The sequence below is a fragment of the Haemaphysalis longicornis genome, unplaced genomic scaffold (assembly GCF_048455015.1).
Source record: "Haemaphysalis longicornis isolate Haplotype H1 unplaced genomic scaffold, Haemaphysalis longicornis Haplotype H1 scaffold_4, whole genome shotgun sequence".
NCBI classification, from domain to species: domain Eukaryota; kingdom Metazoa; phylum Arthropoda; class Arachnida; order Ixodida; family Ixodidae; genus Haemaphysalis; species Haemaphysalis longicornis.
This window is the reverse complement of record NW_027526361.1, coordinates 185,738,868-185,799,815: the sequence shown is the minus strand read 5'-3', so window position 1 is coordinate 185,799,815 and position 60,948 is coordinate 185,738,868. Positions and strand designations below refer to the sequence as shown.

The following is a 60,948-nucleotide window of genomic DNA, read 5'->3' as shown; positions in this document are numbered from 1 at the left end:
GTCCACGTATTCGACGACGTCGTCGCGCGAGATGTTTGGCGCGAGGTAGAGGGTGACGACCACGATTCCGTCGCCCGAGTACGCGTCGGTGTAGACGGCACTGTACGGCGACTCGTCCCTGACCGGCGAGGTGGACACGGCGTGCGACACGAGGTTCGCGTAGACGTGACCGACGAGGTAGACGCCGCAGTACTCGCCCCGACTTCCGCTCCTGGCGAAGCAGCAGTCGTCGATGGGGAAGTGGGAATGCACGGGTGATGCGAAAGAATTCTTCTTGGCCAATCGCCCTAAGTGGGTATGTGCTAAAGAAATTAGGAACTATTCTTGGCCAATCGCCCTAAGTGGGTATGTGGTGCGGATGGACGGACGGCGGTGGACGCGTGATTCAGGGTCGCTTAAGAAGTGCATTCGCACTTAAAAAGACCCGAAAATAACAATTCGCCACGGAAGCCATACACGGGAAGGAACGACGACTGGGCTCCCATTCATATGGGCAAAGACAGCGACAGTCGACGTTGCCGAGGCGTATAGTTCTCGCTAAGGTGCAGTTACAACGTACAAGGAAGTCTCCCCGGCTGGTTTTCGATGACCGTGCACCGCGTGCAAGCTGCGCATAGCAGCGGAATTGGAGATTTATATGATGCGACAACACGCCTCCCACCGATATCACCGGGCGTTCGGCACTACTATATCTTGTCTCGAGCAACCGCGTATGGTAGACGCGAAGTTCTACTGTGTTTTTCGAAAAATGCACTCGGGAATATTTGCTTTCAAGGTGGCTCTGATGTCGAACCCCAGTGCGGCACCTCCGGACTGCCCAAATCCAAAGATGACAGAATTGTTGGCGGCACGGCGGCAAAAGAGGCCGAGTTCCCATGGCAGGTAAGAATTTCCACTTTGAAAAATTTGTGCCACTATGAAAAATGCTGTCTTAATGTAAAATAATTCTGTAGAAATTTAGAGAGTAATTTACTAATGTGTAGCATTCTTATGCCGCTTGTCTTGAGTGTGAGTTTTTACAGACAAAGTTCTGGTTTTTCTAAATCCTGCCCGACCAAATATCTCCGTTTAGGCTATTATAACAATTCGAAGTGGGACATTCGCGAAATATGCAATTATCGTGGAAATGCCATGCGTTATACGTTTTGCCATTTCCCGTAATTTTGCAATCTTTTTCTTAATTTTTAGTTTTTCGAAATTTCGTTCCACCAATTATCTTCATTTATATTATTATAAGGAGCACATTTGGAACTTTACCGAAATCTGCATTATTGTGGAAATGCAGGGCGTTAAACGGTTCGCGAGATTTTGTAATCATTTTATGGTTTTTTTATTTTTTTTAGTTTTTCAGAATTCCGTTCAACAAATTATCTCCATTTACGCTCTTGTAACGGAGATAGCCGAGCCATCGTACAATGTTTAGACGATTTATTTACAGGGTAGAGGTGAGACGAGCGTGATTTGAGCGTCGTGGTGGTGGTGGTGGTAAACTTTATTCACAACAAAGGTAGAAGAGGAGGGGGTGGAGTCAAGGGTGGAATCCTATTTCCAGGACTCCAGTGGCGAAAGCCCCTATCTTGGCTCTTCCCTGCAGTTCTCGCTGACTGGAGAGGTCCGAGCTGGACAGTGCCGCTTCCCAGGACTCTATTGATGTATTGTAGTTGTTCTGTTGCCATATGGTCGGGCAGTTCCATATTGGCGGTGAGCGCGACCACGGGCGGCGCTGCGGAGCGCGCCTTCGTGACGTCGGCTTAGGGATTCTTGCATTTGCCGTCTGCTTCACTCGGGTTTGCTCTCTCTGCTGTTTCTTTGCGCGCGGTTGAGATTTTGTGCTTGTCCGCAGCAGATATCGCGTATCCGCAACTTTTTTTTCGTAACAAAAGACTTAAAATAGCGTAAACCAGCTCAAGGCGTGATTTTAGGTATAGTTTTTGATACCGCTCCGGAAATAAACATTGCCGGCGTCGCCCATGCATTGCTGCGAAGGTGGTCCTGTGCGGAGCGCGAAGAGTCGGAGCTGGGCGTCAGCCTCTGTGTTCAGCAGTCTTTCGAACAAAGGTAACAGCCGGAGGCTGACAACCGACAACAGCTAAAATGGAAGACCAAAACAAATTCCAGGCCTTTGGGGCTGTCGGCTTTGGCAGAAGGCTTTACGATTCCAGCTAATCGTATGTAAGGTAAAACAGATTTGGCAACCTTGCCTAACGCTCGAAACTATTGTATCAAGTCACTTCACGTTGTCACGGCATGAAAGCGTGCCGACATGCACTATGGGCACAAATATTGTAGATTGATTTCCAAATAACCTGCTGTTTGTATAGGCGCGTGCTGGTTTTATACCAGGCTTCTAACCAGTATGCAGGCTTGTTGAGCGAAACGAGTAACCTGTATGGCAAACATACAGTAAGACTATGTTTGTTATGATTTGGAGGGATATTTCGGTACATTTGCCACAGTCATACCATCCCAATATTCAGATAGGCGTTATAGTAAAACTGCACTCAAGAGGAGGAGGACCAGGAGGAGGAGAAAACTTTAACAGTAAAATCTAGCTGGTTAGTGGGCAGGCTCCTCAATCCAAGACGGGAGAGTAAGATTTATTCTTCAATTCACCGAATGTCATCCCGAGTAGTCCAGGATTTGTTCTTTGCGACTGAAGGGGTTGGAAAACAATAAAGAGCTGTCGGGACATATTCATTGGTTTCGAATTGTGTTATACTGAAAATTGGCATGTATACTATTTATTGCGTTCTTTAGCAAGTAGTTTTCAACACCGTAATCATGTCATAACTTTTCGGATTGAGATTGAGTTCATTACGATAACGATGGTTCGATAGAAATTAGGTCACAAAAGCCGCCTTCGAGTACTGTGGACAACGTTATCTGCGCCGTAGCACAAATCTCATTGCATTGCATATTCACACGAACTTTGTGAGCCTCGCAAACATCCCCAAACCTCCTAGGACGTTTGGGACGGTGGAGAAAAATGAATGCGTTGGGCACAGAAAAAAAACAACATTCATCTAACAACAACGAAATAAATAGAAAACACCCGTTTTATTTCCTGCTGTGCGTCCCGCTGCTTGATGCGTAGCATTAGACTGTTGAGTTCTCATAAGTGCATTTCAGAAATAGTTAAAGGAAGCCTACGCATTTTGAATACTTATCGAGGAGCTCTCAGCACTAAAACTCGCAAATACGCTAGATAGGACGAGTTACACACGATCGTCTGAGCGATGCTCTCTGAAAGTCGTTCTCTCTCTCCTCGTGTGTTGTGTAAACTTGCGCGGGATAAAGCTTCAAATTATTCAGAGCTGCCAGAATCTGATTGAAAACACGCTTTTTAAAGCCCCAAAGCATCAAAGCGGGCGATTTCTAGCAAAGGCACTGCTGCCAGTCACAACCGGACGACCGCGGCGCGGGTGTAGCAGCGGCACGAATGTAGCAGACGACAGCGGAGCGGGTCCCTAAGCTGACGTCAAATCCAGGGGGCGCCACTCAAACATCTCACCGCCAATAGTGTGGAAGAGGTCTGCCTTCTGATGGCATTTATGGCATTCTTCGTTATACTTATCCGGAAACATGAGTTCTAATCTAGACTTATGTGGGTAGGTATTTGTCTGAATCTCCCTAAGATTTCTGGCCTCCTCTGCGTCTAGTAGAAGATGAGGTGTCGGCATTGTTTTTATGGTTAGTCGGCATAACCGGAGTCGGTCGGTAGCCGCACTGTATGGAGGAAGGGCGTATGAATGCTCAGACTCCCCGTGGTCCATGATTTGCCTCGCGAGGGAGTCCGCTTTTTCATTTCCTTCCAGTCCCTGATGGGCCGGCGTCCATATTATTTTGTGTTTGCCTTTCGGTGTCAGAGGCATTATATTCTTTGCTGTTTTAGGAATTATTGCGCAAATTAGGTTTCAAATTGCTCTCGTGGAGTCAGTAATTATGGTGAGATTTTTCTTTTTGTGCTCGCCCCACCTTATGGCCATTAGGATGGCGGTGGTTTCGGCTTTTTGTATGTTCTGTTTGTTGCTCTTTAGGAAGTCTAGAGCTTTCCCGTGGCAGTTGACTACCACCGCTGAGGCGTTGCCACGGCTGTTAGTTGCCGCGTCGGTGTAGCATCGTCCGGGTCTTTGCCGTATGTCGTCCTTATGTATCTTGTTCGTGTTAGTCTTCTTCCTTTGTTGTGTGTGGGATTCATTTTTAGGGGAATCGGTGCAATTTTGAGGCTTGCTCTTTGTTGAGGAGAAAGTTCTGTCGTTCTCTGTATGTACTCTGAGTGAACTGAGTACCCGGCTCTTCTCAGTATTTCTCTTCCAGTCTTGGTATTCAGTAGTCGTTCTTTCTGGGCTTCTAGGAGAGTCTCTGTGACCTCCCGCAAGGTGTTGCACACTCCCAACTTGTAGAATTTCTCATTTGAGGTGTATATGGGAAGACCGAGAGCCGCCTTGTAGGCAGTTCTGATGAGTGCGTCGACCCTCTCATGTTGATTTGCGTCGTTGTGGTGGTACGGTAAGCTGTAAGTAATTCTACTCATGATTAATGCTTGCACCAGCTTGAGAGTGTCTTCTTCTCTCATGCCTTTTCTTGTTCTTGTGATTCTTCGGATGGTTCTAGCCAGTTGTTGTGTAGTTTTCTTTAGCTTGTCCAAGGCGGTGGTGGCCTTGTTGTCGTTTTGTATGTGCATGCCTAATATTCTTATCGTTGGTTTGAAGAGAATGTTTTGGTTGTCAATTACTATGCTTCCAGAGGGAATTTTCTCTTTAGAGGGTATTATTCTAATGAGTTCAGTTTTTTCCGGGGCACATTTTAGGCCATTTTTTCGTATTGGCTCTTGTAGCTCGTTGATTGTTTCTTGTAGGATCAGTAGTTTTTCTGAGAGGGTTCCACTTTTGGTCCAGATGGTGATGTCATCTGCGTAGATTGATTTGCCGATGTTTTCTTTCTCTTCTAATTTCTTGGCTATTTCAATCATTGTCAGGTTGAACAGCACTGGGGAGATGATGGCCCCTTGTGGAGTTCCCCTGTTAGGCATTTCGAAAGGTTCGGATCTAGTGTTTCCAATGCCAATCGTGGCTGTTATGTTTGACAGGAAGTTTCTGATGTAATCATAAACTTTCTTGCCGCATCCTGCCTTTTCAGCTGCCTTCAATATTGCCTCATGCGATATGTAGTCAAATGCCCCTTTCATATCCAGGGCTTATACAATTTCATCGTAGTCATCATTGATTGAGGATGTCGTGTCTCAGCTGTAGAAAGGCATCTTGAGTGGATAGACCACTTTTGAAGCCTTGTCGTGATAATTCTTTCCTACACCTTTCCTACGCTCGAGGTTGGTGATATGGGTCGTAGATTTTCAATAGCCGGTGGCTTCCCTGGTTTGGGTATTGTCGTAATTCTCGAGTGTTTCCATTGCAATAGGTAATCGGTTCGGCTTCCATAGCTTTTCATTTCTGTATGCAGCTAATGCTTCCAGTTGTGAGTCATTTAGGTTCCTGAGTATGTTATTGTCAATTCCATCTTCTCCTGGCGCACTCTTTCATTTGCGGGCAAGGATGGCTTGATATACTTCTTCTTTTGTGATGTCGCTGTCGAGCTTTGCATTTTGGGAACCTCGGTATTCTCTTGTAGAGGGGGGAATTTTCGCGTTCAGTTCAAATCTGTCTTTTAGGGTTCTAATTAGTTCCTCGTTGGTGCCTTCGAAACCTTTGGCTACTCTGTTGATATTGTGTCCGGTCTCCCTTCTTGTTGTTTCCGGATTGAGCATACCATTAATTATTGCGCATGTCTTCGAGGTATTTAGGGTATTCTTGAGTGTGTCACAGAAGTCTTGCCAATTCTGATTCGCGAGTTGTATCGCGTACTTCCCAGCTAGATTCGTGATCTTTTTAATTCTTGCTTTTAGCTTCTTGTTGTGCTTTTTCTTTTTCCATCGCTTAGTTAGCTTTTGTTTCTTGTTCCATAGACTGATCAGATGGTTGTCGACACACAGGTATACGCTCTCTTGTCCAAATTCCTTGGTGGACTCTGAGAAAAAAGGTATGATGTAAAATCGTACGTGGCTTACTCCGAACAAGAAGTTAAAGGCGTCGTTCACGGCTTTGCTTCTGGCACTACCTCAGAAGAAATTCTGGATGGCTTGCGCGTGCGGACCATCGACACCAAGATCGTGTTCGCTCGCATGCTGGGCAAATCGACCACCGCTCTTGTCACCTTCGAGGGCAACACGGTTCCCTGCGCCGTCTACTTTTACGGAGGGGAAATGACGTGCTACCTATACAAGGCTACAAGGCTGGTCTGCCAAATATACAGAAAAACAGGGCACAGAGCTGACGTATGCCCAGAACCCAACGCCAACATCTGCTCGTCATGCGGAGAAGAAAACCCTGCGAAAGACCACAAGTGCACGCCCAAATGTGCGCTGTGCAAAAAGGAACACCACACGGGCTCCAAGGAGTGCGAGCGGAAATTCCGTAGCCCTAGAATCCCACCAGGCAACAGAAGCAAACTTTCAACGAAGCAAAGCAGACCAAGATGGTTCGACGACCAGTGGCCAGAGCTGGAACCCGGAGCCAGAAGACCGAGAGGACCAACCAGCCGAAGGGAAACCCAAGGGTTCTGGGACCAAGGCCCTCAAGAAGAAGAGAAGCAAAGAAGACGACAGAACTAAGGTGAGCTGGGCAGATGCAGCTTCCCAGGACTATATTTGTCATAAACGCAAAATGTCCAAGCAAAACAAATATAAGGATGAAATTGCAGCTCTCAAGGAACTTATATTAGACATTAAGGCCGAAAATGTAATGTTAAGCAAGAAATTGGAGAACTACGAGAGATCAGAAGGAAGAAACCCAACCCAAACAGAAACTGAACCCTCCACATCGGGCGCTCGAACCACAGCAGTACTGGACGACAATCTAATTAGTCGAATTAACAGGAAAATTCAAGAATTTAAAATAGAAATAGAAGTACAGTTTAAAAAATCCTCATGGATTGGAGCAAAACCTTAGGGGAAGAGAATGCACAAATCCCAATGGACCAGGCGAAGAAGCAATTAGAACAGGCTAATAAGCGGAAGCTCGATGACACACGAGCGAGCAAAAATCCAAAACAAATAATCATTGAAAACGACCCAAGCCAAACGGACGCGGAATCCGATGACACAGACTCAGAAGATGACCTATAGAGGCAGCAAATCCAAGAACAATTAATAATATGGCAATGAAATTGTAGAAGCCTACATAATAAGAAATACTCGTTAGAAACGTACATAAGCACCATAGAACTGAAACCGGACGTCATATGCCTGCAAGAAGTAAAGGTGCAAACTAGTCTCAGAGTATACAATAGGATAGACCTTTCAAAAGACTTGAGAGCAGCTGTATACGTAAAAAAAAGACATAACTTGCCGGAAGCACTACTTATCCACTAAAAACCGTCAGCGAATTTGGTTGAAATATACCCCACCCAGAGAGGACAGAAGTTTCTTCATATTGAACATATACAGCTCTCCTTCCAACCCAAAAGAGAATTTTACCCCTCTTTTCCAAGAAACGATGCGCCTGACCCGGAACAATGACGTCATAATCTTGGGAGACATGAACGCTCCACATAATGAATGGCACTACAACTACAACTCCGTAAAAGGAAGAGATTTAATTGATACTATGGAATATCCAAATCTCCAAACGATCAATGATACGGCATACCCCACCAGAACGGGTAACCACAGATGCAAAGATACATGCCCTGACTTGACCATTGTGCCCACCAAGGACAGACTCACGGCCTGGACAAATACGGGTGAGAATCTCGGCAGCGATCACGATATCGTAGAGATCAGGACGAAATCAGACAATTTTAGAAGCAGGGCAAGAAAACAAACGATCACTAATTGGGACGTTTTTCGAGAAAAGCTAAGAGAAAAAGAAGAAATAGAAGACATAGACATCTGGTGTCATAACGTGATTTGAGCGTCAAGACGATGGCCGATCTCACGCGCAAAAGCGCCTTCCGTGGTGCTTCTTCCGCTGACACTGACGTGATACCCTCACGGGCTGATGCCTGCGCACCGCCCATACCCTCACGGCATCATGTGCCCATTATTCTCACTATGATGCATTATTGTGGAAACGCCATGCGTTATACGTTTTGACATTTTCCGCAAGTTTTATATAGTTTTCTTATTTATTAGTTTTTCAAAATTTTATGCGACCAATTATCTCATTTTTCGTTATTATAACGATTACATTTGGAACTTTCCCAGAAATCTGCATTATTGTGAAAATGCAGGGCGTTACACGGTTCGCCAGTTTTCAAAATCTTTTTATATTTTTCTTATTTTCTTGTTTTTCAAAATTTCGTTCGAACAATATTCTCCATTTACGCTATTATAACGATTAAAGATGGAACTTTCGCGATATCTGCAATATTAAGGTAATGGTATGCCTTATACGTTGTGAAATTCTCCGTAATTATTTAATATTTTTCTTATTTTTTAGTTTTTCAAAATTTTGTGCAACCAGACATCTTTCTCTCTTTACGCTATCATAGAGATTAGAAATGGAACTTTCGCCATATCTACATTATTGTGGAAATGCAGGATATTACACGTTTCGCCGTTTTTCGTACTTTTTGTATTTTTCCTATTTTCTAGTTTTTCAAAATTTCTGCAACCAGTCATCTATATTTACGCTATTATCGCGATTACAGGAGGAACTTTCGCGATATCTGCATTTTTGTGGAAATGCAGGTTGTTACACGGTCCTGGCTGTGGGGAGATACGGCAAAGAATGCTACGCATTAAAAAAAATCCTTCAGTCTATTCTCTTCGCGCGTTGTTGAAAGATAAATATGGATATATATTTTAACAACAAATCATAGATAATAATTCTGAGTGGGTTGGTAGACGGTTCTCTGATAGTAAACACTCTTGGGAAAGCTCATTCCCGATGGTAGCCCGCCCCACAGCGGTGGCAAAAACAAAACTTCTGCAGAGGCATTTAAACACGCGAATTCGAAAGTCTTCTAGTGCCGCTCTTGAAATGTTTGTAAGTAATTTTTCGCATGCGGTATCTGCACTCCGAGCTACCTCGGGCTGCGACTGGGGGCGTTGCCGGAATTCCCTCTGTTATAGACGAGGTGGTGTAGGAGGAGGAGAATTTCAATGAGCACAAATAAATTGTTATTTGTTATTGTTCTTGTTGTGTATCCGACTTATAAGTAAAGAGTCGGATACACAGCAAGAACAATAACAAAGAACGTTTACTTACGTAGCGGCATCGGGACTTGCCTTCATCAGAGTACAGTTACATAACTTTGCTGTCACAAAGATTTGGAACACATTCCTTATATAGATTTGCAGAAAACTGCGAGAAGGATCGGAAGATGTTTTGGAAACGGAGAGTATGCATGCAGTCGGGCTAAGCCTATGTTACAACAACAACAACAACAACAACAACAACAACAACAACAACAACAAAAAGAGAGAAAAGAGAGAGGGAGGAAGGGGTCGTATTTACAAAGAAGCGGTCAAGGTTTCGCGGTTTCAAAAGGAAGAAAAAAGTATACAATAAGGTATTCAGTGGGTGGGGAGACTGGTGGGGAAGGATCCATAGAGGCATGAACGAAGAATGTGTTTTCGGTGTGCCCCCCCGCGGATGGCCAGAATAGACACAGTACACAAAAGAGCATTGCACAAGAGCTAGCAACTGAACAGGAAACAGGTAGGGTCCATAGATAACAAAAGGTTAAACGTTTCTAAGTGGTGGGGGGAACGCGGCCTCCTTCCCAAGGACAAATCGCATTGTTGAGTCGCATTAGGCTAATAAAGCTGCTGTATTTTGGGGAGTTTCTGCGAATTCTGATGGGAAAGTCAAGGGCAGGGTTAATGAAGAATGTGATAAAAATTATGAAGTCGCCAATTTTAATCGAGGGATAAGCCCGTTAGTTTTCCGTAACTTTCATTAATACCAAACGTCGCTGTCCCGAATCTCGCGGTCGTGGTAGGTTTTGAAAGCGGATTCTAATATGGTTGCTTTAAGATGTTCATATGCATGACCGGGACGGTTCACATGTCTTGACAGGGGCAAATAAGAGCAACTTTTTGCACGAGAGCGGTGATTATTGAATTGTATACGGAAGGGAGTTTCAGTTTGGCCGATATATTGCTACCTACAAACAGTGCACTCTAGAAGGTATACGACATTAGCAGAGTCACAGTTGAAGTTGCCCTTTATATTTACGTAGTAGTCTGAAGCCGTGCTGGTGGCACGCTGCGTAGTGGTCTTGTGTGGGCATACTTTACATCGGGGTTTATTACAGGGCATGCAACCAGTAGTTTCCGGTCGGCTGATACGAGAGTTAGTAAGAAAGTCGCCTAAATTCTTATTACGCCGGTAGACAACGCGTGGTAGTTCGGGGAATATGCTTTTTAGGCGTTCACTTTTAATTATGATATTGTGATGTTTTCTTAGTACGGTTGACACTCTTGGAGCGGAGGCTGAGCGGGTTAGAACTAAGTTTGTTTGCGGGTTAACGTTCGTGGCTTTTTTCTCACAGATTTCGTTACAGTCTAATTGGTTGGTCCCACAATAGCGTTGTCGATAACTTGTTCCGGGTATTTCTTATTCAGGAGGGCGGTCTTGAGTTGTCGACAGTTTGAGTTAAAGTCGGCTTGGTTTGAGCAAATTCTCCTAAATCGGTGGGCTTGGCTGTAAGGTATGGCTGTCTTGCAGTGCCTGATATGGCTACTTCGAAAGTGCAAATACTGCCGCGTGTCTGTCGGTTTTCCATACAGTTTAGTTTGAAGCCAAGGAAGTAGTGACGGTGACGTCCAGAAAGTTTACACTGCGTTCCGAATAGGAATGAGCAAGCGAAATAGTAGGATGGGCTAGGTTAAATGCCTCAATGAAGGCGAGGAGTTCCGCCTCACCGTGTTGCCAGATCATGAATATGTCATCAATATACCTTTTATAGTACATTGGCTTTAAATATTGGGTGTCAAGAAAGTTTGATTCCAAGTGAGCCTTAAAGATATTGGCATAGTTGGATCCGATTCGAGTTCCCATTGACGTTCCGCTGACTTGCACGTAATGAACCCCGTCAAACTAAAAATTGTTAGGTTCAAGATAATGTTTAAGGAAATGTTCGAGAGTAGAAGAATCGAGTTGCACGACGACTGCTCATACGGAATTGATACAGCGGTTATGTTATCTTCATGTGGGATGTTAGTGTACAGTGACGCAACATCGAAGGTGACTAGGAGGTAGTATCAGGAATTTCAATTTCTGTGATGTCTGAGAGAAAGTCATTGGTATGCTTAATGAAGGTGGAAAAGCTGTGCGGAATGTCGCAAATGAGATGATCCGCATAGCGCGAGAGGTCTTCGGTAACAGTGCCAATGCCAGAAACAATGGAGCGCCCTGGGTTGTTCACCTTGTGAATCTTTGGGAGAAGGTAGAATTTACCGGCTGGGGTTAAAGGGATCAGGGAGCGAGCCGTGGTTTCATTGATTGTTTTATTTTTAACAAGCTCACCAAGTTTATCTTCGACGATTTGCTTTTAGTATTGAGTAGAAGCATTAGGGAGTGCTTTGTAGAACGTCGATACCGGTAGTTGCTTATTGGCCTCGTTAACACAGTCGGTTTTGTCAAGGATTACGATAGCGCCTCCCTTATCGGCAGGCTTAATAATTATGTCGGGACAGCTTGCGAGTTCCTCTAGGGCTTTCTTTTCGTTGCTAGTCATGTTATGGCGGAAAGAAATTTGTGTTTGGTATGATCTTCGTACATCGCGTTGGACAGCGCTTCATGTACGTGTACATGTTGAGGAAGTCTCCCGGCCTCCAAACGCCCGTTTAAATTGTCTCCCGCCAGGCGTGCAGCGGCTTGTGGACTGAACAACGCCACTGCAACCCAGACGCTCCTTTCTCTGGGAGTTCACGCGCTCTTCAGGCGTCGAACGCCGAATGTAACCTTTAAAACTGCCCCCCCCCCCCCCAAAACCTTCCTTTATACCCCAAGCCGACCGACGTGCCCAGCCTCTCTAATGAAATTTTGATTATATATATATCTATATCTATCTATCTATCTATCTATCTATATATATATATATATATATATATATATATATATATGTATATATATATATATATATATATATATATATATATATATATATATATATATATATATATATATATATATATATATATATATATATATATATATAGTCTGGAATCAAAAACTCACACAGAGCGCGAAAAAATATGGTTAGTAGAGACAGCGACACACGAGAAGGACATTAAAAATAAAAATAAAAGTTTACTGACGTTTCAGGGAGAGGACTCCCTTTCTTCAGAAAGGGAGTCCTGAAGAAAGGGAGTCCTCTCCCTGAAACGTCAGTAAACTTTTATTTTTAATTTTAATGTCCTTCTCGTCTGTCTCTGTCTCTACTAACCTTATATATATATATATACAGGGTGTCCCAGCTATCATGCACCAAGCTTTAAAAAAAGAGCAATGGCGTTACTCGAAAAAAACCTAGTGCGTAATGTTTGCAGTACTGTGGAGAAGCGGACAGTAATTTTTTAGTTAATGATACTTCACTAATTAATAGTAATTAATTAATTAATTATCTAACTCGAGAAGTACTGTCCTAATCACTGAAGTGTCAATGAGGCACTTGTAGGTACCCACGAAGGGCATCTAACTGAGGTATTTTCAGCGACGAACTAATTGCGTACTTATTTATTGTGACTGATAAAGAAAACCCGCGAAATATGAAAAATACCACGTGACGGCGCCTCCGCGCGCATTAGCGCGCATCGTAAAGCAATGCCCTCAAACAGGCGGCCTCCGAGTTAACCAGAATGAAATAAACAAAAGAAAGAAAGAAGAAATCGCGACCGAATTTGTGCCTTATCTGCACACGCGCCCCGCGAATCTTGCTGTTGCTGCTCCTTCGATGCATTCCATTATCAAGGTGATGCGCTGTCTCTTCAGGCGGGTGACAGGCGAAGCAGTTGCTTTCAATCTGCTTATTTGGGGACGCTGCTTTACAATGCGCGCGGAAGCGCCGTCACGTGGTATTTTTCATATTTCGCGGGTTTTCTTTATGAGTCAGAATAAATGAGTACGCAGTTAGTTCGTCGCTGAAAACACCGAAGTTGGATGCCCCTCGTGGGTACCTACAGGTGCCTCATTGACACTTCAGTGATTGGGACAGTACTTCTCGAGTTAGATAATTAATTACAATTAATTAGTGAAGTATCATTAACGAAAAAATTACTCTCCGCTTCTCCACAGTACTGCAAACATTACGCACTAGGTTTTCTTCGAGTAGCGCCATTGCTCTTTTTTTAAATCTTGGTGCATGATAGCTCGGACACCCTGTATATATATATATATATATATATATATATATATATATATAATTAGGTTTTTTAATAATTATATTCATTTCTTTGTATTTTATTTTTCCGTGAGACCCTTTTTCTTCAGTGTTGTCGGCACTATTTGACTTACATGGCGTCGCACGATAACGCCAAACCGAAATCGGCCAGTGGCAAATGTCAGGGCAGGAGTACTCGCGATTATTCTTATTCCTTTCTTTGCTTGCAGGTGTCTATACAGACGAAGAGCGACAGCGATCACTTCTGCGGAGGAAGCGTGATTGCCCCCGACATCATCCTCACAGCTGCGCACTGCGTCGATGAGTGAGAGACAACTGCACTCTTGTTCTCTTTTAGATTACTATAACCTAGGTGCCAACATGCAATTAAACATGAGCTATAAGGATTCGCGAAGGGCAAAGGCAGGACATAGAAGCATTTTTTTCGAATTGGGAACTGCATATACAGGCCCCACAGCCCGGCTTCGTTGTGCCGTCTTTGACAAGGGCACAAGGCAAGACTAGTCCAAGGCTGCTTGTGAGTACATCTCAATGCTGTTCCGAGGCCAGTCATGCCACTTCATACGAACTGACCCGTTCTAAAACGGTTACGGGTGAGAAGGATGATCGTTCTCCGCACACGTGACGCCATGAGAGGGTTTTAGCAGCGGTGCTGTTTAGGCCGAGCATTACTTGTTCGTCGCACCGAAATACCTCGAAATGTCAGGAAAAGTGGCGAGGAGGCAAGGAGCGCACGAGCATGTGTTGCGAGTGAGTGCCTCAACAAAAACAAAATGTGGGGGGGGGGGGGGGGTACGTCTCGGGATTCCCACCCGCCTGCCTGTCATCCTCTCGCCTTCCTTATCTCTTACTTTCGCTCCATCTTTCTTTGTCCCCATTTGTTCTCACCTGTCCTCTTTCAGTCTCCCTCTCCCTTTCCCCCGGACTGGGGGGTATGCTGGTCAACTCCCAAATGAGTCCGAAATATCCCCAGTGCACTTCTTTCCCACTTTCTATTTCAATAAATCACTCACTCACTCACATTCACGGAACTTTCCTCCGTGAAACCGGCAACGTAACTATTGGACCACCCCAAAGGCTTTAGGGCTCCGGGGATAGCATCGGCGGGGAACAATAACATGTGCAGCGAATGGGAAAGAAAAACTACGCATCGCGTGGTCGGAATCAAACCTTGGTCCCTCGCTTAATGAAACGGGCGTCTATCAGATTGAGCTGTCATCGCATGGCGGGCGCACATCAGTTATTTGGGTTCGTAGCGCGGGCGTTGTATCGTATCTTGGGCGCTAAGCGCTGATGTACCGCGCACGCGCAGTTAACTGGCAGCAAGCGGCACGTGTTGAAGATTGTTACTCCAACAGCATATCTGTTAAAAACAGAAAAACACGCCCGCTTCCAAATGCTATATATGCAGTACGTGTGCAATAAACGAGATTATTTTGCTCCACTGCACCGGTGTGGCATGTATGGCGGTATGCACGAAACGAAACATAGTGTCAGAAGTGGGATGCGGATCCAAGCGCGGTTTTGATATTGCGGATCCAAGCGCAGCGCAGCAAGGACGACGCATTCAAGCAGAAATATGAGATTTTCCTGGCGGCATTGGAACCGAATGAGAAGCAGCGTTCTGTGTCATCGAAGTCACCGCTCATTCGGAGTGTCGCTGGTGAGGATGCCATAAAGATATTCGATACGCTGAGTTTCGCAGAAGGCGAGGACAAGGCCGACTACGCGACGGTCATCAAGAAGTTGGGCGACTACTTCGCACTGCGGACCAGTGCATGAACACTGCAAGTTTCGGAAGAGAGTTCCGAGCCAAGGCGAGCAATTGGAACACTTCTTGGGAGACCAGAAGAAACAGGCGCGGGCGTGGAACTTTCACGCGCTTCTCGATGCCATGGTCCGATACCAAATTGTGTACGGAACCGACGATGACATGGTGCGGGAAAAGCTGCCCAGAGACTGCGAACTGACATTGCAGAAAGCTGAGGACGTCCATAAGGCAGCCGAAACTTGGGCTCTACACGAAGAATCCTGGGCACGAGACCAACAGCAAGTACATGGCGTTCGCAAGGCGAGCCCGAAGCCCGAGACGGGGAAAACCAAGCTCTACGAGTTCTCGAAGTGCACACGCACGCAGAGTGTCATGCCTTTGGACGACGTGCACCAAACAAGAAACCACTTTGAGATTCGTTGAAGAGCCAGTGCAATGGGGGGCGAAATTCAAGATCATAAAGACAACTTCAGTGTTCTAGAATTGTCAGCAAGAGGCGTAATAAGCCAACGCGACTGGATGGTTCGAGCGCATGTCAACAGCATTGTCTGTCGAGATAAAAGTCGACACAGGATCTCAGGCTAACTTGCTGCCCCTGAGAATATACAGCAGAATTCGCCCTAGTCCTGAAATGAAGCCAAGCAGCGCAGTGATTCACTCGTACGGTGGAGGCACAATCAAGCACCTTGGAATCGTCAGGAAGGATGTGACACTAGGTGACCTAACTGTTCCTCTCGAGTTTTTTGTGGTACGTAAAGGTGGTAAGGTAATCCTGGGCCTAGAAGCAACCGTACACCTTGGATTTATCTCGCGCGTTCACAGCGTATCACAGGACGGCTGCGAGGAACTTGTGAAAGACTTTCGTCACCTGTTCACTGGGACCAGTTTCGTCCAAAGAGCATGTCATGTCGTCATATGGTTCTTCGAGACGACGCCATGCCAGTCATTCAACCTGTCTGACGTATGATTTGGTCCTGACAGAACCATTACAAAGAGAACTCGTCAGGATGGCGAGTGCTGACAGCGTTACAAGAGCCGCGAGCCTTCTGTCTGGGCGAGTTCTGTGGTGATTGTTCGAAGAAAGAACGGGACAAGTTGTCGTGTGCGTTTACCCTAGTAGAATAAATGGCCGCATAAAAAGGGAGTACTACATGATGCCACTACATAGCAACCGATTTAGCTGGTGCAACTGTTCTCCCGGTTAGACTTAACTCAGGATTTCACGCAATTCCCTTGGATGACGCCACATCGCGGATTTATACGTTCTCCACTTCGTTCGGTCGCTACCACTTTGACCTTCGCCTTTCGGGATATCGTCCGCCTCGGGGGTCTTCCAAAACTTCCGAATGAAATCTTCGAAGGCCTTCACCGCGTGAAGGTATACGTAGAGGACATTCTTGAATGGGGTTCGTCAGTTGAAGAGCACAATGCGCGTCGTAAATCTGTGTTCTTGCTGCAGACGTGCCGGATTAACCTTCAACCCGGATAAGTGCAGTATAGACGCGCAGCAAATCGAGTTCCTTGGAGATGTGGTCGATAAAGCAGGCATCAGGCCAAGATCGGCACTGATAAACTGCATTGTGCACATGCTCTCCCCAGGACACAAGCTCGCGGTGCAAAGGATGTTAGACGTTGTCAAATATTTCAGCAAGTTTCTTCCCTCATTAGCTTAGACAACAGCTCTTCTGGCGAGCTTCATTAGGCAAGATGCCGTTTTCAAATGGGCGGATAACCATGCGAAAGAATTGAAAGAACAGTGTGACTGCCTAATCAAACAGCCCTTGCTGTTTATATTCGATCGTGCCAAAGCATCAAAAGTGTCTTGTGATGGGTCATGAGACAGGATCGGTGCCGCGTTGTTGCAGTGCCACAATGGCACATGGAAGCACGTGGCGTATGCGTCGCGAGCGCTTACCGAAAGACCACAGTGAAACTCTCAAATTGAAAAGGATGTGATGGCCGTGATCTTCGGCTGCGAGAGATGTAATCCCTTCGTCTACGGCCGACAGTTTACGTCTGAAACAGACCAGCGCCTTTTAATCGCTATCTCCCAGAAGGCAATCGGCGACATGCCTCCGAGGCTGCAAAGATTTTTCTGAGATAGCTGTGTTGTGACGTTGGACTAAAATTTTCTCCAGGTAAGCAGCTCCTCCTGGCCGACATACTGTCACGTGCCACAACCAAGACCACGGCGTGCGGCCTCGACAGGAACGATGTAGAGGTCCATGCTGTGAGTATAGTTTCTTCCCTCGTAAGTGGGGACACATGGAGGCGGCTGGCGACAGTAACGGTGCGAGACGAACAGCTGAAAGATGTGCTGAGTGATCTAGAAGCTGGAAAACGGTTGGAGGGGCGATGGAAACCATTCGAGGGACAGCTATCGCAGGTGAAAGGAGTCCTGCTGAAAGACTGCACCGTGGTTATCCCGGCTAGCATGAAACGTGAGACACAGGAAAGGATTCACCAGGGACACCTGGGAAATGACAAGAGCAGAGCGAGGGCCCGACGCCTTGTGTTTTGGCCGGGAATAAAGTCGGACATTAAATCGTTCCTCCAGACGTGTTCTATCTGCAAAAAAAAGTATGCATACAGCCAGCCTTCAGAGCCTCTACTGATGCGCCCTGTGCCAGACGAACCGTGGTACCGTACCGGTATGAACATTTCCGGATATGTCGGGAGGTCGTATCTATGTTTTTACGACGTCCTGTCAAACTCTCCCGAAGTCGAACTGCTCAACGACACCTCGGCCAAAACTGTAGTAGACGTACAAAGTTCAGTCCTTGCCAGGTACGAGATACCCTTAGAAGTTTGTTCTGACAATGGTCCTCAATTTTCCAGTTGTGAATTCGCATTGTTATCACGACTGTTCGACTTTAGACATGGCACGTCTAGTCCGGGATACCCACGTTCTAATCTAACGGATTGGCCGAAAAGGGCGTTCAGATAACTAACGTATCCTGAAGAAAACGACTGAGGCGAAACAAGATTCCTGGTTGGGACTGCTTGCCGTCAGGACCACTCCACTTGAGTGAGGCACATCGCCTGCTCAGGTGATGGTGGGGCGACGGCTCTGCGCTACGATTCCCGACGCCCAAGGCAACCCCAGTCACAAAGCACTCAGGCGCCTTAAGAAGGACCATTCTAGAATATCAATGGTCCCCCTGAACCACAGAGATTCGGTACGTATCAAGAAGGGTGCATGGGCGACGGAGGCGCAAGTCCTCGAACATTCCGGTCACCCCAGGTCGTATATCTTCGTCACGGAAAACAGCATGGTGTTGAAGCGCAACCGCCAGCACCTACTACTGACCCGGTAGCCCTTCCGACTCGACGACCAGGACGACAATGAAGATGACGTCGGGGGAAGGCTTCCAGCTGCGACAGTGCCCGCTGAGCCTGCTGCCCCAACAGGTGTCTCGTCCACACCAGCAATAAGAAGGTCTCTCAGACAACGTCGACCGCCTGAATGTTTGGCCTACGACCGGAGCATCGTGTAAGTGCCTGGAACAAGAGTGTGAAATCTCCAGTGATATTATAATCAGTTTGCTTATTATTCCTTGTTTTTCGAACGGAGGAAGATGTGTCGCATCTTGAGCCCTAAGAGCTGATGCGCACGCGCAGCAGCAAGCGGCACGTGGTCAAGATTTTTGCTCCAACAGCACATCTGTAAGCAACAGAAAGACACGCCCTCTTCCAAATGCTATATAGGCAGTAGTGTGCAAAACGACGTTCTTTTCCTGCAGTGTACCGGCGTGGAATGTCTGGCGTTACGCACGAAACGATACAGGCACTGTCTTTGGACTTGGCCGCCAGTTCTAGCTCGTGCTAACGTGGTCCACTTTGGAAGGCATATGAAAACCTGCGAAGGAAACGACCCGGGCCCGCCAGTCATGAAGAACTTTCAGCGGCAAGTTAGGAAATAGATGTGAGGTGTAACAGCAGGGTCCCCAACGAAAGGAGAGGGGCCACCAGCTCCGCTGTTTCTTCGACCCTGCACCCCTGTAGTGCAAGCTGCGCCAATTTTTTCATGATGTACGGGAAGTGAGGCCAGTAGTGAGATTTCTACTTGCGTGTTAAAGCCCACCCGGGAAAGGGATTTCAGATGGCATCACCACTGTGTACTACAATCAGAATTACTGAGTGCGAAGGTAATCACTTCTGGAGTCATAGAGCAGTTAAACACTAAAAGGATTGAATGAGTACGAATAAAAAATTAGCAGTGGATTAGCTCGGGTATGCGAGGATATATGTAGCATGAGCTAAGGTTCGGCAATCCAATCCAATCCAATCCAATGCAATCCAATTCAATTCAATCCAGTCCAGTCCAGTCCAGTCCAGTCCAGTCCAGTCCAGTCCAGTTTAGTCCAGTCCAGTCTAGTCCAGTCACTGCTCCTCGCGAATGCGTAGCACGGCTCTCCAGGAGCCACGCCAAACGGCTAACAAGCGGCTCCGGCGCAGCGTCAGACTTGGCTACTACGCAACGGAGGCGCGCAGCTGGGCACGCGCCGGCGCCAGTGTGTCTGCCACGGCTATGACGTCACTCCTCTGGAATGCGCAGACCGGCGAATGTGCAGACCCAATTCTCTACATACCCGTACTCAAATTGGATTGAATTTCCAATCCAATCCAATCCAATCCAATCCAATTCAATTCAATCCAATCCAATGATCCGCGCGCTTGCGTAGCACGGCTGTACTGGAGCCACGCGAAACTGCTCAACCTCGGCCAGTGTAGCTTACGCTACAAAACAAAACGGCTGCGTTTCTGCTCACTTCGCTGCAAATGTCTTCGAATGACGCTAGCCTCCTCCCTCCTGCCACGTAGATGTCTCCTCTCTCCTCTCCCCTGACAATCACTCCCACTCTTCCGCGCCCGTCCCGCTTCTCCCACGATAACATAGCGGGCAAAAGCCGAATCAAATTTCCCGCGTTCCACTGCTCAATAAAACTTTTATTGCGGTTTACTTCGAATTCCGCCACGAGGTCCTGGTTCAAGCTCTAGCCCTTTTTGTATACAGTGGAAGTTCGTTGATTAGACCTTCAATAATTCGAATCTACGGATAATTCGAACTCCACGAGCTGGTCCGGCCAAGTCTCCTTAGAAGCCTGTGTATAGAAAAGCCCGAGTAGGCTCTGCACGGGATAATTCCAACTACGCACCACCGCACTAGCGCTTTGGCGCCTAAAACAATGGCTGTGGCTACACACGAGGCTCTATTGAAGGGAGAAGGCAGGATAGCGTAAATTCAATCTAAATGCCACATGGCGGGCCTAACGGTGGACGTAGTCTTTGTAAACGCGGCCGATAAGGACACGAGTGCAGTGGTGCGTGTGGCGCGCGATCAGACGAAGGTCACAGCTGCGAAGCGCAGAACGTGTCGCTGCCAATGCCGACAGGGACGAAGCGTAGTGCGGCGGTCGACTCAGAAGTAGCGGGCGGATCGAATGCCTTCCGTCTTTTCTTCAGTATTCAGGAAGGCGAAGATGAAGCTTTCATTCACATTCATTTGTTGAAGTAAAAAGTTACGACTGTCGCCTTTAGAGACAAAAGGCAGACCTAAATCAGGGGCCTTCTCAGGAATCAAAGTGTTGGCCTTCCCTGTGCATTCCTAGCTGCAGTGTACTGCTGTCATTCTTCACTTTGTCTAGTTCGAACTTTCTTTTATTCGAACGTAGAGGGCGGGCCCGTTGCTGTTCGAATTTACGAGCTTTTACTGTGTTTGTTTGAAATGTTCGTTTTTAGCGTGTCTTTTTACTTTTTATGTTATCTCAATAGTTAACCAGCCATCTATTTTCAATTAAAAGTACGTTTTAAGTATCACTTAGGTTTTGATGTTTTGCCACAAAGTGCGATGAACAATGTTAACAAGTATAAAATATTGCACTATATTTAGTGCGTTTAAGTTATTTTGCCTAAATAAACACCCCACTCAAGTATTATTTTATCTTTTCGCCGCATGGCTGAATCAAGGGACGGACAGACGGACAATTTTCTGTTTCGTTTCGAGGAGCCCAAGAAAGAATATCGTCTTTAAAACAGCTACAGCTCCCATTGTAATTTAACTGACGACATTGACGCAAAGAAAAAAGCACAAAGGGGACTTTTTTCCTAACAAATGGAGGACGTTTTTCTTTGCCGACAACAGCACAACCGCTGACACTCTCTCCGTTCAAGCGGGGCTACTGGACTTGAAGAACCCTCCCAGTTACAGCCAAAGGCGTTCGGTAAGAGGACATTTCTATTTTGTAACACTTCACGTGCCTGGAGATCAGGTAAACGCACACGACAGCACTACTCAACATAACAAACTGTGATAAGACGTCGTTCAAATGTCTTTGAATTTGTAAGCCTGCAGCACAACGTAGAGTATTTTTCGGTGCTTATTAAAGGAAAACGATAAAAAGGACTACCACTTACAAAAGAATCGTGTCATTGTAATTTTGCATTCAAGCATTCCGTCTGTTTCACCCCATAAATACCTTGAATACTTTCGCGAAAGTGCCGTTATAACCGGGAAGGGCAGTGTGCCCAATGGGCGTGCTTTTGCCTTTACTACTTGGAATTTTCACCAACACAGTCTGTCATTCACGTAAACGTATGTGAGCGAGGAGAACTATAGGAAGACGACAGTACAGAGCAAATATATTGCATCTGAAGCACGATATTCTGCAGCAACCAACCTAAACAGAAAACGTAGCCCAGGTCTCAAATTGAGTGGAACTCGCGGCAAAACAAAACCGGCAGTTATAAAATAACAAGTGAAACATTTCAATTGAAAAAGCACAAACGAGGCTAACGGGGTCTTTTCCTTCCCAGAGGTAATCAGGCAGCTTTTCCGGTTTCCTTAACAATTGCATACATCCGTTTCCAAGCTATCATTATTTAGCGACTTTGCTGAGTACATGCACTGCCCACAGGATCCTAGCTATGCTTTTGTGCTTCATGGTGTTAAGGACAGGAAAAAAAAACGCAGGCGTTCGGCATTACATTCAAGTTGCTTTTCGGCGCCTTTGAGACAAAATAGTTGTGAAAGGTGACTATCCCCATCATCATCACCATCATCATCATCAGCAGTAGCAGCAGACTCATGAGCAGCATAAGCCTGTTAGAACGAATTCAAAACCAGACCTATCCGTTGTATTTCCCTCGGCTGCCGCTCTGCGTTAACCCAATGCATTCTTACCGCAACCATATGCTCACCTTTTTGGGATTGCCCTACTTTTCACCCTTTTTCTTGGATGCTCCAATCCTATTTCCATCGTCCCGCTGGTGATTTGTCCTCAGCGTCGCGATTACCGTTCTCCCAGAGTTTTTGTTTTACCTTCTAGCGAAGAGATGTTCTATTAAAGCTTGGTCCGCAATCCTTCATGCTGGCTTTTTATCTCAAAGCTCTACACCTAGCAAACTGCTTTTGATTAATTGTGGGGTTGAACGCGCCGACGTAACGCAGGCGATGAGGCGCGCCGTAGTGGAGGGCTCCGGATTATTTTTGACCAGCTGGCAGTGGCGTCGCTAGGGGGGGGCTGGGACCCGGGTACCAGCCGCCTCGGTAGTTGGGGGGGTGCCCCTCGTGCCTCTCCATTGTCTTTAGTGGACGTCGAAAACCGGAAAACGACTAAACTGCCGCTGCCTATTCAAACTCTCCTCCATTTTCAGTATAATGGGGGAAGGCAAGAAGAATTATGGCATTCAAATATGCGTGGGGATTATCCGATAATGCGCGTGGCGTGAACAGTTGCCGCGATGCCACCGGAGGGTGTGGGGAGCAAGCTTGTTCCTTCCAGGAAGGGGGGGGGGGAGGGGGGAGGGGTAAAGATGCATGTAAAGATGCGACAGCAAAGATGCGTGTCCCCGGCGGCGCTTTGCTGCGCCGAAATCTCGACTCATTGGCGTTTAGCTTTCGGCATTCATCTGAAAAGCAGCTACCCCAGCTGGGCTTTCACTGTCACAACAATTCACTTAAATCCCAGAGCTTCACGGTAACGCAGTGCGTCTGAAGCTGGGCGTGTCTGCATTTTATTGCGCATGAAGGCACGACGAAGGTGAGTCTCCTCTCGAATATAAGAAAGGGAGACACACCCGTTTTCAATAATTTCTGGGTTGCTGTCCTCTGCCCTCCGTGAGACCTGACAAAGATGTATACCGGGAAACTTGTGGACTGTAGCGCCGGTGCTTTACCTGGACGCGGAGACACCCCTCTCCCATTCTCTCAGGAAAGAGTTCTCGAGGAGAGAGAGAGAGAGAGAGTAAACCCTATTTCGACCTCCGGTTCAGGGGAAGTGGAAAATTTCGTTTCTCAATTGCAATGGACCTTTTTCCAGCATCCATCCTTTTAGCAGCCGCCACAGCGAACCTAAACTGGCAGTAACGCACGCCCCAAGAAATGTTTGGATTTCGAGGAACACGCGTGCACAAAATATGCTGGTCCTGCAATCCCTCCCGCACCCAACGTCACCCGTGCCTTTCACATGAATGTCACAGTAGCAAGCGCAGGCTCGTGTGACTAATCTGCAGTTCTTAACTTTTTTTTTTCATTTTCGTTTCTCCCTCACTGCAGTAGCAAAGTGCTAGCGGCGTGGTCAGCCTCAATTATTTTTGCCCCTTTCCTTTGAAAGCCTTTTTGTGTGCATGTAAGAATTCTGCGAACTGCCCGAAAAGAGGAAATAAAGACGTGCTGCCCTAGGAAGCATAGCCGCTGCTCCCCAAGCAGCAAGCTGAGGGGGCGCCCTTTTGTTTATTTCGCCCGAGGCTACTGCCAAGAATGGCGGACCGGCGGCCCGTGCATGTACAGATCGCTACTAGAAAAAGGTCTGGCATCTGGAACCAGAAACACAAAAACAACTAAAATACGTCCCGAGTTCCACAGACGTAAGAATTTCAACACTGTATGATATCGGCAGGACAACGCGGTCCCTTGAATGAGGCATCCGCTTAGGGACCCTTAATTTAGAATCCGATAAAGCGTTGTTTGCGCTGTAGCAGGCGTCTGAAGGATTTTAAATTTGCACCGAATGTATTTAGGCTACAAGGCCTGACGCTCCATTACCCCTAATTCCCAGATATATATATATATATATATATATATATGCCTTAATATCCCCCCTGTACGACTACAGTTCAGTGAAACGAAACTTTTTATAACGTAAAAGCAATAGTAATGCTTCATTAGTGTTCCGAAAGTTTCCACTCCAACGAAGACCAACCATTACCACCAAATATTTTTTTTTTGCTAATAACTGAAGTGAAGGCAAAACAAAACAGTCACGCTTCCGTTTTCACGATGTCAAAGAACATCTTATTACGTCAAAAGAGTTAAAATAATTGTACGCATTGCCCCAACATGAAAAAAGAGAAGAGACATTCAGGTGGCGTTCTAAATGATGTTGCCAAAATCTTTGAATGTCTCTAAATGAATCTTTTTACAAAGCTCGACCTTGTTTCCTTTCGCATAACTGCAGGTACGTTATCAGAAGAATATTTTTTTGCTGCTATTTTACACCATCCGCTAACGCGGGATTTTCTAATGACATGCTCGACGCACTATATGTAGTTTATTACAAAATTTCCTTATCGTGTCATGTTTGTTTTTGCCAGTTTTAATTTCCCCACATTACCTGGAAATCCTCTACGACTGTGACAAGGCTATCGGAATCCTCTACTTTCCGATCATTATACGCCTACTTTTACTTAACACAAGCAACTACCCAGCTAAACAGGACATCTTCATCTGTATGTTCGACCTGATACTAAGCGTCCAGACATTGTTTCAAATATTAGCCACACGCCTGAAATTAGCGATCTCTGTATTGTTTGTATTGCCTTTTTCCCGCTGAATGTGCCATCTCATCGTGCGTCCAACAAACCAAAAAGAATTTGCGACAATGAAAAAGCCACTTTTGCTGCTTCTGACAAACTGATTCATAAATAAATGTATGAAAAATTCTGAAAATCGTTTGGTTGACGAAAACTGGTACATGTTTAAAGCAGTTCTTGCATATTCCAGAAAAGATCATTTTAATGAATCGTAGTTCGCATTGGTTTAATGCAATAATTAGTGCTCTAAAAACCAAAACAAACGGCTTTTCTGTAAGGGTAAATATTCAGGTAATCTACAAGCCTGGATCCTTCAGAGAACAAAAAATCAGTATTCATGAAAAAAAAAAAAATTAAAAGAAGCAAAGCATGCTTACTATAGCATCACTGTTCCTTCATTATTGCCAAAATACCCCCCGAAGTTCTGCATTGTGGTTATCTGTATCGAACGCTCGTATTCCAAAGCCCTCACCTTAAATAAAACCTGCAAAGTTTTTGTTCATTTCTATGCAAAAATAGATACGTCTTTCGTTGTTATTTCAACACCTTATTTTAACGATACAAAATGAGTGGGTAAACTGAATTTAGAAAATTTTAGGAAAATAAAATAATTAAAATAAAATAAAGGAAATCGAAATAAATAAAGCAAATAACATAAAATAAAGGAAATTATTTTAATATCAAATGAAATAGTGGCAATTGTGCTGATTTCTTCTGATTATTGCTGACATTTTGTATGAACCCGCCGCGGTGGCTCAGTGGCTAAGGCGTTGCGCTGCTGAGCACGAGGTCGCGGGTTCGATTCCCGGCCGCGGCGGCCGCTTTTCTGATGGAGGCGAAAAGCAAAAACGCCCGTGTGTACGAGATTTCGGCGCACGATAAAGATCCCCAGGTGGTCAAAATTAATCCGGAGCCCTTCACTACGGCGCGCCTCATCGCCTGCGTTGCGTCGGCGCGTTAAACCCCACAATCAATCAATCAACATTTTGTATGAGAGGGGGGCGACAAATTTGCTTGGGCCTCGGGTGCAAGGTTAGCCAGGAGCACCACTGCCACATGGAGATCTTTAACGTGCGGAGAAATTTCGAACAGACTGGCGTTTTCGCTTTCCGCCTCCATCAGAAAAGCGGTCGCCTCGGCTGGGAATCAAACCGCTCAGTTGCACGACGACTCAACCACATTATACTGCTTTTAATGTTAAATTGTACTTACTGAAATTTACATTCTAATACTCACTGGTAGAATCGAAGTTGCTCTTCATTATTTGAGAGCGCATCTCATGTGCAATCCAGCTTGTACCAATTGGGCTCATGATTTCATTGCTGTCATTAGGATAACCGCAGGTCATTTGTGAGTTAGTCTCTATCAGCCGCCTCTTGTAGTGTTTCCTTAAGTAGGTTCAAGACCTCGATCACTGCTCGGCTGTTTTGTGTGTGCTTCTATTTGTCTCTATCAATGTTTAAGGCTATGATTAGCCTCTCTGAAGGCAGTTTCAGAAGAACCATTTCATGTGTTACCCGGGCTCACTGTGTAAGAGGATGTTAGCTGCTAATCTGTAAGCTGTTAATCTGTTAGCTGCTAATCCATCTTGAATACTACAGTGGAGCAAAAATAAAAATAAAATAAATGATAAAAAAATTGGGGACTGTAGTGTAGGCGCACAGGACGTACGCTGACTTTCAACTGAACTTTTGTCAAAGAAACATGTCATATTGATAAACGCCATACACACACCTACAGTACACTTCCTTTAAGACGAAGTCGGTTAAGCCGAATTTTCGGATTTACGGACATGGTATGACCTTCAGCGTCATGGTGACCAAATGGAAAGGGAAATCGTGAAGGCTACGGAAATAGCAAAGCTAGTCGAAGCATGCGTCAGCATGCCTTCTATAACCTTGCCCACCAAGTGACAGAGCCGTCTAAAGAACAGAACACGTGTATGGTGGCACAGCGGCTGGGAGTTTTTGTATCTTGTGTTTTGTTATGTTTAATATCACTGCTTATCGGGTTTGCTGATTTTGTCGTATGTGGGTGTGTGCGTGCGTGCGTTATGTAATAAACCTGTTTCTCTAATAAAAGTCTAGTTGGAAGTCACCTTTCGTTCTGTGTGCGTATACTTTAGTCCTTTTTTGTGTGCGCTGAGCTCGTGGGCGCGGGTTCGATTCCGGGCCATGGCGGCCGCTTTTCTGGTGGGGGCAAAAAGCAAAAACGCCCGTGTGTTCGACATTTCGGCGCAAGTTAAAGATCCCCAGGTGGTCAAAATTATTTTTTTTTATTGTGGGGTCTAACGCGCCGACGCAACGCAGGCGATGAGGCGCACTGTAGTGGAGGGCTCCGGATTAATTTTTACCACCTGGGGATCTTAAACGTGCGCCGAAATCTCGTACACTGGTCAAAATTAATCCGGAGCTCTCCACTACAGCGCGCCTAATCGCCTGCGCTCAGCCGGCGCGTTAAACCATACAATCAATCAATCAATCAATCAATCAATCAATCAATCAATCAATCAATCAATCAATCAATCAATCAATCAATCAATCAATCAATCAATCAATCAATCAATCAATGTTTTTTTTGTGTGTGTGTTTTCTTTTTTGCTGCGCTGTAGTATTCAAGATCTGATATGGTTTTAATACTCTTTATTTACTCGTATTCAAGACATCTCCACTCGTAGCAACTTTGGACAAGCTGTAGGTAATTTTGGTCGCATATTCAAGTTAAATAACAAAATCGACTTCTTTTATTATAGACAATTTCGCCTAATCATTTGGTGTATGTGCTTAAGAGCCATATATGTCGCCTCAACTTCGCGGGCTCAAAACGCTGCCGTTACCAGAGCCTACTGAATCAAATGTTTTCCCAGAGTTTCGAAAGGTCATAAAATAGCTTCGGCATATTTCAATTGACAGCGTTGACATGATTTGTCACCGTGTAATTTTTCTTGCATCTACGTTGCCTCAGTGGAACGTTGCCGCAAATTTGGTTAATTCAGGCTTTGAAATTCAATTCGTATCAACAAAAAAACTGAAGTAATGAATCGGCAAGGTCAAGCTTTTTTGTTTCCATCCTTCTCGCCAATTAAAATAGAGTTTGCATTTTTCGAGGCCACTTCTCTCTAGAGTTTATAGACATTCGCGTGGTAATTTGGCAACCTTTTTTTCGGTATTCCTTAGTGGAAATTCAGTTATCTATTTGTATCCTGCAGCTTTTCCTACTGTCATCTTATTAAGCACTTTTAGCACATTCCCCATTTTCGCGGTTAGAACATTGGCTATGAAGTTATATTTCTTAGTTTGGTTGTCTTTTACGGGACTGTTAGTGTAAAAACCTGCATAAAGCCTTCGTGCCATTTCTGCTGTATCTTTCTTAACCGTTGTTATGGTGCTGCTAGCAGCAGATCCCAATGCCCAAAACATTGTAGACAACGCCAGAGCCATGCGATACGTCCAAGCGACGTTTTCAAACAGTGACACGTTATTCTGCAATCACGTGGCTGTGTAGACACGAACCTGCACTGAACAGCGTCGGCGGTTCCTATCGAGAGCGTCACCGTGCTGTACATCACTGAGAATCACAAACAATAGTCGCTAAGCAGCCCTACATCGCACAGCCAGCTTCAGGTTTGCCTTCTACAAGAACGACGCCACAATGACGTGCTTCTCGAAAACGAGAGACAATTCAAGCTAGCTTCGACAGCAGCGAGAGATTCTCGGCACAGCCGGCCGACAGTTGGTAACCTTGGTGGAAGACAAAGTACGTCTGAATTGTGGGCACTAACTCAAAAACTGGTCTTGAAACGTGCGTTGACATACGGATACACTAAAGGGAAACCCAATTCACCATAACCGCTGTTTCAAAATTTAGGGCGTCACCGTACTTATCTTTACTTCCAACCAGGCCAACTCGGCACTTGCATTCTAGCTTACTAACCCCGTTTTTGCCAGAACTGATACGTTTATGTATTCGTTTTTCCCTCGGACCGTGTCTGACTGGAACACGCTAAGTGAACCGTATTCTGCACACATTCCTTAGAGTAATGGCATGTCTTGTTGCCCTTGAGTTGTTATTTTTCTTGTACCTGTATATCTACCAAATGCCCGTCCTGCTTGGACCTACTGTGGTCTGCAGTATGTATGAAATAAATAAATAAATAAATAAATAAATAAATAAATAAATAAATAAATAAATAAATAAATAAATAAATAAATAAATAAATAAATAAATAAATAAATAAATAAATAAATAAATAAATAAATAAATAAATAAAATGGCAGCATCTCCACTGCGTGGATTATGGCAAGGGTGTGGAGTACGGGGACTCGAAATCACAACCAAGTTGCGCCCCGAGTGACGTCCGATTTTCGCCCCGACCGTCATTTGATTTGAGCCGTGAATTGCACCCTGATTATTTTCTAAATGAAACTGCGACTCACAGCTCAAATCGAATTTCGCTTGATTTTTGATTGATAGTGATGTGGGCATGGATGGACGAGGACGGACATTGGGAGGTCCTAAGGTACTCCGCACCGTCTTTTTTATCTTTTTATTAAGCCACAGCTTTCTTCACGCCTGCGATGGAAACATTTTTATCACAATCACGTAGCAACAGCCAGAAGAAGCATTTTTGAAAGATGTACTGACACCAAATTTTTCACATTTTTTTTTATTGCTCTTATCAATGCTTAAAGGCCAGCCATCCCTAAACAGCCCTTTAAGCACTTCGAGCACACAATACTTTAACTACATAGGACCGCCTCAAAAATATCAGTTCCGACTGCTTCGAGCCCGGACAGGGTGTATGACAGAATCATGCCGTTACCTCACTGTTTTGGTCAGACATCAACGCAACGCGGAGGCCAAGGGAGCCATTCCTTTGACCGCTGCGCTGCCAAAGCGGAGAGGCTGAGCCGCCTCAAGGCGTCTAACCCTACTCTCCCGGTGCATACTTGACGACCGCTTTTAAGAAAAGCGCCAGTGGTGACTTCAATTGCGATTCTAGGCTAAATTACCAGCTCCTCTCCCGCATGTGAAACGTTGGTTTGGGCTAGAGCGCAGTTTTGGCGAGTGGCGACACCTGCAGCTCTGTCTGTGCGCATCCATTCGTGAACGCTGCCAGCGGCTTGGCCCACCGCGGTGGAGCCCCGTGTGGTCCCCCACTCACCGCTCGCTCTAAACAGGACTCTAACAAGACTCTAAAAGTATACTACTATCGCATGCATTACATCGTATTGAACAGCTCTTTAGGACATTGTGCCGCGAGCGGAAGGCGGCCTGCTTTAGAGCCCCTTCTCCAATTCCAGGTGGCAGGGCTCATCGTGCACGAGTCTTTCAGCCGCATGAGCAATGACATCGCGGTCCTGAGGCTGGATTCCCCGTTCAACCTGACAGCGAGCGGCGGACACATCGGTACGGTGTGCCTGCCCCCTGTGGGTTACTCTCTCAGAGGCTCTGTCACAGTCACAGGATGGGGAACGACTTCTTCGGGTAAGCCTAAAAGCTGCCGCAAGTGTTCTTTTAGATGCGACTGCATCTCATTCACTCGCATTGTCCATGCAGCGTCGTCGGCGTTGTTGTCGTCCGCCCCTCCCCCTACACTATAAAAAAATAATAGTTAGCGGCGCCCGGTTTCGTTCCCACGACCTTGTGGGCGGAACGCGAGGTACATGGTGCTCTTCCCACTGCGCCACAAAACCGAGACATAATCAAATGCTACGAACGCGCCTTATATCCTAGACTCATTCAAACTACGTCAAGATGCTACTGATACAACGCATGATGGGGCAATGATTAACACTTGCAATAAAAGAAAAGAAGCTCCCACTTACAGCAAAAATGATGGAGTAAAGGTCGTTGCGACAGCGAAGCCCCAAGCACCACTTCGAGAGATTTACCAAGAATGGCCAATAAAACATAATAATAATCAAGAAACATAATAACCATACGCGTTCCCGACACGTTTTACGTGATTTCAGAATCAATCCAATGGAAACACCAAGTGAACCCCACGATGCGTCGCATCTACACAAGGTTCCCCTCGCGGGGAGGTGGGCGCAATTTTAAAGAAAGCGTCACTTACCACCCCGGCCACTTTAAATACATACATCAAATTTTCCCAACTACCCCTTCTCGCGTGTGTTAGCGCTAGAAGCAACACTGACCTAATTATGAAATATCACTTCTGCGCGTTTGAGATTGCAGCTGCAGTTTCTATGCTTGGAGGAAGCCCTCGTTCATTTCAGCGCGGAGCCCATCAGACCCCTTCTCCTAACCGCCTTTTAAAGCGCCAATTGGCGCATTCCTCCCCTCGTCTGGTCATACCGGGAAGTGTCCTTCCTCTGAGAGCAGTCGCATCCGCTCTTGGCAGAAATAAAATGACTCAAAAGTGAATTTTCGCAGTGTTACTTGGCAGTGCTTTCGGAGGTTTAGATCCTAAAATACATTATCTGACTATTTAGCGAAACTTAGAGCACTGGAGGGTTTTCCGCTCAATTTAATCCAATTGCCATAGAATTTATTCCAAACGCCATTTAATTTATACCAGGTGCCAGATAATGTAATTTAAACCAATTTAAGAGCTCAGTGGGAGTATAACAAATATGAAGTAGCGAAAGGAATGCGCAAACGAGTAATGGTTCCGGGTCTCACATTTGCGAATGCAGTACTCTGCTTAAAATCAGACGCACTCGCAGGCCTTGAAGTTCACCACAAAACGGAAGGCCGTTTGCCCTTAGGAGTGCATGGAATAACAACTAACGCAACAGTGCAGGGAGATAAGGGCTGGGTGTCGTTTGAAGGTCGAGAAGCGCAGAGTGAAATATGTTTTGAGAGGAGGTTGAGAGCCATGGATCGACGTAGGTGGACAGCTAAGTGTTTTAGGTACCTGTACATGAAAAGCGTGGACACGCAGTGGCTAAGGAAGACTATAGAAGGCTAAAGATGAAATACGGAAAGAGCAGTGGAGAATCCAAGACAGCCAAGGTAACTAAAAAAGAGGCAAGGCAGATAGATACGAATAAATGGAGAAAAAAATGGAAGCTAAAGCGTCGTTAGAGATGTACAGGGTTGAGAAATTGGGCATCAGGAAGTAGTAGTAGTAAAGCTTTGATTTGGGGAAGGGAGGGCTAAAGCCACTTGGTGGGGAAAATGGGATATGAAGGAGGCAATTACACAGGTTGCTTCAGTTCCAGGCACTTTTTCTTCTATTCACTGACTGTTCGGAGGCTTCGCCGGGGTCGTCCTTCGTCAGACCACTCGAGACAGACCACTTTTGGTTGCAAAGTTGCCTAATTCGTGTAATAAAGACTTATCTAATGCGGTATGTGCTTCTTGGTGTATGGTGTTTAGATCAATGTGTCGAATGGTGTCTGAACGATGTGCATCCAAGAAAGGGCATACACATACTAAGTGGTGAAGGTCTGCTTTGGTGTTCGTGTTACAGTAGGGACAATGCGGGGGTGAGGGTGTTGTGGGGCCCTTTGTCCACTTCTGAATGATATGTGGGGTGTAAGCTGCATTGGCGCAAATCTTGTTGATGAATACTTCTTCGGCTCTTGTTAATGAGGGCATGTTAGCAAGATACTCAGATGGTGTCACTTGTTCGTACTGACATTTCTTGCGCTTCTTGAGTCGCTGAATGAGTAGGGCAGGTGAAGTAGCCGAGGTATAAACCATCAGGAAGGAAAATTTCAACAATAATTCCAGGGGCAGTGCTTTCCTTTTTGAGATTAGAGAAGGTTGCTTGCGAACTAATAGCTTTGTGGGGAAGTATTCACAAAATGATGGGGTATGCATGGTCTGCGGAAAACAAACAGAAACTATGCGGCCCATTGTGTTAGAATGCGAAGGTGTCCTTCGGAGTATACATGAGGGCAATATTCGCCTTACAGAAACCCTAGGATTTAAGGGTAGCACAGAGGGAGTTAACTTCAAGGCTGGCCAGGTGACGAAACGAACATTAAAATGCTGGTGGACGAAAAGCAGAGAGGGGAATATTGCCCACGACAATTGCCACCTGTAACAGAAAAAATAAGTATTTTGTGCCTAATAAAGTTTTTGTGCCTGCCCTGAGAGCAGCGCGAGTATTAAACGAAGCCTGAGTATAAAACATAGTTATGTTAGGTTTTTTTTTTCTCAGATAAGACGACACGTCATCGCCCCGCTACAAAAGGGATACCACTAGCAATCATTATCATCATGACGCTTGGATTATTTTGACTGGAGCCTGGAATAAATTGGGTGGCAATAGGATTAAATTGAGCCGGAAAACCTGTTTTTTTTTACGTTGAAGGAATGGCCACCGAAAAAAAAAAAAAAAACCATGCGCAGTTGGCGCCCTCCACCCAAACCGTGATTGTGTCACCACACTGCTTAGCAATGGGGTTTCACACAACGTGAGACTCGAAATGTTTATTTTCGCCCATTTAATATTGAGACAGGCTTTTGCTTATTCACGCACAGAATGTATATGTAAGTGCTCCAGTCATCCACTAAATACAGCCCTGCCGCATCACCAGCGTTTAGTGACAGCCGAAATGACCAAATCGGTGGATAGGGTGGCCCCTACTCCCACGGCGCAAAAATGTCACTATATCGGGTTAGAATATTTCTAACAAAGCGTACAAGCACCTTAATCTCGTAATGCAATCAGGAAATGCCAAAACTGATTGATTGATTGATTGATTGATTGATTGATTGATTGCAGGGTTTAACGCGCCGACGCAATGCAGGCGATGAGGTGCGCCGTAGTGGAGGGCTCCGGATTAATTTTGACCATCTGGGTATTTTTAACGTGCGCCGAAGTCTCGTGCACTCGGGCGTTTTTGCTTTTCGCCTCCATCGCAAAAGCGGCAACCGCGGCCGGGAATCGAAGGGAATCGAGGGTATACGTGACCTTAAACATCCTGGACGCCGTCCAATTCCGCGCGTCATTTCTCGTCCCCACTCTAATCGTTGCAACTTGCGGGCGCCGTAGACGTGGCATAGTAGTTTTCCCTTTTTAGGATTTTAAATGAACTACTGCTTGAGCTACCGGATTAGCGATAAAAAGTGTGGCTATTCCAGCCCGTCTATGCAATGCAAACACAAACACAAGTTTAACAAATTCCCTCAGTGTTGCTTTAGGAGGCGGCCTCCCTTGATTAGTTACTCTGAGAACAAAAGGCGCTCCGAATGATCTCGTTCCGAAACGGGCTGGTAGTGGTAGCGTGCCAGATGTCTCGAGCGACGCTTGTTCGTGCATTAGGCGTGACTCCCAGGAAAAGTGTAAACGTGTTTATGATGAATCAGTTGGTTTACACTGTATGAAAAGCTTTGCATCAGTAACAGCCGAACATTGCTCACCTTCCAGGTGGTCCGTCGTCATCGAAGTTGCTCGCTGTGTCGGTGCCCGTTCAGGGGAACGTTGTGTGCAGATTATCCGGACTGACCAGCTACAATTCCACCACTATGTTCTGCGCGGGAATTCTGGGCAGGGATTCCTGTCAGGTGAGCCATTGATGAAGTTTGTTGCTTTGCTTCTTATTTAGCCTAAGCGAGCCATTAGGATAAAAGACTACTTTGTTCGATTTGAGACAAGTAGCCTTTTATAACTCACTAAAACACATTCCAGACACAAAAGGCGTTTTCTCAACCTACCGAACGCGAGATACGTAAAAAAATACTTCACACCTTGCGCTTCCATGGCGTAATAATACCGTAATACGATGAGCAGTGACGTATTAAAGGACATCATTACAAACACAGTCATCATTGCGTTAATTGCACGACAGAATTAAAGTGATGCAATAAAACGGAAGTGACAGCCTCACTTCGATCACGCAGCCGTGTTTATTGCAGGCGGCTGCGAATCGCGCAAACAAGAATTCGTGACGCCGTAAGGAATTGTCGGACAGTGGCTGGGGAGACTCCCCGCTTCATGTTTTCTTCAATATCTTCATTACATGTATAAAGTTTTCGAAAAAAAAGCGTCATTTTTATCGAGATCAAGAATGATTTTCAATTACCCAACTTGTATTTCGTCCTGAATTATTAATGAAATTCCCCGGGTAACCTGCGATGCCGAAGAAGCTTTGTGAATAGTGTTCTCGAAATTAGTGGCACCCATGATCGATGTGACGGGCAAGGCAAATGGCTCCAGTTGTTGCTTGTCCCAGGAGCGAAGTATTCATTCTGACTGTTCCGGCTCATTGCAAGCCTAGACTGCAGCAATGAAGCCAACAAGATGGCTCGGGAAACCAAAAAAACACGGTTTTCGAAAAGCCAGCTAACGTCAGAGCACCGGGAAATACGACAGCATAAGGACAAAAGTTATCACCCAAGCCTGCGGGAAAACAATAATTGAAGATTTATAGGGGAATTATTGGCACTGCTTTGTAACCTCTTCTCTTAAGGTTTGTGGTCTAGATCTTAGTGCCGTATAACCATGTGTCCTTTCTGCGTTTGGTTGTGATTGGGATCGGCCCCAAGTGCGAGCCTTGCTCTGGAGCGAGAAAGAAGCCTGAACTCGGAGTTTGTCGTACTCGATCCGAAAAGCAGCCACCGCGGCTCGGATCGAGCCTACATATTTCGGCTTAGAAGCACAAAGCCTTAGCCATTGAGCCACCGAGGCGGGTTTGTCACCTAAATCAAGTCGATAGTTGCTTATAACCGTACAGCATGTACAATCCGTTCTATATAAAGTGTGTGACTGCAAGTAAACGCCCAGTTCATGTTGCAATGACAGGAGTGATTAAAATTTATCCGAAACCTACGGGTGTGCCGAAGTCCACGTACAAACACTAACAACTTTGGGCCGTTAGCTGTCACTGTTTTATCACCCTGCGGTTAACTGGTCATCATGTATACGCTTGGGCCATTCAAGGAAACACAGTAGGATGATACTACCCAGTACACAATTCATCGTTGCAAACGGTCGCTCTTGGAGATTATTCCTCTCCAGTAATATATAAGGTTCACAAAATTCGGGCGCACCAATTTATTTATTTATTTTTGTTTAGAAACTGTGTTTGCAGAACATTAAGACCATAATTAACACGGTAGTGTGCAGTAGATGCACCCGTAAACATGCGCTGGTTTCGCAGATGGGCTCTCTGAAAGTCTCGGGAGCTCCACTGAAACGTGGAGTACTTTACGACCCCAAACCCAGCACCTGTGGCGTCCTGCGCTGGGGTCTGATGCAAACGAATTGTGGTCTACGAGAAGTTTGGCATTCATCCCCAGTTGTCGTATACGAAAATCCGAAAGTACCTCTTTCCTAATTCCTCGCAGGGTGATTCGGGAGGCCCCGCTGTTCAGCGCAAGGACGGCGTGTCCACTTTGGTCGGCATTGTGTCGTTCGGCTTGGGATGCGGGGTCGTCCCCGGTTTCTACACCAGGGTCTCGACCTAGGCGCCCTGGATTGCCGAGAAGATTGCCGAGCTGCGTGCCGCATAGGTCGACTTCCATCGTTTGGTGTTCTCTCGTGTGCTGGGAGACATGCAAATAAATTATCTCGCTGCAAGTGTGCCGTCGGCGAGTGCCTACCGGAGTAATCCTCATCTAAGCCGGAATAGAGCTGGTGTGTGCGCATGCAATCTGGTTAACCCTGGGTAGGCTTACTCGGAAAATGATTTCATTGAGATGGTGGAGCCAGACAGATGCCACCTGAACGCAACCTGTCGGTGGAAGCATTCGGCAGACGGTGTGCGTTGCGACGTAGACGTGACACCTTCGTTCATTAAATATGCTGGGCGCTTAAACATCAGTAACTGAGCGATTCACCGTAGCTCGTTAGCATAGCTTCCCATGTCTAACGCTAAGGAGCGTTAAAGCGCGATTTGTAGTCACAAGAAATATTATTTTAATAACACTGCTAACAGCGAACAGGTATCCTGGCATGAAAAGACGAACGTTGTTCCACTCGTGCAGGCTTTTGGAGTCAGCCGTGTTGCATACGTTGCACCTTTTTTAACTTTCAAAACGGATTACAAGCAAAGAAATAAAAATGTCATCAAAAGAGCTGATAAACAAGCCTTCTACATACGCATTAAAGCTCCTAACTTTGAAAATAGAAGCCATGAGTATTCACAACACACTGGAAGAGCGCATAGAGGCAAAACGAACAGCTCAACTAGAGTGGCTAGCAAAAAAATACCACACAAGGCAAATTCCAAACCAGCTAGGCATCGCCACTGAAGCACTACCAGGGCCAAAAGGAGACCCCGCCAGAACAATTGGCGCAACTATACACTTCTCCGCTGCCTAGCAACATGCAAATTTTCCGCAATGAGAACCAACGTATGTAGATGGCCAGAGCCTTACACATACGTTTCAAGCGCTCAAATGACGTGTTCTACGTGGACGCGTCCTAGTACCGTGACGGAGGTGCCATAGCCATAACGGCAGTAAATAGAATGGGCGATTCCGTAACGTCTGGTACAGTCCGCACGGGGATTCCGGAGGTGGACAAGATGCAGGCCTCGCAGTGGCTCTTGTCTCAACTCAGGCAAGGATCATAGTCAGCGATAGCAAATCTGCTATTAGAAGCTTCACGGGAGGTGGGATGTCACCTGAGACCAAAAAAAGTACTTAAAGTTGTTAAAGAAAAATTACACCATCTTCCCGTAGGGGAACCCTGAGTAGTATGCAAAGCAGCCATGGGGTCGATTCAAGTGCCCATTAGTTTTCAGTTCGTCGTTTCTGCTAGGTTGAGGTACGTAGCTACCGTTATATGTACAGCTTGGTTTTCATGATAACTACCATACTTTTCACTTACCGGAACTACGAAATGGGAAATTGTGTTGAGCCCATGGCTGTTTCGCATACTACTCAGAGTTCCCCTACGGGAAGATGGTGTAATTTTATTAGATGCGACGGGGCTATGTCCCTTCCTTCTCGTTGTTGCACCGTCCACACCCCCACTGCACATGCTCGGCTTGCTGAACCCTCGGTGGTGTCTTACCCTTTAATGGCTCCTGGAGCGACAGCGTTACCGGTGTCTTCCTGGGCCGGCCCGAGATGAGCCGAGCATGAACAGTGGGGGTTTGGACAGCGCCACAACAAGGGAGGGACATAGCCCCGACCATGAGATGCTGGAGCGACAGTGTTGCCGGTGTCTTCCTGGGCCGGCACGAGACGAGCACTCTTCCCCTTAAAAGGCTCCTGGAGCGGCAGTGTTGCCGGTGTCTTCCTGGGCCGGCGGATGGATAGACGACGGACGACGGATGACGGAGCCGAGAACAAGAGATGCTTTGCATCTAAAAACTGTGGTTCATTTCTGTGTCACATATATAGGAATCGGTGAAACACGAAAGTGAAATGTGCAGCGAAATCTGCAGCTGAGCATGATTTGCGGGTCGGCGGCTGTCTTGTAGGTGTGTTTGGCAAGCGACGTCCTGCTGGTGGGTCGTTTCGGCAAAGGTGTATAGGCGTCATTTCCGTGACGGCTATGACGTGAGTGAAATCGTGGGGTATCGTGGCATAAAACACATTCGTGTTAAAATATACAACCCGAAAACGGGAAACCCTGAACGTAACGTACTCTTTTGTACTAAAGGTTGCTTCCCCGCAAGAAGACCCTGTGTGCAGGGTTGCGCCCTTTACAGGCCGCTTGCTTCGTTTACAGGCGTCACTTCCGTGACGGATATGACGTCAGTGAAATCTTCGTGTATCCGGGAATAAAGCACTTCCGTGTTAAAAAAATTAAGAGGGTTCGGAGTTGTATTTGCGCCTGCACACTCTGCACTACCGGGGAACGACAACGCTCACGAGGCTGTTCGAGGTCTTAGCTTCCTAGACTGCCCAGAAACATCTGAGCTGTCGCTCCGCCTCGGAGGACGTGGTCACGTTGTGGCATACAGGAAAAAAATAGCGGGTCATCCCCACAAACCTGGAACCTGGGGAGGGGCGAAGGATGCACTGTATAAGTGTATTCTTGGTGCACTGGTGTTTTTGCCCCCGGAGATGAAACCGTTGGGGGGTAGACGCATATAAATTTGCTGTAAGTTCCATGTCTTTGAAGCCCGAGGCATTGGAAAACAAGTGTCCGGGCATTTTACCGTTACTACATGATACTACGACAACATGAGACGACGACGGCATGAGACGCCGACAGCCTGAGCCAATCGACGCTGTGAAGGTGGTCGGAAAGCAAAGCTGTAAACGACACCCACAGCAATTGCCCATGCGACGCCACTTGAATTCACACACGTGGCTCAAGAGTGAAACCAGAGATTCTGCAAGCCGTTACCTGGAATTAAGCCGAGACGGTGTACCGAACGCAGCAGCGTCGGGCACGGCCGGTCTAGGACGGCGGACGCCGCCCCTGTAGCCCAGCCGTGCTTCGGCAGAAAGAAAACGGAAGGGAGCGTCTTTCGAAGGCTCGCGGCTGCACCACCGCGCCAAACAAGTGCAGGCACCGAAAGAATTCGGCATGTGAGTTTAGTGATTCCCATGTATAACGCTTTAAACTAGTCAATTTAGTAAGTTTGAGAATTGCTAGAAAGCTGAGGGAACTTTTATAATCGCTATTTATTAGAACCAGTTGCTCCTTTCGCCTTTTGCAATACCTCTTAAAAAACAACCGATTTGGTATTCACCAATTGAGAAAATGGAGTCCCACTCGTTGCAAGCAGTGCACAAAATAGCGTTTGTCTAGCGGCCACATGTGTGTATGTAGTCTTTACATCTTGTTTTCCCGCCCTGCAAATCAATCCTTAACGTATCTTGGCCGTACGACCACTTAATTCCGTTGCGTCCGGGTTACCCAGGAGGTGCTTCCGAACAAGTTAATCAAGCTGTGCGAAGGAAGCGTGCAATGTATGCCAAACAGTGGCAAAACAGGCCCATAACAACCATCGCGAAAGCAGACGACAAAGGCGACGAAATGTGACCCGTCGTCGCGCCTGCGAGAAGGCTCCGGCGCGTGGCGAACTCTGGGTAATAGCAAGCATTCGCCCCACCGTCTACACTGTGCTCCATGAGTAAAAACCACTCTTCCCCTCCTTAGCCGGTTTTTGAAGTTTATTGCCCCGCACGCCATAAGAGAACCGTTGGCTCGTAGAGGTAGAAAGATTTGCTTTAAAACCTATTCAGCTTCTGAGAAAGAGTGCCTCGCTATTATTTTTGCAACTTCAAAATTTCGCCCCTATAAATTGTAACATGCCACCGTGTGCAGTTTTGGCTTGCCAATTTGAGGTACCCCTGTGGCAGTCCTGGGAGGTGGAGCTTAGGCCCGCAAGAATTCGGCGTTAGGATTGTCTGTAAATCCGACAGGAAGTATTCGGACGCCGACTGCTTAACCCTCGGTGACCCACAACTGCAGGACTGCGATGAATACGGTGCGTTTTTTCAGAGTCGTCGCGGAGAGCCACCTCGCCGCGTATCAAGGCGCCGACCCCGAGTTACGCGTCGTGATCGATCTCCTCGAACGACGCAATGTCACCGTGTCAAGGACATTCCAGGGCACAACGTGCCTGCCTTCAGCCTAAAAAACTCCGTCCTCGCAAAGAAAAACTTCAACCCCGGAACGAGAACAAATTATTTTCTTGTTATCCCCGCAGACATTCGTGAGGAAATTTCGGAAGCATGCCATGACGAAACATCTTCCAGCCATTTCGGCACAGCATGCAGTATTATGAAAATGAAGGTGAAGTACTGGGTTCTGCTTACATCCGTTGCCTCCCACTACGTCCAGAGCTGCTGTGACTGCCAGCGACGAAAAATGCTGAGACGAGGCCTGGCCGGACCTTTGCAGGCAATCGCCGTCTCATCAAGGCCATTCTAACAGATCGGGATGAGCCTTCTTGGCGCGTTGCCTACACCACGATCCGATAACAAGGGTATTGCCGTAGCGACAGAATACATGACACGCTGAGCTGAGACCACTGCTCTTTTAAAGAGGGCTGCACAAAAAGTCGTGAAGTTGTTTATTCACCCAGTTGTGCTGGGACATGGAGGCCTTGCCGTCCTAATCACGGTCCATGCGACGGCCTTCACTACGGAGCTCACGCAAGGAGCCTTAAGCTACAGCAACACGGATTGCCGAAGAACGACGGCGTACCACCTCAGACAAACGTACTAACAGAAGGCTTAAAAAGACGATCGCGGATACCCTGTCAATGAATGTCGACTTCAAACACAAGACGTGGGACGTAGTCCTCCTGTATTTTACTTTTTGCGTACAACAAGCTATCCAGGAAACTACGCAGATGAGACCGTTAGACCTCGCAAACATAAGACGCGCCGACAAGAATTTAGACGCACACTTCCGCACGTAAATGACGACAACCTCAACGCTGACGTACAGGCATACCTACAGCCTGCGGATAGGGCCGCCAAGGTTGCTGGGTTCGTGCAACGGATCAGCAGCTGGTGGGTGTCGGACATTTGACACTCTGACGCCGAGAGGCCGAGTACCAGCCAGTTAATTTTGCATGGATTTGGACACCAATTCGACTACGCCGCTGCTTCAGGGCTGGTTTTATACCCCCGGGGTACCGTTGCAGCCGCGTGCAGTTCGAATTCCTCCAATCATGACTATCACTGGCCGCAGCTTGAATCCGGCGAATGGAGTCGAAGTGATTGCGTCAGCCGAACCTCCAAGACAGGGAAAGGGATGGTGACTCAGTGGCGCCGTCTCCAGGTGCGCGATTCGCTGCGTGTCTGCCGCGGGCCCTTCGTCCCAGGCATGATTCGGTCCGGCCGTCGGGATGGTAAAGGGAGAGCAAACTCAGCGGGGCCTTTCCCGCCAAGTTGCTGAAAGTCTGCCGTGGGTGGTGCCACCGAGGCGCGAGTCAGCCCCGCCGTCGGGACGTCACCAGGTGCGGCGAGTGTCGGGCGCTCTGGCACAACGTCCACACGCATACAAAAATGAGCGGTTAAAGTCAGACAAGCGTGGGCTTTGCCCGGGCTCTTAGGAGAATTAAACATAACGACGCTTTGTGCCCCTGGAGGCGAGAAAAAAAAAAAAACGCCCGCGTGGGCGAGATTTCGGCGCACGTTAAAGATACCCAGGTGGCCAAAATTAATCCGGAACCCTCCACTACGGCGCGCCTCATCGCATGCGTTGTGTCGGCGCGCTAAATCAATCAATCAATCAATCAATCAATCAATCAATCAATCAATCAATCAATCAATCAATCAATCAATCAATCAATCAATCAATCAATCAATCAATCAATCAATCAATCAATCAATCAATCAATCAATCAATCAATCAATCAATCAATCAATCAATCAATCAATCACATATCTGGCGCCTGTCCATGGCTTTCGTCGCGCTGTGGCTCATTTGTTTCCCTGTAGTTTCATCGCGCTCATCTAGGGGGAACCATGTGACTCTGGAGGTTTAAAGGAGCCATGAAGAGAAAACAAAAGTTTGTTTTATTCGAAAGATTAGGTGTTTCATAGTACCCTAAGCGCTTTCCCGGAAGCAAATGATGCTTTATTCACTGAGAAATAAGGCAATTTAAGCCAAAATTTTAAATCTCCCGCTAAATTCCACATTTCGTGACGTGAACAATGGCGTCATACGAGCCGGTCCACGAAACAGATACTTAGTATGTCGACTCCATATAGCACCCACACGCGGGAATCAAACAGGAACCGGAACTCGTGCCAAAACCGGGACGGCGGCCATTTTAAAAATACCAGTAAAACCTAGTGCACCCGCAGCCCTACTCATGGAATCGCCTGATCGGGAGAACAAAACTCTCGCCGAGAAGCTCGGGCTTGCATTTAACAACCTCACACCACTCAAATGCTCAATGCTTCTAAGTGCACGAGCGGCAGGAGTTGTGGGATACGCGGACGGACCGGAAAGCGACCATTCCGCGATAGCCACAACACACGAACGCCCAGCCGTCGGCACCGCTGCCTCGTCAGCCCTGTCGCGACGGACGAATACAGACTGGTACGTATGTGCCGTATTTTTATTACGGTTAATAATAGTTCAATTTCAGTAGCAGTATCGCTTATGCCAGTTGGCCGGTGTCGCGTATGGAAAGCCGTTCGCGCGAGCTCTCTGCTCCTACCAGAAAGATACGAGCGTCAATGCGCGGTGTGTACGGCATTTTAGATGCGACGCTCAGAGCATCTCTAGTCGGCGGCGCTGTCCTTCCTGCGTGCGTCCGTTGTTGTCCGCGTGCGTCCGTTGTTTTCCGCTTAGCCACTCTCCCCCTCTCCTTTCCGATAGCGAACACTCTCTCGCGAGGGGTATTGGATTGGATTCGATTGGCTTGGCTTGGCTTGGCTTGGCTTGGCTTGAATTGAATTGGATTGGATTGAATTTGGATTGGATTGGATTGGATTAAAGTAGATTGTGTTGGATTGTGTTGCGTCATAGCCGCGGCACTCTCTCCGCGGTCTCCTCTCCTTCGGGCGCGCTGCGCAGATGACCGGTGTGCCGCTCTCAGGCGGCCTTTCGGTCGACGGTTGCTCTCCGCTTGCGCTTGAACCCCCCTCAGCGTCGCATCACACCAGGGTTCCCGCGAGGAGAGGTGTGCGTAATTTTTATTTTTCCCCCAAGGTCAGAGCCCTTTGACAGCGATTTGACGAAGTCGGCGACGAGCGCCAGCATGTCCCAGGAGTGAGCTAACGTAAGGGTCCCTGCCGTAATCACTTCCTCGGAAATGAAGCGAGCACACACGTACTTCCTTTAGCTTTCTTTCTCTTCCATTTGCAAAGTTCACAAAACGTAGCCACTTGCTTCACCGAGGTTCCTTGTTGGGCAGCACATGAAAGAAGATCTCCTCACCGGCGGGGATGTCGCACTCCCTCGACGATTTGCCCGTACTACATGGGCATTTCAAAACGCAGCAAAGAAATTTCATTGTAAAGTACTCGAACAAACTGAAGTTTTCAGTGGTTGTAAACTGGAAACGAGGTCCTAACAACAACAGCAAGCGAACACCATTCCGAAACTTCTGCGGCGACTGTCACTATCTTGTCGCTGCTTGCTGTTCCTTACTCCCCTCGTTTCTATTTTTACCTTTGATGGTTGGCGATATGACGGCCAACCTCCTGTGAAGGGATTACGATACCAAGCAAGGTAGCGGCTGTGCATGCTGGGACGGTTCGTTGGCCCCGAAGAGCCTCGAACCCTAAAATTCGTCTGCGCGACGGTGGCGACGGCGAGATGTCGAGTTCGGCTGGCGGTAGTTTCGTACGCATTGGCTTACACGCTTGCGTGTTTATTCGCAAGTTCAACCGTTTACTCCACCGTTCTTAGTGTTATAAAAGGAATATGCAGTATGTTTAACGGGCATATAGCTCACTATGCAAACTGGTAAGCCCTGCCTAACTTGCGTTTGCTTTTGCCGGCCTCCGCCAATCGCAGAGCATGCTCGTGTGACATCATAGGTTCTGTTGCGGGAAATGAGCTGGTTGGTCGCATGGTCATTCCCTTTTTTCCTAATTATGTAGCTTATTTCAGCGAAGTTTTTGTTAAAAGTGGTGTCAGTATGGTTCTAACGAGGCAATCTTTGGAATGAACCAAACTTGTGTTTTCGCTTCGTGGCTCCTTTAACTTGTGCAATGGACCTGGGATGGGGTAAAGGCTGGTCAGCTCATCGCGACCGCAGAGAAACAGCGGACAGAAAGCTGCTGTTTTCCGCACCCCAACTGCGCCAAGAGGTGTACCTCGCATTTCAGTGTATCATCTGCGCGCAAGAATCAGCGTACACGCACGGCATGTATAAGGCGGAATCTAAGCCCTCTTCGTTTGCTTGGAGCGCGCTGCGGGTAAAACGTGCGGACGTTAAACAAGCTTTCCCTTTGCTAGGCCGGTCTTTCATACGCTGTCGTTATCCAAATGTATTTTCTTGTTTATTCGCAAGTTTAAGTAATGGCACACTCAACCAGTTCATACAGAAGATTGGCCACATTACGCCAGAAACGAAAACATGCATATAGAATGCTGGCCGAAATTTTGGTCTGCTGCCCAGTAATTAGAGGATGTTTGGTGACACCGCTATACTAAAGCCTTCGCAAAGTAGTTCGCTGTAGGCTGTTGCTGTTGAGAGTGGTATTTTAGAAGTTGGAACCGTGAGGAAACATGGGTCATTAGCTCTTCGCCGGTGACCCCTCTCAGGAGTGTCAACACCACATTCCTCCTTCGGTCTTTTGGCTTTTTTGCGGTGAAACAGGTTTAGAGCGCGGAAGCGCTCGTGGGGCACACCGTCGTGGCTAATATAGTTCTCAGTAGACCATCTCCATTGACCATCTAAAGATATCGAACATACACATAACATTTGCATTGGGTACAACCGGTTATAACTTTTGTGCATTTCTGTGCCTGGTTTCAGATACCTGTTCTTGAACTCCAAAACCACTAGGACTATATATCATATAAACTACGCTTCGAAACACGGCTCTGCTGCTTCCAATTTGGAGGCACACCACAATATTGCGGCGGCCGAACGTGCTAGAGCGCAAAATGAATAATTTTTCTGCATTCGAAAGCAACTCTAATACAAGGCTCAACATGATGTTAAGCGCGGCTATACCAGAGTGCACCTCCAGTGTTTTCGTTTGCGTCGAAACTCGTACTTGATTCTCTGGTGTCTAAAACCAAAATTTCACTCCTGCAGAGTTTCGTTCCCAGTCATTATTCCAACAGAGCAGAACACAGGGAGAGCAATGTACATTTCCTCACCAGTTTTGTATACTAGGGGTGTTTATTGCCTTGACACAGATTTCTCGTGCATTTCAAACCCCGACCCTTGGCGGCTACATGCAAGGTAGCGCTTTGTTTACACTTCGGTGTCATAAAAAACACGGTGCCTGAATTTCACGACATCCGGACACAGGCAGAATGCACGACGGCTCGCACACGAACCAGACGACGCATGCAAAACTGTGATTGCCTGCTCACCGGACCTCTCCCGGGTAATTGCCACAATCACGGAAACGCAAGCGAAGCTCAGTGCAATTCTGGCGAGATCACGAACACAGGCTGCTCTGACACCCACCGAGCCAATCGACGAGCTACATCGCTCACGCGCCGGTCATTCCACCAGGGAGACGCGCAACGTACGCAGCGAGCACAAGCCAGAAATCACCACGTGCCTGGCACCCGCTCTTCCGGTCTAGGCATACACGAACGAAACGCTGAGACCACGGAACGAATGGAGCCAGTAGGTAAGCATTTTCCGCACGTGTTGTCCCGGATTGGTGGACATGGCCACGACGGGCGAGACACACGGCGCACGAAACGCACCGTACAAGGCGAACGACAGTACACCATTGTTAGGGGAGTTTCCCAGGACAAATGACACGCACAGAGCTCGAAACGCACCAGAGGTGACGAGGACATCCAAATTGGACCGGTGGAGCTGACCACGGCGAACGAAATGCATAGCGCAGTGAACGTGACCAGTCAGCACACATGGAGGAAACCGCTATTCGCGACATCCTCCGCTCGCGCGCTTCGCTATCCGTACTTGGCCAGCGAATGTCACAACCGCAGAAATCATCCTTGCCACAAGCAAAAAAAGACCCAGCGCACGCGGTTCAACACTACCGGAACGGACAAGCTCTCAGGCGCCCGCTTCTCCAGCCCGAGTCCAGCGAACGAACGACATCACACTTGTGCAGGTAGGTCCGTCAACGAGCACCGATACGGCCAGCGCACGCGGCACGTCCGAGCCGGAACGAACCAGACACCCGGTACCCACTGCTCCGATCGAGACTCACCTGACAAACACCATTCTAGCTGTACAACAGGACGCAACCGCGAGCAAGCGGACTCGGGATGAACGGAACGCTTTCGAGCCTGCTTGTATACGGGAAAGATACCAATTTTAGCATTCTCGAAACAACGGGCAAAAAAGGAGAGCTTCAGCGACGACACGGGCATGGTAAGAACGGCAACTAATGGACCCGATCCAGACGAAGGCATCGAATGCCCTAACGATGACGTCACGCTTGCGGCGCCAAGAAATGTGGGACCGAACGGAGGAGACGAACTACACCCGCTTCCGCACCCCATCGGTTTCACTTCCGAAGCAACCACGGCGACAGCGAGCACGGAGCCGCAACGACTTTGATCGATCTGCCACGCCACCCTACGACGACGCCACGCTACCGCACCCTAAACGAAACGCCAAACGGCTCCCGCACCATACGCAACGCACACCTCAATTGAAGCAACGTCCTCAACGCGCCGAACGATGCCCTCCCTGCACACCACAGCTCGCCACCGGACAAAACGCTCTCACATGCATCAAGCACGCAACGAGCTACACGAACACAATCGCCGACGGAAGAGGCGTGACTAACGAAATGCCCTAATCGCTGTCAAGTTGAGGTCCGACGAAGTGAATCCCGCGGCACACACACAATAAAATCAAGCCGATTTGAAATTCACCTACCCTCATCGAGACGATCACCCTATTAACGAAGTTTCTAGTGTCCGGAAGAACAAAAAACAAATGCAAGCATCGAGCATCTCTGAATAAGCAGACTGGGAACTGGATACGAACGGACGTCAATCTGCGCGAACACTGAATTGTACCTGGGGGAGGCACCATTCGGATTAGGAGCCCGATTAGGAGCGCGCCCGGAAACGAAAACGGACGACAAAAGATGCCACCCGAATACACGCAGAAAACCGAATTTTCGGCCACGGCCGCACAAAGAAGCCCCGAGCTCCTCGTGAGCCCGACGCGGCCCAGACTTCGTTGTTTTATTCCTGGTAACAAGAGCAGACGCCAGACGCAACGTGAGCGCTTACGATCCGTCTCGCTATCTCACGTGTAGGTGCCTTCACGTAGTGAGTCGCCCTACGACAATGCACCGCGTCAGACGTTCTCTTCCCGTGCTCCTCAGTTCTGATCTATATGTAATCTCAGTTTTTGTAATCAATTAAATATCTTATTTTTTCTATGCCGTCTTTCATTCGAGCCACAACCTAGCTAACAGTACAGATAAGTTAAGTACTCGTGAGGAATACAAATTGAGTACTTATGAGTACAGATTGAGAAATTATGAGTACAGACTGAATACTCATGAATACAGAAGATTGAGTACTGTTTAGTGCAGAATGAGTACTCATGAGTTCAGTTTAGTTCAGTGTCAGTTTATTATTTGTAACAAAATGTACGATGCGCGAAAAAATATTATACAGAAAGGGGTACCCGAGTTTACCATTGTAATAGGACCCCTTGTAATTTAAGGAGTACAAAAAAAATTCTCAGCAGTTGCGAAAGTTATGAACGGTATTATTCTGCGAACGCAATGAAGTAATACAACAGAATTTTTACAAAAAAAGTAACAGAGAAAGTCACAGTAAAATATTATGTACAATAGTTAGAGGTAAAGTCACTTTTAATTCACATAAAAACGGCAAAACACTAGGAATAACATGGGAAAACATTTCAATACAAAACATACTGCATGCCCCGATGTAAATGAATGTTTACAACTGTAAATTTCAGCGCAAAAATTCGACAAAGACACAGAAAGACCAGACGGGACTAGCGCTCACTTACAACTGTGTTTATTTTGCCGAAAACATCGAAGTATAAGAGTCGACGGAGCCCATTATCACGTTTTTAAAAGATCCAAAAATGCTTACTCTTTACCACGCAAACATACCAAAGTGTCGCTAACACATTTGTCACCCATTTTCCTGATATGATAAGCCTCCATTAATTCTCGCGCTGTCTTATCACGGATTCTGCCTACAATCTTAATCTATTGAAATAAAGGGGTGCATTTGCTGTAACTACACTCACTACACTGGGTTTGCAAGTGTGCCCCCTTTGCGTTTGTTAGTGAAAGATAATGTTCCCTTGCACGGTCATTTACACAACGTACCCGTTGTGTTTTCTGCTCCCAAAAAGCTTGCGCAGCTATGTACACGAACTTGCGCCCAAGGCGACAAGAAACAGGCTTTCCAAAAGCGGCATGCTAATCATTACGTGGACTGCGCAGTTGGAGTGGTCTACCGCATTCCTCTGACATATGGCAAAGAGTACATCGGTCAGACGGGAAGATTCGGATAAGTTATGCGTGGCTGGGCAAAGTGTCATTTCCATTCCGGTCGGTCTCCCACACTTCACAGCCGTCACGAAAGCACATCTCATCATACATCGGGTCAACCGGATGCGGGGCGAAGCTAGGTGGGGAAAACTAGGTGATCACAAGAACCGCTGGTGACTCCAGCCTTGCACCACTGGTGCAAGCTGCTTACATTTTGGGGCTGTACCCGGCCAAGCAATGACTCAGCAAACAATGACTCGACATGCAATGATTCGGCGAGCAATGACTGGGCAAGCAACGACTGGTCAAGTGAAGACCCGTCAAGAAAGCAAAGCCAAGCCAAACTGAGTAAATAACGTATTTACAATTCTTTATTATGTACAACTTTCTTCAGTAGCTGCCATCATCGTCACATGGCCGATCTTCCTCGTCATCCGATCGGGCAGGAGGAAATGGGTGGTTCTCGTCGAGCTCATCCTCGCCGTTGTAGACCTCCACCTCTTCTTCAGGGTGAGGTTGTGGTCTGGGCTGCACGTGGGGATTATCAAGGGATGGCGGGGCACACGTGTAGCCATGAATCCAGTTCTCCATGATAGCGCTAAGCGAGTGCACGGGTCTCCCACCAGCCTTCCACTCAGGCGTGTTGCTAACTCTGGCCATTACGACCTTGTGATCACTGTGGTAAACTGCCAATGGCTAGCAAATGTCGTCCAGGCATTTCGAGTCAAAGTTGGGAAACACCAAGTCCAAAGAAGTTCCTCTAACTGTAGTTGGCAAGCAGCCCCACTTTAGCGTAAGACATGCCATCCCAAACGTGGTGCACATGTATTCCACAAGCCACTTCTCCTTGATAAGGTCGACGTTAAAGTCTCCCATCACAATGACGGGGCCCTGCTAGTATCTTTTGCAGTTTAGTGCTCACTAACTGCTTGACCTCGTTCTGAGAAGCGTTAGGGGCAATGTAAAGCAAGACTAGCGTGACCGATTCGTACAGACGTATAGCCAAAGCATCGCCCTTCTCGGAACCACCACTTTTCCTAAGGTCGACTCGCTTGACAGGTACATCGAGCCCAAGCTTCACGTAAACGCTAACCCCCCCGGCCTTTCTGTCCGCGTCAAACTCGTCGGCAACGCACAGGTAGCCGTCGACTTGTATGCGGCCGTTCCACGTCTCTGTAAAGCACAGCAAAGTCGGCAACCGCAGCAGTTCGTCGTGGTTAACGTCCGCCGCGTGCTTGTGAAGCGATCTGACATTTAGCAGGGCGAACGTAAAGTCTCCCTCGCCCACTCGGCCAAACGCAGCTCGACAGTCTTTGCTGATCGTGTGGAGCGGGTATCGTTTCAGTCGTTTAAACTCGTTTGCCAAGCTGGTGTCAGCGTTTGCAACGCCATGATGAAACTTAAAATCGCCGTCCCCATTTGTCAGGTATAGTCTTTCGAAGTCGGTACAACGGCTAAGTCCGACGTATATGAATTTCTGAGGATTCTTCTTCCTGTAGTCGTAGACCACGCTGCCGTAAGTTCCACCCTGGGATTTGCGGACGGTCATTGCACTAGCTTGACTCAAAGGGTATTGCTTCCGCTTGACCACTTCCTCCCGATTCGTATTCAGTGTTATCGAGACCACCCCCGGTTCAATCGGAATCCAGTCGGCCTGAATCATGTGACCTCGTCGTCGAGCATCGTCTGCAGCCACTCTGGCTTTCACGATAGCAACTCGTCCAGTTCCAGGTGCATCAAACTTTATCCAGACTCGCTTCGGAAAGTCCACGTCCGGTTCCCACTCGCACAGCTTTAGCACACCGACCGAGCCATTGACAAGCCCTTCCAGCACATCAATGTTGGTTGTGAGCATGTAGGGGCGTCCCACGGACAGCACAACCTTGGAAGGCATGTTCCCGAGCTCAGTGCTAGACATATTCGAGATTCGCAACGTCATGCGAAGTCGGTCCTCTTCGGTTCTCCAGCCTCTCAAATCGTCCTGAGCAATGATCGCGGTGGCCCCGGCATCGTTCTGTGCAAGTTCGACGTTGTACTTATTGACCGAGTCGTTCGAGTAGCAGAGTCGCACGGCATCGGGAGCCAGTCGAGTAGCTTCTTCGGCGGTGACGAAGCGACTCTCGATCAGCGACAGCTCTTGCGGGTCCAGTGCGACTCCGTCTCCGATCTTGGTGAGCATTCCAGAGAAACGAGCGTCTTTCTGCCGAACGACTCGAACTAGTGGGAAGTACGACATGGTGTGCCACTTCACTTCCGAAGTGAAGCCTCGATTACTACCACGCGTTCTCTTATAAATCTCGCTGGCTCGGATGGGGGGCAGGTGCCGCAAGTCGCCGCACAGGATCATATCGACCCCTCCGAACGGTTCGTTGTACTTCAGAGTCACGTGTCGCAGTCGCATGTCTATGGCGTCCAGTTGCTCGGCAGACATCATGCTTATCTCGTCGATTATTACGCACCGCACATTTCGTAAGGCCATCCTGAAGGTTTCAGCTCGCTGTCGCGCAGTCCCCCAGCGTTGGTCCGGCTTCGAGACAGTTTGAAGGCCGAATGCATGGTCGTACCGCCAACTGCAACGGCTTCCTTACCCGTACTAGCACAGATGACGTAGGAATTATAGGGGGGATCCGGGTTGAAGCGGTTGTAGATGTCCATGGCAAGTTTTAGAATGAACGTCTTGCCACAGCCAGCAGGGCCAGTGAAGAAGGCACGAAGCGGCTCGGCCCCCGGCGTAGTCTGACGATGAATGAGCTCTCGTAGAAATTCGTGCTGCTCGGAGTTGGTGAGGCGCATCAAATCGTAGAACTTCTCGGTGTCCATGATGTCCTCCCGCTTTCGCACGGCAGTACACGCACTTTGTTCGGCTAGAACCTTGTTGACTACATCGTGTCCCATCACATCTTCGTCTCCGGGTTCTATACGGATTCGAGTCCACTGAGTCTCGTGTGTAGTGGGAACTTGATAGGCTTCGGCAATGCCTCGCGCAAGTTCCATCAGCGAATCGCAGTCACTATCGTAGATGTACTTTGCTTGAAGCTTGGTTATGTCGGTCATCTTCTCCGTGTAAGTGTTAACGAATGCATTGTTATCTAGTATCTCCAAGTGTTCGTTTCGAAACGGCACGTACAGCAAGACTTGCTCTCGCTGGTAGTTGAGCGCGTCGTCCTGACTGTAGTGGCGGTAGCGGATCACGCACTCGGTACGGCGAAGCTGGTACTGGCCCTCACGGTTCTTAGTGTAGGCACTCACAAAATCGGCCAGGCAAACGTCTTTCAACTCTTCGGGCCTTCGCTGGTACTCGTCAATCACGTTCTCTCGCCACACTTCAGTCGAAGACGGTGGTAGGTGTTCGAGCTCCTTGTTGGTCTTGCGAACTCGAACTCGCTCTTCGGGGAAGCACGTGGGTATGTAGATCACAGCGCGGCTCTTCTCAGACATGTCTTGGCGGAGGAGAAACCACGCGGCTTCTTGAGCAGACATCTCCACCGCCTTGAGCATGTTGAGGCAGAGCGCCTTGAGCACCTCTGGGTAGCCAATCTCTCCCTTTTCTTCGATCATGTCACTCACGGCTTTGTGCAGGTTAGACATCCCACGATCGGCCTTGTTTACGTAGTCAACAGCGTGAGATGCACAGGCATAGTGGTCGAGAATGACTTGGATGTCCATGTTCGAGTCGAGGACCGAGGCAATCCAAGGATTGAATGGGTTGACCCACTTCTCTTCCGGGAGCCGCTTGTACAAAACGCAGGGACGACTCACACCGCCTAGAAGAATGTCGACGTAATGGTCCTCGTTAAGCACGCCAAAGCGGTTCCAGAACTGGTCAGTGTTGTCGAACGTGGTATGCTCGAGGCAGGCGTGCATCTCGTCGTAGTGGTCTTTTAGCTTCTCAATACGTTTGCGCTCACCCTCGTCTTCGGTTGGCGGGAAGGAAACGATCACTCGAGTCGTTTGACTAGGCATGAACGGTGCTCCGAAGCGACACTTGGTTCGACCTCGTTTATAGCAATGTGCGTGTGCGAGTGGGTCTGAGTGCGGCTGCACTTCAGATCAGTCAAATGGAGCGAGGTTATAGACTTGATCATTTCGATCGTCTCGGGCATGCTTCCACTAATCTCTTCGCGGGGAGCCTCGTTCAACCAAAGTAGGGTGTGTACATGTGGGCTACCCCGTTGCTGGAACTCTACTCGTTTGAAGTAGTCTACCACGTAGTAGGGGCAAAACGGGGAGCAGCGACGGTCTTTCAAGGTGTTTAAGATGACGCTAAAGAGCCGGTTGCAGTATATTGCACAAGAAACTGGATCTTTGTTGCACATATCCACGCGGTCTAGATTAGTCAGTTCTTCGACTTCTCTAGCGGTTTCCCCAACAGTTCCTGCACGAAGACGTTCTAGCACAGCGATCAGCCGATCCCAATGAACTTCCGAAGCCGACATGGTTAGGAAAGCGTGCGGCTTCCCCAACTGTCTTATCATGGCGAAGACATCGCGTTTCCTGTCTTGCCAGTACTGAATGATATGTGGGACTCCGCGAAGAAATGCCAAATCCCTATTCACCGCCTCTTCGAGAAATTCCTTGTTTTCCAGCTGTAGCTTAGTTATGGCGCGAGTAGTGTCGTTGGCTCGAAACGTCATGGTGCGTTCTACCAAGTTATGCCTTATCACTTTCATAGCCATGTAGACAACATGGTTTGGCTCTACGCCGCGACGATCGGTACGCGGTATCTCGCTGCTAGCCATGGCAAAAGGGGTTGGGTGAAGGGACTTGATCTGGCGAGCCTGACCCAATTAAATTTGGGGGAAGGACAACTCTTTGCCATTATGATCGCAAAGCAGGGAAATCGGAGTCTTACTTTGTCCGGGAGCGATGGCCAAGTAGTGTCGTCCGTCGGTCAACCGCATTCCAAAGGCGTCGTTGTAAACCATTGTCCTAGTGGCAGAAATCAGGGCATAAGCTAGCTGTACGGGGTCGTTCAAGTCTTCCAGCTTTTCACCAGGCTCAATATCCTCGTCGTCGATAGGCCCGGCTTCCTCGGGAATGCGGCCGAGCTCTTCCCATTGAATCTTCACTCCGTAGAAACGGTAGAGAGGCGTCTCCACCAAGTACTCGAGCCAAGCGTAAACTTTGTTCTTCGTGACAACTCCGGCGTTGTACACGGGCTTGGCGAGTAGACGACGCTTCAGATGAACGTGGATTGCTGCATCATTGGGGACACTACGTGGCCGGCTTTTCACAGTCTGTTGCACATCGATCGGCACATTGATCACTTGGCCGCGAATCCCATATTGCCCGGCTCCGTGGGTTTAGCGACGAATGTTCATAAACGGTATGCGGGGAGCAACCATCCGTTCTTCCATGTCGTTTAAGCGAGGCAGGGACGATGGCTTAGGCGGGTATACAAAGCCATTGGTAGTGCTAAATTGCGGTAACTTGCCCTTGAGAAGCGAGTCACGGCAAGTCTTACACACCTTCATCTCGTCGTGGTCGGTAGCGTCGGGAAAGGCTTCACGAAGCGTATGTAAGGCCGAACTCCGCTGTTTATAGTTGCGCACAGAGTTCATGGTTGATAAGTTCACGTCGAACCAAAGTCGGTCACAGACGCGACAGCTGTGCCCAAACTCTATTCCCAGAAATTCGCGCTGGAATCAGCCGTTCGCACCCCCCATGTCTCGGCGGGCTTGATGCTGGAAGTTTTCGAGCAGTCGCAGGCCGGGATCGCTTTCTCGGTGACGTCGAGCATTCAGGCGCCGACTCTCGCGTTCCCTGGACTGAAACACGGGATCCTCAACTCGGCGTCGCCTCTTCTCAGCCGCAGCTTCAGCGCAGCGTTCTGTATCAGCTCGGCGGCGACGCATCGCTTCTAGCTTGGCAGTACGGCGCCCTTCCTGGTAAGCCGCTTGTTCTTCGGGCGTCCGGACTTTCTTGGGTCTTCCCATAACAGCAGCACGTACGCACGAATCGGGGCCATCTGGACTGGAACCACTCTACATGGCAGCAGTACGTACTCACTGAGCACAGGAAGCGAGAGATGTGTCGCCGCGCCGGCTGTTCCAAGCTTTTAATCTCCTGTAACGTCATGACTCCGCCCTACGCGCGTGGGGTGCAAGGAAGTTACGTGGCTTAGTTATCGCCATGAGGTTAGTTAGGGCCAGCGCCCTTAGCAACGATCCGCAACGATGCAGCGCAGATATCACTCCCAATACTTTGCATACCGTAAGTAACCTGCACCCGTGGCGTAGTCGGCAGAACAATTGCCCCGCAACGCGAGGGTCCGAAGGTTGATCCCTACGGGGGGTATAGCGTTTTTTTCTGAAGTTTGCCCGTGCGCTGAGCAGTCCGACTGCGTCATCGGCCACGCTTACGCGTACGTCATGGGTGCGATGTGGTTAAGTGGCTCGGGGCTCTACGTGGTTGCTAGGCGACGCGATGCGGCGCACAGCTGGGCTGAGATTTTGGTAACGCTCCACGGCGGAACTAAAAGCTTAAACAGCTACGCTGTTAAAAGCTGCAGTGCTGTGATAGATAGATGGCATGTGTGTTAACGTTAACCGGAGAAATGGTACACCGCGCTCTGTTAGGGGAGCTGAATACCATGCAATGAATTTTCTGTGGATTAATGCATAATTTGTTCTCTTCGCAGCAGTCGATGACATTTTTGAGGTCATTATTAAGCAGTGAGGTCGGTGTTGATGGATGACAAACAGTTGGGATGATCATTGCTATAAAGAAGAAATAAAATTGGCCCTAGAATACGTCCTTGTGGAACGCCAATGTTATTACGTGTTGTATACGAAAGCACTGCCGATATACAAACTGTCGGCTCCCGATCAAGTAACTACACTCTAAACTTTTTTTCCTCCCATACCCTACAGGTTCTTTTTCGCCTGTCCTCTAGTGGTCCTCCTTGTAGGAGTTTTTTTACTACATGCAACAGGGAGGTTTTGTTTACCTCCTCAAAACAGGGCGTTTTTAGGTTATAGAAAGGAGGTATTTAGGGAGTGTTAAGAAATGTTCGGGAGAATTTAAGGAGGTCAAAATGGAGTATTCTTTACTTTCTGAAGGGCGTTTTTAAGTGATGTCTATGGAATTTTTAGGCGGTTGAATAGGAGCCTATTATGGCTCCCTTTGGAAGTACTTATGTTAGTTTAGGGGCGTTTTTAGGAGGTTCAAGGGAAGCATTTACTTCTTTTGAATGGAGTTTGACGAAAGCTTGGGGAGTTTTGTAGGCCTCCCGAAAGGAGGTTTTCAAGGCCACAAGGGAGAATTTCTAGTTCCCTGTGGGAGTAGTGATTTCACACGGTTTTTCTCGATTTCAGGTTTATTTCAAACGAACTATCGCAGACAAGTGTACATGGTACATGGTGTACACAAGGAGGTTCCGAAATAAATACTTATGGCGACCTCATATTAGAAATCACAAATGGTACATTGCTAAATAACACGCCAGTTAGGAATTGAAGACAGCAATACGATGCTAGTTGAACAAAACGTAGAAACAATATTACCACAAGAACTGGAAATACGCGAAAAACAAAGATAGGCACAAACACAACCGCATGGTATGTGAAATCATTATAGAATACTAGCGGATCGAGAACGCGTCAGTACTTATCAGTACGCATCAGCGCTCAGTACACAGTGGAAAAAATGGCTGCAGTGGTTTACAGCAACAAAAAAATTCAAAACAGACACTATGGTTAAATGAACTTAATAATTCGATACCGTAATAAAATTGTAAGGCTAGGTTCCCTGCGAATTCCAGTACCTAAATTAGGAATGCAAAGGCTTCATAAAACCAAGTGCCAGTACATTAACCGTCGTGGCTTTTGCAGCAATAAAAAAGATATTACTTCAGAACAATATACTAGAGCACAACTTTAAATGACAGTGAAGATAAAATGGAAGTCTCTGTAGGTTGATAGATTAGTTTTTGTTTTTGACTGAAAAACACTTTGGTATTGCATGATTTTGTTAACTGATGTTTCTTGCTTTAAGATGCCAGCTTGCATCTATTCAAGTGAGTGGGCACACAGTTAAGGATGCAAACCCTTACACTGCCTCTCCCCTACCATGGTGGCTCACTTTCATAGAAAAAGTGCAGCTTTTGCGAGCTGGACGGCTGTTGCAAGCCGTGGCAATACTCACTTCTGCGGGAGGGGCCAACTTGGTTTCCGAATGCAGCCTTGCCTTGTACAGCACAGCCTATCCTGCCTTAACATCTATGAAGTCATTCAACTCGATCATGTATCAGGATCTGCAGAAGAAAATCGTGTCAGCAAATAATGAATTCATGCCGGACAGGCACCCACTGTTTCAGTTATACTTGCAGATACCTTCACCTATTTGCCTCCTGGTGTTACATCCAAAGCTAATTTGTTACGGCTTGTCTCGTCAAGTATGGTCATCTGTCATAAAACAGCTAGTCATACAGGAAAGTCCTTTACTGGGTCAGAAAACACTTTCTTTTGTTACAGTAGTAATAAACTGGGCGACTCAGTCATCCGTATTCTGACACCTTAATATTCTGTGTCACCGAGCTGACAAGCATGATTAGTGCAGCCGCAACCGTTACTACAGCCTTGTTAGCTAACGTAAACCTCGTTCATGGCACCAAATTACTTGTGATTGCATGGAAACAAAAAAAAACAGCTGAAATGAAAACGCTATTCTCGCAAACTTACCAACGCTGCATGCCACACACACCTGCCTTAGTTAATGTACCGTGATTGTAGAAGTTTCCGTCACGCAAAACCACAGTGCACTTTTTGGAACTGCAAGCTCCGTGTCAAAATTGAGTGTCAGATGAATCGAGTAATTTTTGTGTATGGTCTTACTATTGATTATGACAAAGTTAGTACCAACGAAATAAGAGTGTGTGCATTGTTCTTCTAAAAAAATGATATCCTTTTTTATGCCCGGCCGACTTGTTTCATGCTACGGCAAACTCGGTTCTCTTCCATAAGGGCATGAATTTGTGTTTTTAATTACGTGGCCTTAGCTGGCGACTGACGGGCCCTGGTTGTATAAATACCCCTCATTATCATCCGAAAGGGAATAAAAACATTTCGGTTTCGAACCACGTCGCCGTCGTGGTCCACACTATATGCATTTAATCGTTCGATAGGCTCATAGCATCTTTTACGCATGTCACCGTTTTCTTAATAGGGTTTGCTGTTAGATGTGAAGAGTCGACTCAAGCGAGCAAACAACCCCACCGAATCTACAGGGCACAGTTTTCGAAGGGGGTGGCCGTCTGATCTTCGGCTTTCGCCGACCAGAGCGCTAAGAATGAGTCACAGCCTTGAACGAAAACAACACAAAGACTTATATTTGGACAGGCAAGCCATCAGTAGCGTTAAAAAATAGATATTATAAAGTAGAGCAGTTAACTAAAAAGAACACGAGCAGTTCGATGCATATGAGAGACAGAGTCCCACAATATTCACCGACCGGGCCCGACGATGCACCGCTGTCGGAGGCGATTCGGCTACCTGAGTAACCGTCAGGTTGCTTTGAAACGACGCCGCGCGCGACAAACGATTTCATCTCGAATGCCCTGTTACAAACCGGCCTACAAAAGAATGCGAATGCATACCCCAAAAGCCACAAACAAGTACAATAAAACGAGTGTGCGCTTTTTTCTTTGCCCGTGCGTGTACGTGCTGTGTGCGGCACGGGTACTTCGCAGTTAACCCTATCCAAACGTTTGACAAACGCATCGACTGATGACAGACCACTTACCAGCGAGCTGTACACAGCTGTCGCCGTATCCAAATGTTAGCGGCCGTTCGTCGTGTGACAGGGGCACATAAAAATCTTTCCACCAAATGGCACTACTAGTCCTTCTCAAATAAGAAAAAATGATGGCCCAAGGCGAAGCGCTTGAAGCTCCGGCCGCACCAAGTCACCGGCCGCGCTGCATTGATAGCACGGAGGTTGTTTACATCCGGGCAGCAAGTAGTGCCACCAGGGCAAGTTGAGTCGCTGCAGTCGGGTGCGTTGGCGCGCTGGCACGAGAATTTAAATTGTCTATATATGCGCAAGCAAGCGAAGCAGATGAACATTGCAATTGCTTGCAACGGCGAGAACTGTCTCTTTGTTAGCAGCAGAGTTTGACAACACCTACCGCCAAAATAAGCAGATTGAAACAACACGGCCGCCCTGTCTGCTTGTGATCGCGCTGGCTGAAGCATCTATACGGGTACGTATCGGTTTTGTAGCTGCATGCAACCGTCGCGTCCTGCTTTCGCGTTCTAATTAGCATTAGTCCACGGTTGAAGTGCTGACAAACGGAAACAACACAAGACTAACATGGCGACCGCCCGCTTGAGATGATTACCCCAGATGGGGAGTTTATTGTGGACGTGATTGTATACAAGGAACCGAACGCCATCCCACAAATGGTGTTAAGTCGTTCTAAATCCTCCCTTTTGCTACACGGATGGGCAACGGTACTACCATGGAGGTTCGTCCACTTTTTTAGACCATGCCTAGGGAGTACATTTTTTGCTATTATAAGTACTTTTCAGGGCACATTACTTGACTAAAACTCCATTTTCGGCTAGTTTGCGTTTACAGTGTAAGAAATAACTGTAATGCAGGTCCAGTAATGCCATACAGTGTTAATTTCTGGAAACGTATATTGTGGTCAATGGTACCAGATGCTTTAGTGAAATAAATAAAAACCGATCGAGCAAATTTCCCTCGTCAATTTTAGATTTTATCATGTCGGTTAGTTAAAGCAATTAAAGCAAGGTTAGTTGAATATCCAGGCCGGAAACCAAACTGTTGCGGGGATGTAGGTTAACTTTTTGAAGATAACTTAAACGACGTTGTTCTATCAATTATTCTAGGACTTGCTGAAAAACGGCAGATGGAGATTGGTCGATAGTTGTTACTATAGTCTTATTGCGCTTTTTAAAGACCGGAAAAATTTCCCGTTTTTTTAATTCTTTTGGAAAGACTCTGGTCTTGAAAACTAAGTTTATAATGCGCGCAAAAGCATCGATTATGTTGTGAAGTATTTCTTTGATATGAAGCGATGAAATATTATCGAGACCTGGACTAGTGTTCTTGATATTTAGGTTTGTGCTGCGCACTTCGCTCGGTGACATGGATAAGATATATAGAGACTACAAAACGTATCGACTGTTATCAAGACGACCGGTTGTTAATAGGTTCGGATGAACAGAAAATAATCTGCTGAAAGTATTTGCAATATCGGCAGGGTTAGTAAAAGTATCTTCATTGTGGCGTATTTCGGTAACAGTGCTTTTATCTGTGTTTTTATTCAAGAAAGAATTTATTATGCGCCATTGCTTCTGAATAATATTTCCAGTTTAAGCTGTCTGTTTTTCGTAGTACTACCGTTGGGATTTTTCAAGACTACGCTAAGCACGTCACAGTATTTTTTGTAGCGAGCTTTACGGGTAAATATAAATGACTGTCTTTTCGTTTTTCTATACAGATTATCCTTCCTGCGCATGCTCTTTAGCAGAGATTGTGTTAACTAAGGGTTCTGTGGCGAGGAATATTTCTTTCGGCATGATACGACTGATGCAGAGGAGGATAAGCATGTGGTAATAATGAATAAAAACTTGAGTACGCTTTTTCGGCGTACTAATTGACATTAAAGGCGACCAGTCAGAGTTATCTATTAGGTCCAAAAATTGTGCTTTGTTGAAAACGGCTTTGGTGAATCTATTATTACGATATGACTGAGGGCAATTAATGCGTAGTGCAATAGGGTAGTGGTCGGTGATGTCTGCGCGTATAATGAAAACATCGGGTGGGCACGGGTGGGTTCGTTAAGGCATGATGAATAATATTTCCTGTATTTTTTACACAACGCGTTGGTTGGTGAATCAGTTGTGCAAATCCATACCTGTAGAAGCAGTTGATGTACTCTTTAACTTGAGAAAATGTGCCATCTAAGAGATTGATGTTATTATCGCCCAATATTATCACGTTTTTGTTTTCAAGAGAGATGGAATGAA

At 47.1% G+C, this 60,948-nt stretch overlaps 2 protein-coding genes across 2 annotated transcripts; one reads left to right on the top strand and one right to left on the bottom strand.

The window, feature by feature from the left end:
- Positions 1 to 531: 531 nt before the first annotated feature.
- LOC144180710 (trypsin-1-like) lies at positions 532 to 36,482 on the top strand. Its single transcript, XM_077708992.1, has 6 exons — positions 532 to 882; positions 13,617 to 13,711; positions 21,324 to 21,402; positions 30,295 to 30,478; positions 34,341 to 34,477; positions 36,260 to 36,482. Exons 1-6 carry the CDS (start codon positions 586 to 588, stop codon positions 36,377 to 36,379), a joined length of 912 nt encoding a protein of 303 aa, XP_077565118.1. The 5' UTR covers positions 532 to 585; the 3' UTR covers positions 36,380 to 36,482.
- A 12,860-nt stretch (positions 36,483 to 49,342) lies between these two features.
- LOC144180149 (ATP-dependent DNA helicase PIF1-like) lies at positions 49,343 to 51,383 on the bottom strand. The gene is made up of 2 exons (XM_077708539.1): positions 50,046 to 51,383; positions 49,343 to 49,480 (listed from the first exon to the last, which is right to left on the bottom strand). Exons 1-2 carry the CDS (start codon positions 51,381 to 51,383, stop codon positions 49,343 to 49,345), a joined length of 1,476 nt encoding a protein of 491 aa, XP_077564665.1.
- Between the last annotated feature and the right edge of the window lie 9,565 nt (positions 51,384 to 60,948).

Coding starts and splice junctions, on each gene's coding strand:
- LOC144180710 (XM_077708992.1), top strand. CDS start 586: ATGACCGTGCACCGCGTGCAAGCTGCGCATAGCAGCGGAATTGGAGAT. Junction 883..13,616: donor AGGCCGAGTTCCCATGGCAG/GTAAGAATTTCC, acceptor CTTTGCTTGCAG/GTGTCTATACAGACGAAGAG. Junction 21,403..30,294: donor GTTACAGCCAAAGGCGTTCG/GTAAGAGGACAT, acceptor CTCCAATTCCAG/GTGGCAGGGCTCATCGTGCA.
- LOC144180149 (XM_077708539.1), bottom strand. CDS start 51,383: ATGTCTGCCGAGCAACTGGACGCCATAGACATGCGACTGCGACACGTG. Junction 49,481..50,045: donor CGGACAGAAAGGCCGGGGGG/GTTAGCGTTTAC, acceptor CCCCACGTGCAG/CCCAGACCACAACCTCACCC.